The sequence below is a fragment of the Bubalus kerabau genome, chromosome 6, assembly GCF_029407905.1.
Source record: "Bubalus kerabau isolate K-KA32 ecotype Philippines breed swamp buffalo chromosome 6, PCC_UOA_SB_1v2, whole genome shotgun sequence".
NCBI lineage: Eukaryota > Metazoa > Chordata > Mammalia > Artiodactyla > Bovidae > Bubalus > Bubalus kerabau.
Genome location: NC_073629.1, coordinates 104069589 through 104128342, shown reverse-complemented (window position 1 = coordinate 104128342; position 58754 = coordinate 104069589). Strand labels below are relative to the sequence as shown.

General features: G+C 49.0%; 3 protein-coding genes across 6 annotated transcripts; 1 reads left to right on the top strand and 2 right to left on the bottom strand.

The window, feature by feature from the left end:
- Positions 1-14281: 14281 nt before the first annotated feature.
- On the bottom strand, positions 14282-19420 carry CLDN19 (claudin 19). The gene is made up of 5 exons (XM_055586999.1): positions 18713-19420; positions 17285-17449; positions 17092-17176; positions 15130-15282; positions 14282-14415 (listed from the first exon to the last, which is right to left on the bottom strand). The coding sequence occupies exons 1-5, from the start codon at positions 18933-18935 to the stop codon at positions 14367-14369; spliced, it is 675 nt and encodes a 224-aa protein (XP_055442974.1). The 5' UTR covers positions 18936-19420; the 3' UTR covers positions 14282-14366.
- A 6728-nt stretch (positions 19421-26148) lies between these two features.
- P3H1 (prolyl 3-hydroxylase 1) lies at positions 26149-45895 on the bottom strand. 2 transcript variants are annotated; one of them, XM_055586170.1, is made up of 15 exons: positions 45383-45895; positions 41314-41466; positions 39108-39297; positions 38776-38907; positions 37531-37670; positions 32479-32568; positions 32157-32209; positions 31861-31982; positions 29832-29959; positions 29575-29670; positions 28763-28913; positions 27887-28004; positions 27418-27493; positions 27026-27166; positions 26149-26622 (listed from the first exon to the last, which is right to left on the bottom strand). In XM_055586170.1, the coding sequence occupies exons 1-15, from the start codon at positions 45845-45847 to the stop codon at positions 26467-26469; spliced, it is 2211 nt and encodes a 736-aa protein (XP_055442145.1). In that variant the 5' UTR covers positions 45848-45895; the 3' UTR covers positions 26149-26466. The 2 variants fall into 2 exon arrangements, with proteins under 2 accessions (XP_055442145.1, XP_055442146.1); XM_055586171.1 differs by having other exon boundaries at positions 45398-45895.
- Positions 45896-46093: 198 nt separating this feature from the next.
- Positions 46094-53759, top strand: C6H1orf50 (chromosome 6 C1orf50 homolog). 3 transcript variants are annotated; one of them, XM_055586174.1, is made up of 5 exons: positions 46094-46261; positions 46376-46491; positions 52094-52180; positions 52729-52860; positions 53240-53759. In XM_055586174.1, exons 1-5 carry the CDS (start codon positions 46183-46185, stop codon positions 53438-53440), a joined length of 615 nt encoding a protein of 204 aa, XP_055442149.1. In that variant the 5' UTR covers positions 46094-46182; the 3' UTR covers positions 53441-53759. The 3 variants fall into 3 exon arrangements, with proteins under 3 accessions (XP_055442149.1, XP_055442147.1, XP_055442150.1); XM_055586172.1 differs by having other exon boundaries at positions 46094-46276; XM_055586175.1 differs by having other exon boundaries at positions 46095-46252.
- Positions 53760-58754: the final 4995 nt, after the last annotated feature.

Genomic DNA, 58754 nt, shown 5'->3' with positions numbered 1-58754 from the left:
AGTGCAGGAAGTGGGTTCGTTCCCTGGTTTGGGAGGATCCCACTTGCTGCAGGGCAACTACAGCTATGAAGCTCACATGCTGCAATGACTGACGCCTGAACGCTCTAGAGCCTGTGCTCTGTAACAGGATAAGCCACCGCAGTGAGACGCCCATGCACGCACAACTAGAGAAAAGCCAACACAGCAACAAAGACCCAGCACAGCCAAGTAAGTTTTTTTTTTAAGTGAGTGCAAAGTTAAAGCTGATGCTATTGCCCTCAGCATCCACTTCCCCCATCCCCAGGTCTAGGAGGTGTATCCGTATTAGTGAAAGCCGATGAGAGCACACAGCTTGCTTTGGTGACTGGAATGAGTCTGAGTTGACACGGTTCCAAAGCGATCTGGTGGAGTAAAAGTACTAGTTTAAGGAAGCTGGAAGAACGAGATGCTGGCCTTAAACCAGCGAGCGTGGAGACCTGGGGCACTGGTGGTGACAGTTCGGGCTATGATCGTGTGTGGAAGATCGTACCGGAAGTAAAGGGTCAAAAATAGACCATGGTGTTCACAAGGATCCTGAGTGGTGAAATTCCCTCAGGTGTTGATAGAAGTAGGTGTGGTGAAGGCCCTGAGGGAGTGCTGCTGGAGAGTGAGCTGAGCTCGAAGGCATGGGCTTCGAGGAAGTTTGAATTTAAAAGTGGCAACGGTGTAATCAAATTAGCCCACCATCAGGCACCACAGTACTCTGGGTTTAGAAAAAGAAAGCACTACTAAAAGCTCAAAGAGAGTGTCCTCAGCACAAGTCTACTGAGAGGAAGGCTAAGAACATTCAGAAAAGCAGCTGGTGACTAAATCCACAGGGCGGGGCACAGCGGGGGTTTGAGAAACGATACTGAGTCAGGAGAGGAGAGCTGATAGAAATTTAAGGTAGTGGCACTGAATGGGAATTGAGCATCTGGCAGAGGTAAACAGGCAAGTATAGTTCATGACAGGCTCATTACTGAGGTTCTATATGGCACCAAGGCTGGTAAGGCTGCTTTTTGGCTGGGGAAGGAGCATTTGTTAGGAATTCCACCTCTCCCTGCTCTGAATGGCGCCTCAGATATTAGAGAGCCTGCTTAGATCCCTTCAGTCTGGCTGGCTGTCTTTAAAAGCTATAAATGATAAAAAGTCAACTTGTATAAATACCTATCCAAGTGATGTTTAGCACCTCTTACTGGCTTGGGGCAGCCAGCTATACAGCCCTTCTGTCTGGGCTGAGAAGCTGGTGATGTGTTTGTATATTATCTTTTTGTCTGGCTGTAGCTTGTGGGATCTCAGTTCCCTGAGCAGGGATCAGGCTTGAGCCCTCAGCAGTGAAAATGTGGAGTCCTAACCACTGGACTGCCAAGGAATCCAACGAATGATTTTTAAATAGGATAGTTATCATTTTAAGTTACTCTGGGACAGAAAAAGGGGACATTGTTGTAGAAGCCCAGATGAGATGAGACCATAGATAAGGCAGTAGGAAAAGGTCAATATTTGAGATGTTCTCAGAAATGGGGTTGCCAGTTTGAGGGGACTAGCTGAATGTGGAATGAGGAAGGGAATAATCTGGCGTGATTGTAGAATGGTGATGAAGATAGAGCTACTGCTAGAACGGGCTGCACAAACGGGAGGGTCTCTTTGCTTGCAATGTCTGGGGCATCCATAGGGAGGGTGTGGGAAGCAGATGTGAAGCAAAGGGGTGGGGTGTTGACTGCCCCATCAGGTGGCTGTTGAAAGCTGTGATTGTGGAGAATAGAGTGGAGGCCCAAAGATATGAGGAATCCAGGAAGGGGAGCATCACAGAATCATGGAGAACCAAGAAGTGGTTCAGTGGGCATCAAAGCCAAACAGTCTAAGAAGGGGGAGGCTGAAAAGCGTCCCTTGGGCTCAGCGGCAAGGAGACGAAGGGTGAGAGCAGGCTTGTGGAAGGGTGAGGGTGTCCCCAGACTGAGCAGGTGAGTGGTGATAAGGGCTGCTGCATGCTCAACCTTCCGTATCTCAGTAACAGTCCATCCTTACAGGTTCCAGCCAAAATCCTCAAGTCTCTCCTGACTTCTCACTTAGAACACTCCACATCCAACAAGTCTGCAAATCCTGTTGGTTCTGCCTTTGATATAGCCAGCATCAGACCACTTCTCACCACCTCTGTCCACATGGGTCCAGGCCTCTTGTCTCTCACTTGGATTGTTGTTATCTGCTAGATGAGCTCTCTGCTACCAAATTCCTGCCCCACCTGTCTCCAGCCAGTCCTCTTAAAAACTGTGTCAGACTCTGGGTCACTTCTCTGCTCAAAACCGTTGAGAAGCTCCCAGTCTCACTTTTGAACAAAAGTCAACACAGTGGGCCCCACTCCCACTTGTACTGCCTTCCCCCTGGTTTACACCGGCCTCACAGTTCTCTTCCTTGAATGTGCCAGCATATTCCAACTCAAGATTTTGACTTGACTTCTTAACAGGAAGACTCTTTCCTCCAGGAACTAAACGGCTTTCTCCCTCTGTTATTTCAGGGAAAGATTAGGAAGGCTTTCCCTGACCACTCTGTTTAAAATAGCAGCCCGTCTGTGCCCACATCTGACCTCCCCGCCCTGCTTGACTTTTCTCCATAGTGCATATCATTATAGGCTAATCAATAGTGCATATTCTCTTCGCCAGGAAGTAAAGGGCAGAGATTCTTGTTTGTGTTTTGTGTTTGCTTTTTCCCTGATACATCCAAAGATCTACAAGGGTACAGAGTAAAAAGCTCAGTACTGTCATTACGTTGGGAAGAAGTGGGATGACGGAAATGAGGGCTGCCGCTGGAAGGGCGAGATAAGCTAGTAATGTTAGACTGTATAATTTATGTGTTAGCCAAATAGATGTTCTTGAGAGTGACAGGGATTTGATTGCCAATTACACCGGGATGAAAAGACTGCCCGGGAGTTCTGGTCACTCCAGAGATAGCAAATTTGAAGGAAGGGTTTTTTTTAGGATGAGGAAACTATGTGGGGTTGGGGGAGAAGAGACCAAACAAGAAGAGCTTTGTGATTCTGTGGTGCAACCAAATGCCTCATTTACCCTGTGCATAAAATTCAGTTTTCATAGATCATTTTGAGATACCAGGATGGAAAGGTGATTTGCAGTCAGAAAACCTGACTTCCAATGAACTTGAGTCCTGAGTCCTGCCAATGAAAGTAGAGGTAAATAGTATCTACTTCCCAAGTTTCTTGCGAAGATGAACTAAGAAGAATACCTTATGTTTTGTTGTTCAGCTGCTAGTGAAGTGAGGTCACTCAGTTGTGTCCAACTCTGCGACCCGATGGACTGTAACCTACCAGACTTCTCTGTCCATGGGATTTTCCAGGGAAGAATGCTGGAGTGGGTTGCTGTTTCCTTCTCCAGGAGATCTTTCCCACCCAGGGATTGAACCCAGGTTTCCCACATTGTAGGCAGATGCTTTATCATCTGAGCCACCAGGGAAGTCCTGTTCAGCTGCAAAGTCATGCCCTATTCTTTGCAACCCCATGGGCTTCAGCATGCCGGGCTTCTCTATCCTCCACTACCTCCCAGGGTTTGGTCAAATTCATGTCCATTTAGTCAGTGATGCTATCTAACCATCTCATCTTGTCCACCCCCTTCTCTTTTTGCCTTCAGTCTTTGCCAGCATCAGGATCTTTTTCAGTGAGTTGGCTTTTGTCACCAGGTGGCCAAAGTATTGGAGCATCAGTTATTGCTCAGTAAATGTAGGCTGTTATTATAATAATTTTAAGTATCAACTTAGGAACTCTGAACACTGTAAACTGAAATTGTGGTGGCCCGAGTATGACTTGCAAATCTCTTAACTACAGTCAGTATAACTGACCCAAGATGCTTTGCTCTGAAATCTGCCACCATGTTTGCCTTGAGGCTGTGCTTTCTAAGTGCTCCCAAGCCAATCAATGAGTAAGCTCAGCAGAGTTTCTAACACAGTCCTGTTCCTGAAAGCTGTTGAACTCCTCTGACAGCTGACTGACTTAGACCCCATGGTAGTCTATGATTCTTCAACCCAGTATTCCTTCACTTAGGCTTGATGACTCCCTCAGCCCCCTGCCCATGTTTTAAAGGTGTTTCCATAGTAAACGTCTTGCATTTTAATACTGTTGTGGGGAGGGTGGGGGTCTACTGCTTGGAGAACCCAGACTAATACAAGCATCACAGAAAAGTAAGGAGGTGAGAAAGGATTCTGGGAGGATGACAGAGTATGAAGCACCAGGAATCTGTCCCCGTTATCTCAAGAAGTACACTGGTAGAATTGGTCTGATGTAACTGTTTTGAAGGCTTGCAACATCCAGGGAAGACATATGGTAAACTGAGATTAATTGGGGACTTTGGCTCTTCATTCAGCAGAGACTACCCAGCTCAGCCCTAAGGCATGCAGTTGTTCCTGGAGCACCTTGCACATACCTTGCAGCAGCCAAAGGGAGCAATAAAGACCCTGTCCCCTAAATACTGGGATTGTTCTGATTGTAGACAATCAGCTGTTTCTGATCAAGGAGATGCAAACACAAAGATAGCAGTTATTGTTGCACCTGCCCTCATTGTTGCAAGCCTCTCCCCTGCAGCTGAAGGGACTTTCAGGGAATATAAAAAGCTGGTGCCTCCCCCCTCTTCATTTTAGTCTAAAGGACAATCAAAAGCACCCACATACGAGGGTTGGGGGGAGATAGTCACTTCACATGCCAAAATGGTGCGGGTGGTGGGGGGAGACAGCTCAGAAATGACCTGAAGATACCTTGAATTTATACCTTAAGCTGATCCTTGGTATAGATACAACCTAGAGTAAAAGAAAATAAAAATACAGCAAACCCTGGAGAAGAGAGAAATGTGATTTCCAGGGTTATTATTAGTTTCAATGTCAAGTTTTTAATGACAATAACAAATCATAAGGCATACGAAGAGGAAAATATGGCTCAATCAAAGGAAAGAAAACCAACAGAAACTATCCCTGAGAAAGACCTGGTAGCAGACCTACTAGACAGCTTTTAGAACAAATGTTTGAAGATACAGGACTAAAGATGAAAAAACAGCGTATAAATAGAAGTGATGCTAGTGATAAAGAACCTGCCTGCCAATGCAGGAGACTTAAGAGACATAGGTTCAACCTCTGGGTCAGGAAGATCCCCTGTAGAAGGAAATGGCAACCGACTACAGTTTTATTGCTTGGAGAATCCCATGGAGAAAGGAGCCTGACTATATTCTCTAGTTGACCTCCACAGTCCCATACTCAGTTCAGTCGCTCAGTAGTGTCCGACTCTTTGCAACCCCATGAATCGCAGCACGCCAGGCCTCCCTGTCCATCACCAACTCCCGGAGTTCACTCAGACTCATGTCCATCGAGTCGGTGATGCCATCCAGCCATCTCATCCTCTGTCGTCCCCTTTTCTTGCCCCCAATCCCTCTCAGCATCAGAGTCTTTTCCAATGAGTCAACTTTTTCACATGAGGTGGCCAAAGTACTGGAGTTTCAGTTTCAGCATCATTCCTTCCAAAGAAATCCCAGGGCTGATCTCTTTCAGAATGGACTGATTGGATCTCCTTGCAGTCCAAGGGACTCTCAAGAGTCTTCTCCAACACCACAGTTCAAAAGCATCAATTCTTCGGCACTCAGCTTTCTTCACAGTCCAATTCTCACATCCATACATGACCACTGGAAAAACCATAGCCTTGACTAGACAGACTTGGCAAAGTAATGTCTCTGCTTTTGAATATGTTATCTAGGTTGGTCATAACTTTCCTTCCAAGGAGTAAGCGTCTTTTAATTTCATGGCTGCAGTCACCATCTGCAGTGATTTTGGAGCCCAAAAAAATAAAGTCTGACACTGTTTCCACTGTTTCCCCCGCTATTTCCCATGAAGTGATGGGACCAGATGCCATGATCTTCGTTTTCTGAATGTTGAACTTTAAGCCAACTTTTTCACTCTCCACTTTCACTTTCATCAAGAGGCTTTTTAGTTCCTCTTCACTTTCTGCCATAAGGGTGGTGTCATCTGCATATCTGAGGTTATTGATATTTCTCCCGGCAATCTTGATTCCAGGAGACTATCATTTTACTTGTTGCTGGCAACTGAAATAAAGCAAAATTTCCACCAAAAAAAAAAAAAACCACTAGGCAAGACATTTTTTTTTATTTTAATATTTAATTAATTTAATATTTTTTTAAATTTTTTAAGCTTTAAGAAATTAAACTACAAACTACTAGGCTAGGTCCAGGAGAGGATGAAAGCGTAGAAAAGTAAGTGATTTTCAGGGCTTCCTTTCCCCTGGATATGTTTGAAAATCTAGACGAGACAACAGAGCCTGGGTGCTTATCTGGAAGCTTAAGTTTGCTGGCCTGGAAGAGGCAGCTGTAACTGCTAGAGGGCCCACTGAGCATGTGAACCCTTGTGTATTACCCCATGCTTTGAGTTGAGGACTTTGAATGGTTACCATGGTAGTAAATTAACCAACCCTCACATAGACTGCCACCTGACTTGGAGTCATATGGGGGCCCAGAGATCTCAAGCCCTAGGCTTCAATAAAGGTAATCCTGAATTGCTGGTTCCACTCCCCCCCTACCCCAGGCACCCAGCTAAAGCAAGTGAAATATTTGTGGAAAATAATATAATCCTAGGCTTTGAATTATTTCTATAAATGTTTTACAAACGCCAAATCAAGCATACATTCAAAGATGATTAAGTCTACAGGGGACAAGTCATCACGAACAAGGACGAGCAGACGGTGGAAAAAGCCCCACAGGCATCCCAGACGCCAAAAATACTAGACACAGAACGTAAAGCGACTGTGTTTACTGCTTCATGAGATAAAAGACTCTCGAAAATTTTAGGACGTGTTATGGGCTGAATTGGGACTCTCTCCAACCCAAATTCATATATTTAAATCCTAACTCCCAGTACTTTTCCCAATGTGACTCTAGAACATGGAAAAAAGTGAAAGTGAAGTCGCTCAGTCGTGTCCAACTCTTTGCGACCCCGTGGACTGAAGCCTACCCGGCTTCTCAGTCCATGAGATTCTCCAGGCAAGAATACTGGAGTGGGTTACCATTTCCTTCTCCAGGGGATCTTCCCGACCCACGGATCAAACCCAGGTCTTCTGCATGGGAGGCAGACGCTTTAACCTCTGAGCCACCAGGGAAGCTCCCTATTTCAACATAGAGTCTTTAAAGAGATGAGGTTAAATGAGATCATGGACTGTGAGGCTTAATCCAATATACCTGGTGTCCTTATAAGAAGAGATTAAGACACAGGCACAAGGAAGGACCAGAAGAGGACAGGCTTCTACCATGTAAAGACGGACTGTTCAGAGAGAAACTAACTCTGCCTACACCTACACCTTAAACTTTCAGCCTGCAAGAATGTGGGGAAATAAATTTCTGTTGTCTAAGCCACCCAACATACATTATTCTGTTATAGCAACCCTGGCAAACTAATAAAGGAGGGAACCAGAAACTATAAATTGACAGCAGATTTTTAAAAATTAACCAGATGGAAATCTGAGACTATAAAAACACAATACACCAAAGAAATCAAAACACAATTCAGAGGCTAGTTAAATGCTGAAGATAAAAAGGGAATTCTCTGGCGGTCTGATGATTAGGACTCCACGCTTTCACTGTTGAGGGCCTGGGTTCAGTCCTGGTCAGAGAGTGAAAATCCCACAAGCCATGCAGTGCAGTCAAAAAATAAATATTAGAGATAGTTGAAGGAAATCATTTCTAATGAAATACAGAGAATAAACAATGTGGAAAACAGAGGAGAAAAGCTAAGAAAGAATATAGTAAGAAAATCAACCAGTCTGTAATTGTAGCCACGAAGAAAGAAAAAAAAGGAAAAAATTGAAGAGAGAATGACTAAGACTCAATCAGAAATGACTGGGGTGGGGAGAGGGGCACCAAAAGAGTCAAGAATCCAAAAGAAGTTAAACAAAAAGAAATCCACATCTAAACACATCAAAAATGATAGTACAATTTTTTTTTTAATGGCAAAAGAATATATTAGGGAGCCAGGGAGAAAAAAAGATTACTTTCAGAGAAGTGACATTTAAGCTGATATTTCTCAACAGAAACAATGGATACCAGAAAATAGTAAAATGATAGTCTCAGAGTAGAAAAATATCTTCAGTGACCTGAAAGAAAATAATTGCCTAGGATTCCATACACAGTAGGATATGAAGGTGAAAAAAAAAAAGACATTTAGAGATAATAATGAAGAACACTCACAAGCAGCAGATGGGCATTAACAAGCAGAACATAATGATCCTATTTGAAATACTAGGAGATACAAAGGAATGAAAAGCAAAGTAAGAAGTAAGTCCTAAACCAAGGTTGCCTACCTCTGAGCTGGGGTAGAAGCAAAAACTGCCTGACACTACAGAGAAATAGGAAACTTGTTATTAAGATCTGAATTGATACAAAACAGAAATCTGCTTCCTGACGGGAGGGCAGGAAGCTCCCACCCAGGACCCACTGTCATCACAAGGCAGGGCTCAGGTGCTCAGGGGCACAGGGCCCATCTATGACTAAGGCTGGAACAGAACCGAGAAACCCTCTGCCACCAACATGAGCCTTGTGTCATAAGGCGAGCAATGGCAAGCTGTTTCTGGGGAGGGAACAAGAGCATGGAGAGAGATTTCCTTTGGTGCCAGCATGCAGAAAGTGTTGAATGCCAAGGCTCAGTAACACTAAGAAAAACTCTGGATTCCAGGTCTCAAACTAAGCACAAGGTATCAGCAGAAGTGAAGAATTGCTTAGACGTGCTCATCAAGTGATGACGCAGTGGAGGAAAACGTCTTGATCTTAAAGATACGTCCGTAGAAATTATACAAACCAAAACATGGGGAAAACAGACCACTGAAGACCTGGGACACAATATCCAGCATGTGACTGAAGCAGCTGCTGAAGATAGGAAAAATGTAGCAGAAGAAACATTTGAAAAAATAATGGCTGCAAATTTTCCAAAGTCAATGAAAGTTAATACATCACAGATCCAGGAAGCTCAGAAAACATGAAGCAAAATGAACACAAAGGAAAAAATACATCTAGGCACATCATAGTCAGATTTAAGAAAACCAAAGACGGAGAAAATCTGACAAACAGCCAGAGAGAAACAAAGGAACTACAATATGAACTACAGCAGACTTTTGATTTAAAAACTATGTAAGCTAGAAAACACTAGCAAACACTAGCACGACATCTACAAAGTGCTGAAAAAGGATGAAGGAGTCAACCTAGAATTCTATACTCAGCAAAAACATCTTTCAAAAATGAAGGTGAAAGATTCTGTTTTCGTCATAGGTGGGTTCAAAGTTCTCTATCTTGGGAGTCACCTATGTTTGTCTTGTTTCATTACTGGTGGTATTAACTCATCACTTGATTAAGATATGTCCACTGTGCTTATCATTGCAAAATTAAGTGTTTTGTACTTCTTAGTTAATAAGTTACATATATTGCCATTTTACTGTAAAGCTTTTCCCCCACTTACTTAATTATTCATATTTCTAGGAACTAGTGGATTCTTATTTTTATTCACAGAGTTAAAATCCATTACTGTCACTATGTATTTTGATGATCAAATTGTTCCAGAAAAAATCTGGCTCCTGAATCCTTTAGACACATCTCCATCATTCCTTGAGCACATTCTTACTTTCTGGAACAAGATGCTCCAAGCTTATTTTGTACTTTCCTTGAATCTCCCTGGGGTTCTGCATGGTATTCAGAAATCAAGATATGAGCTTGCCCTTGGGGTCATTGCTTCTTGGCCTGTCTAGGGGATGTACAGTCAGCCCTCAGTTCTCACGGGAGATTGGTTCCAGAACCACACCCGTCCACCCCCTCCCCTGCTGACCACAATCATACCAAAATACCTGAACGCTCAAGTCCTTTATATAAATACTGTAGTACAGTGGGCTCTCCATATTTCCAGTTCCATGTCCGTGGTTACAGAAGGCTCTGTGTACGTATATTACACATATGTATGTATACAACTGTACCTATTTCTACATTTATCTACATATATCAAAAGCTGTATGTTCATCCGCATACCTCCAACTCCGATCCAACACCTCAAGAGTTATTCTAGTCTTCCCCCTTTCCAACTCTGTAAATCCATTCTCTGACAGTGAGAAGACTGGCTCCAATTACCTCCCGTGTATATACTTATTTGGGCTTCCCAGGTGATTCAGTGGTAAAGAATCCTCCTGCAATGCAGGGGATGAAGGTTTTGTCCCTGGGTCAGGAAGATCCCCTGGAGAAGGAAATGGCAACCCACTCCACTATTTTTGCCCTGGAAATCCCAGGGACAGAGGAGCCTGGCGGGCTACAGGCCGTAGGGTCACAAGTCAGAGATGAATGAACGACTGCTGCTGCTGCTGCTGCTGCTAAGCCACTTCAGTCGTGTCCGACTCTGTGCGACCCCATAGACGGCAGCCCACTAGGCTCCTCTGTGCCCGGGATTCTCCAGGCAAGAATACTGGAGTGGGTAAACAATGACAAATTTACTTATTTGTCCAATCCCCTTATATGTAACCAATCTCCAAACCCGCCAACCAAGGAGTCTTCAGCTTTGTGGCAACCACAGGGGCCACCAACACAGAAAGGGAGTGGCAGGGCTTCAGGTTTGACTCTGTGACTCCATAGCATTGTGTCTGTCCTCTGATGCTCTCAAGAATTGTTTACCCTTTCCTTAATAATTTTTTTCTTTTTAAAAAAATTTTACTGAAGTACAGTTGATTTATAGTTGATGTACAGTACCCTGGAGAAGGAACTAATAATACCCACTCCTGTATTCCAGCCTGGAGAATTCCATGGACGGTATAGTCAATGGGGTCTCAAAGAGTCGGACATGACTGAGCAACTTTCACTCACTCTCGGTTGATTTACAACGTAATGTTAATTTCTGCTGTTCCGCAAAGTGATTGTTTCCTCCACGTTTCTAGTTGTTTTTGACAAGAATATATAGTATCCAGAATAAAATTGACTGCAATATTCTCATAAATTGAACTAAATATTAGTTTTGTGTGCTCTCTGAGGAGAGGTGGTCAGGAAGCACTTCTTGGGTGTTGTCCATTCTTCATGTCCAGTTTGGCCAGGATCAGGTTTAGTTGTGCTCCCCACAATCTTCCCAACTCTGGACAAAACCTTAAATTGAACCACTTTCATTATATCCAGTTATTCAATGGTAGCTCAGTTGAAATTCTCATCCAGAAAAGGAGAAGCCACACACAGCTCTCACTAGCCTACACCTGCCTTTCTGAAATGCTCCAGAATCACCCAGAGAGCTCCTGAAAACGCTGAATCTGTTTCTCCTAGTCTGGAGTGGAGCCTGAAATTCTGCACTTCTAACAAGGTTTTGGGTAATGTGATGCTTGTGGCCGGAAGACTCTGCTTTGAGTGACAAGAGTCTTCATCACCTTTATTCCAATGGAAAGTATATAAAATTACAAACCAGCAAAACTTAGATGTATTTTTAACCTTTTGATTTTTTTTTTCATTTTCAAATGCACAGAGAAGAACAGAGTAAACCCCTAAGTACCACTGGCATTTAACAATCTTATTTTATAAATTTTCCCTGCTCTGACTTTTCTATTCCTAGAGTATTTTTAAAGAAAATCCAACCATTACATTGTTTGAGTGTGCACGTCTGACAGACAAAGCTTTAAAATGATAACCAGTGTCATTATCACATAAAATGAATAATATATAACACAAAGTTAACCATAATTCCTTGGCATCATCTAATACTCAGTTCCTATCTATACTCTCAGATGCAGGCAATAGATGAGGTCTGGTCAGATACTCCAGCACCTGGTTCACACCCCTTAGCTGAACATCTGTTACCATGGTACTCAGGATTTCCTTCGAGGCTGAGGGCACAGATATATCCCTCCCCAAACCATCTTTTATGGCCTGCCAATTTCATTCTTAGCTTCTCTGATGGCTCAGATGGTCAAGAATCTGCCTGCAATGCAGGAGACCTGGGTTTGATCCCTGAGTCAGGAAGATCCCCTGGAAAAGGGAATGGCAACCCACTCCAGTAATTCTTGGCTGGAGAATTCTATGGACGGAAGAGCCTGGAGGGCTTCAGTCCATGGGGTTGCAAAGAGTCAGACACAACTGAGCAACTAACACTTAATTTCATCCTTGAAAGAACTCCGCTAGTAAAATAATAACAGCAACCTACCTGGGTCTCCTCTCAGTCCTATAGCCTTGTGGCTGGGATAGGAAACAGGAGGCCTGGACAGTGGACCCTGTCACAGGTTGGCAGACAAGGTGACTGTGATGTAAACATTTGAAAGAGAAGAGGTCTGGGGGGATCAGGCTTCCCAAACTCTTCTAGCTGCAAACTCTGAACTCTTCCCAGGCATCCACCCATTGCCAGGACCCATTGGGTTGTGAGCGGTCGTCTGACTCTCCACCTGTCCAGTCTTCGGCTATGGGCACAAAAGACTTCCCTTCACAAAGGATCACACTGAATTTTGCTCCTGCCCGGCTGTAGGGCCACCCGCTGGCCTGGTGCTTGTCTCCCTCACAGCCCATCCCTGAAGCAGCCAGCACACTCTATCCCAACATTTTCCTACCAAGTCCCAAGCCTCTGGTGGTCCCTGAACCACAAGAGATAACACATGGCTGTGTGTGACAGAAGTCACACTCAAAACCATTTCAGTGGAAAGGGTTTTATTTATTTACTGGGAGGGTGTGGTGTTCTCACGGAACAGCCTGGTCTCAGGAACGGCAGAGGGAGAGGGGCTTCCTTTCGTCTTTCTCGCCTCTTGTTTTACCTGCCTTTTGAGACTGCCTCAGAGGGGCAAGAAATGTGGCTGTCACAGCCCCGAGCTTCACAGAAACTCTGAGGCCTCACAGAAGTGCCCTCAGTGTGCTGACCTTTGGTGCCCAGGTCTGCCACATGGCCACCTCAAGTCCATTAGGTTGGGATGCCTGGAGGCGGTGGGGAGGGCTGGACATCAGCTCCCCAGGTGACTTGAATGTGCGAGCAGAGCCAAGAACCTCTACGTTACAGTGTCAGGCACCCAGAGAGACTCTGCCATAGCTCTCGTTCACCTCTCACCTCGTTCGAGAGGCAGGGCTCTAGTGAACCCATTTAGGCGCAGCCACCCACCCCTTCTAGCCCCTCAGGCGCACCCCTGTACGCGCAGCTGCTGCCAGGCCAGGCCGCCTGTGGACGATCCCACAGCAGCTCTGCTGTCTGCTTCTCCCCTCCCTTCTGCTGGAGCCGGATGGTCATCTCGTCTGACTTCACCTCTCAGAGGCATGTCAGGGGGAGATGGTTGAGCTGTGTCCTTGGGATCTTGACTGGGTAGGATATGTCACTGGACAGGTGGTGGAGGAAGCCAGAAGAGAACTGGCTAAGGAGGGCAGGAGAAGGCAAGGGACAGTTCTTTCCGAGAACTGTGGTCAGCTCCTTCTGGTTGGGAGAGACAGAGGGCAGAGGCCAGAGAGAGACCCAGGGTCCCCGGAGGACGTCTGGGATGGGCAACACCTGAGCATGAGGGCAAGGGATCATTTTCCCTACATTCCTTTAAGGACGTCTCTTGCTTCTATTGGAAAAGAAAATGGCAACCCACTCCAGTGTTCCTGCCTGAAAAATCCTATGACAGAGGAGCCTGGCGGCCTACAGTCCAAGGGGTACCAAAGAGTGGGACACGACTGAGCGACTAAGCCGCGCACACACTTGCTTCTGTACTAAGGAGGTGATAACTACTTCCAAGACCCAAGGCCCTTCCAGCTCTGCCCACAGCCCTGTGTGAGGCCACAGCTCCAGCCACTGCCTCAAGCAGCCTCAGGTGGCCCCTCCCTACTCTGGTTCCAGGGCAGGAACAGTGGGGTCTCAGCAGACTGGAGAGGAAGAGGGGTGTGGGTGTGGGAGAGGTGGTAGCACTGGGCTGGGAGCAGAGTTTCCGCCGCTCCTGCAAGGCCCTACCGTCCTTCCCTCAGGCACTTCTCCAGGCAGCCAACTCCTGGAGGGCTCTCGGTGGGCTCTCACCCGGCTCTGACCCTCAGGTCCAAGTGAGAGGGCCTCCCTGGGATCACCCCCTTTCCCAGGAGGGCTCCAGGACAGCCAGAGCAGCAGGGCTGCGTCTCTGACCAAGGAGGTGCTGGTGCCAACCTAAGGACGGTCAGGGAGGATCCTGCTCAGCTCGCATGTGCTGTGTAACCCTTACTGGACCTGTCTCCCCGTCCTTGTGTCCAAGGAGCCCAGGGTCCAGCTCTGCCGTACCAGAGACGGATCAAATGACACCACACTCGGAACTGGATGTTCACCTTTCTTTCCAAAAAAAATATCAAGCACATAGTCTAGGTGTGGCAAGGCGGGGCAGAGCCAGGCTGGGGACCTGGACATTACACACCCAGGGGGCCCTTGGTGGAGGCGGACAATTTAACAACTGGTCTGAAAGTCAAAAGAGAGGAGAGCTAGTTAGTGGGGTGAGCAGAGGGCAGCGGGGCTGGGGCAGGGGCTGTGGGGTTCAGGCCCAGACCCAGGGACTGGCAAGTGCAATTCACAGCAGCCCTGCGGCGGGAGCCCATTTCTGGGGCAGGGGTGACATGGCCTGGCTCAGCCATCTGTGTGAGTGTCCACGCAGCTCCAGGCATACTGGAAGACCTGAATTCAGAGGCAGCAGGGCCACGCCTCCTGGTCTCTCTGAACCCACTTCCTTGTGTGTGTAATCGGGGACAAGTGTCATCCTGACGTTACTTCCTTCCTGGGGTTGTGAGAAGCCCCGTGGGCCAGGGGGACAATGGGCTCTGGCCACCCCCAGGGCGTCTTTATTGCTGCGTCCTCCAGGCCCAGCACAGAGTAGTCACTCACTCAACCAGCGGATGAGTAAATAAGTGGCCATGAAAGGAACTGCAGCTGGCTGGGGTGTGGACAGGTCCCTGCTTGTACCTGGCCCTGGCCCTGGCCCCAGCGGCACAGGAGGGCTGAGGCCTGCCTCCTGCCTCTCTCTGAATGTCTGGGTCTAAGTCTCAGAACGCAGACTGGGTGCCTAGGTTGGGGACAAGCTGCTCAGAGCCCTAACCGACCTGGGGGACCCCCTGAGCCCTCCTGGCCCCACCCGGGGTGCTGCACAGGCCGGCGGGTGCTGGGCAGGCTCAGACGTACTCTCGGGCAGCCGTGGAGGGGCCTGGCCGGTAGGGCTGCGGGCTGTTGTTGGCTCGTTCCGGCTCCGGACACGTGCAGCAGAGGAAGGAGCCGCCCAGCAGGGCCAGGCCGGCAGCCGCCCAGCCCACAAACAGGGCTGGGCCGAACTCGTACCTGCGAGGGGTGGAGGACACCATCAGGTGTGACTGTGCCGATCCCCGCCCCACCCCGACCTCCCCCAGGGGCCTCCCAGCCTCTGCCTCGCAGAGCGGAGGGTGGGCAGGGCGTGGGGAGCGGAGGCTGGGCCTCACAAGCCTCCTTGGGCTCTCTGGGGAAACGGGTGAACCCACATCTGGGGAAGTTGGGATGAACGCACATCCTTTCTTCAGCCCCTGTCCCACCACATCAACAACCACCGACCCAGAGCAACCCAGGTTCAGGCTGGTCTGCTCTGTGCAACCTCGGGCCTCCTTCCTCCTCTGGCCAGTGCAAGGGGGTGTGTGGGGGGGAGCCCCGCCAGGCCGTCAGGGAAGGGAGGAACGGGGCAGTCCAGCCACCTCTCTTGGTCATGGTCTGGCCCACGGAACTCACCACTGGGCTCTCACTGCCCTCTGGGGAAGGCCAGACTCCTCCGCCTGCTCCATCTGGCACTCCAGCCTCTCCACCCCTAGGCTAGGCGGGACAGCCCGGCGTCCCCTCTGCAGCGCCCAGGTCTCCCCAGCTTTGGGTCCGAGGCGCCCCCTGCTGGAGTGTCCCGCTATCTGTGTCCCCTCCGCCTCCAGGACCCAGTGCAGATACCACCTCCTCCGGCGGCAGCTTTTCCCTGACCCCTTTGCTCGCCACCTGGCACTGACTCTCACATGGTGGCTGATCGGTTCCTTGCTTATCTGGCTCCCCGGGGAGCACCTTGAGGGCAGACAGCAGCGGCTTCGTCCATGTCCCCAGGGCCCAGCACACAGCCTGCAATTCGGGCAACCTTGAGGAGTGCTGAGGGAACAGGCTGAGTGTCAGCCTGGCGTCTCTGAGCTGTGCTACCTCTTGCTTCGCAGGTTTTCGTGGTTACAGCGGCCAGCCTCGGGGATTGAACCTCGCTCCTGAAGTCTCCTTTTCCTCCCCTCTCCATATTGCTGCCTCCTCCAGGGAGCCTTCCAGGCTGCAACGACCCAGCCATCTCTCCTCATCCTCCACCCCAGGCCTCAAAGTCTGTTGGGATATCTGGGGTTGAGACTGTCCCATTCTCTGCTCCTGGCAGAGCTGAGAGGTAAGGGGAGGGGCCAGTCCCTTCACAGAGCCCCTTATTTGGCCCCCACACCTTGACCTTACAAGTCCTGACCATTTTAGCCTCTAAGTATCTCTGCCCCTCAGCCCTAAGCCCTCTGCTCCAGACCTCTACAACAGGACCTTACTGGCCTTGCCCACTCCCCATCATTCTCACACCACAGCCAGAGGGATTGTCCTGCCTTCCACCCCAAGAGGGGGAAAAGAAAGCTTCCTACGGCTGCAAGGGCCTCTGCCATCTGCCCTTAAGACTTTTCCAACCTCATCTCTTTGGCTCAAAGTCATTGTGCCTCCTACAGAAGTAACAACCCAGGCACTGTGCTAGGTCCCTTACCTGCACCATCTCACAGAACCCTCACAACCACACTGAGCTGTGTCCTTGGTCCTAGCTGCATGTTCCAGGGCAGGAAATCAGACACGGAAAGATTAAGGAACTTGCCAGTCAGACAGACAGCCTGTGTGGAGCTGGGATTTAAATCAAGAGCCAGGGAATTACCCCTTGGGGTGGCTTCCATAGGCCTCCCACCCCGTTGGAGGGCCCAGCCACATGCTGTCTGCTCCCCACACCAAAGAACTTCTCAGCGACAGCTCCTGGGGCCTGTCCCTTGTTTCCCCTCCAGGCGCCCTGCTGGACGAAGGCCAGTGGCCTCAGAGAAGGTGGAGGGAGAGGCCCAGCCATGGCTCAAGCCATGCCCTGGAACTCACCTGGCGTTGACAGGTGTGCTGGGGTTGAAGAACTCCTGGGTCACCAGGGTGGCATACCATGAGACGGCCGTCAAAGTGCAGAGGCCTAAGGACAGGGGAGGGAGGTCTCAGCTCTGCTCCGGCCCCCAGATGGCGACCCAGCATGGGGCTGCTTGCTACAGTCACGATGGTGGGGGAGGAGCTGGGCACTTACCCGCCAGGATGAAGAGGGCACCCCCAGCGATGGCGACACGGTCCTTGGCGATAGGGTTGCTGTCTCCGACCCGGGTGCACTTCATGCCAACGACACTGAGGACCATGGCCACGAAGCCCAGGAGCACAGCCGCCACCATCAGGGCTCGTGCTGACTGGATGTGACCTGGGTGGAGCGGGAGGGACTGAGCCGGGGGTGGGAGAAGTAGGTGGGTGGGAGGAGCCCAAGATGGGGGTGCCTGGAGCTGAAGTTGGAGGTGCTACTTGCGTAGGTGTGAGGGGATGGGGAGGGTGTGAGAGCAGGGTGTGGAGCTGAGCCACACCAGTGAACTCCACCACTCACTCTCGCTTGTGGGGTCCTTTGGATAGTGTGTGGTGACGGGGGGCATGAGTTCTCCCATCTGCTGCTTTCTGACCAGGCGACCCCTTGGGGCCTGGCACAGCTCTCGCAGGCAGTGGGGTTGGGAGGCAGCTTCTCCTGGGGCCTTTCAGATCTGGCAGAAGGAGGAGCTGAGGGATCTGACTCTGGTCACCTTTCCCTCTGCCCCTTGAGTCACCCATGGTAGCTGGATGCCTGCTGCTGGGGTCAGTCCCGGGCCCAGGGGCAGCTCAGGGGATCTGGGTCCCTTATGGAGGCCAGATGACCTGTCTGGTCCGCAGTGGCGGGGGCCATGTGACAGTAGCCTGGCTCAGGCCTGTGGGGCCCTGGGCAGAGGGCGGTGGGTGGGCTCCCAGCCAGGGTAGAGCTATAGTGGTGTCTGTTTATGAGCCAACTTGTCAGACTCAGCCCCACACCTCAGGAGGAGGAGAACTGCCTGCCTACTCAGGTGCCTGTGTGTGGATGTGCATGTACATGCACATGCTTGTGTGTGTGTGTGTGAGTCATGTCTGACTCTGAGACCCCATGGACTGCAGCATGCAGGCTTCCCTGTCCCTCACCATCTCCTGGAGTTTGCTCAAGTTCATGTCCCTTGAATCAGGGTGTGTGTGTGTGTGGGTGCACCCGAGTGCCCGCACACTTGTCTACGTGGCAGGACTGACAAGTAGGTATGTGTGCACAGTGTGTCTGCACAGAGTGTGGGGAGAAACAGAGGGAAGGGTCTTGACCAAGCCCCTCTGAGTGCCGGCGGTATCTCCTCCGACCCTCCCAGAGTCCTGCCAGAGACCTAGTCCTCCCCTTTCCAGATGAGGACATGGAGGGTCAGGGACTCCTTCAAGGCTGCAGTGGCAGCCGGCATGTGGACCCACAGTTGCCAGAACCTAGAGCCCCTGTTCCTGGACAGGGGACAGGCTGACCTGGCTCTTCACGAGTGCACAGGGGCAGGGGCTGGCGAGTGCAGCCCAGGGCAGATGGCAGACTGTGGGAAAGTCTGCTCCGGGCCCCCCACCCCCACTTCCCGCCTCCCATCCCAGCGGGCATGAGGCCTACCTTCCAGGGCGAGCAGCGAGTCATAAAGCTTGCACTGCACCTGACCAGTGCTCTGGGAGGCGCAGGACATCCAGAGCCCTTCGTAGAGGCCCACGGCGGTGATGATAGCGTCACCTGCGTAGGAGGACTGCTTCCACTGCGGCAGGGCTGTGCTGGCGATGATGCCCACCCAGCCACCCATAGCCAGGAAGTAGCCCAGGAGCTGAAGGCCGGAGTTGGCCATGGCCAAGGGAGGCGACTGGGGGTTCCAGGGCTCAGGGCTGGGCCAGGATCCCTGGGGGGGCCGAGGTCATGGCCAGGTGACAGGAGCAGCGGGGTGGGAGGGTGGGGTGCAGCAAGTGGTCAGAGGCTGAAGAGGAGAGGCGGCAGCCCTGCAGTGGCAGCAGCAAAGGCAGCAGATCCAGGCTCTAGAATGCAGGGGGAGGCCCAAGCTGGAAAGGCCAGGGGCCCGCCCACAGTAGCCGCCTAAGCCAGGGCAAGGTCCCCAGCAAAGCTCCTCCTGCCCAGCCCCCTGGGGTGGGGGTGGGGTGGGGCGTGGCCAAGGTGGGTTCTCCTCCCCAGGGACAGAGAAAGGAGGGGCTGGGAGGAGTGACCCGGGCTGGCTCTCAGGGCCTTTCCCCTAGGGGAACCCCTTTAGAAGCTGATACAAGTGCCCTAAATTTCTCATTCCTACCCCAAGCATCAGCCCTGAGATGATGGATGTTGCCATCACACAGTTGATCTGACCCTTGGGGTTTTCTGTCCCCTGCCTGTAGGACGGAAAGAGAATGGAATTCCAATTTACAGGAGGTAAGACTAGGGTTAGACATCAAGGAGAACTTTTTGGAGCAGGTTCTGAGGTCAGCTATGGAGAGACTGGGCTGGGGAGGGGATGTTGGGGAGAGAGGTCCTGGGTCCCTGGGACCATGTGTATCAAAACAGGGGAGGGCCAGACTCACTCAAACAGGGGGTCTGTTTGAGATCTGAGGTTGGGGGCAGAAGAGAGACCTCATGAAGGCTGGGACAGAGCTGGCTGCCAGCCAGCCAGGAGCCTGGCAGGGAGGTGGGAGATATCACCAACCTTTGGCATCAGCCTGAAGGAGGGCAGACTGCTCAGGCTGCTAATCCCTTTGCTGGCTGGCTTAACACTCCTGCTGGGGCCTGAGGCACCAGGCCCTGGCCCCTAGCTCCAGAACAGCCTGGTGGGGAGCAGTGGCCTCTGCACATTCCTGGGGTTCAGGTTGCCCCCGCCGAGAGGCCCCCCTCCCCTCCTTTCTCCAGTCCCAGCTCAGCCCTCTGGAGCAAGGGAATGTTTAACTCTCGTCGACCTCATTAGCAATCCCCTCACGTTCAGTTCGGCTCGCCAGGCGTGGGTGCCGGGGAATGTCACAATCCTGTTCCTGCTCCCGCCAGCCCCCAACCCCGCACCCGCACCCGCTCCTACCCAAGCGTCCCACCCGCCTCGCCTTTCCCCATGCTGCGCTGAGGGAAGGCAGGGTCCTGCCGCCGACCCTGGGCTCCAGGCACCCTCCACCCAGAACCCCTCCGCAGGGGCAGCCCCGCCCACTCCCTCGCATTTTTCACGTGGCTATGCAAACGAGAGGGTGCCAGGCGCTGCAGACAATACTGCCCTGTGAGTCCTCCGGGGCGTGGGCCCTGTTATGGCCTGCGGCCCCGCGGCTGCCAGCTGGGGGAGGGGCCTGCCCTCAAGGGAGCGGTGGGAGATGCTGGGCCTGTGGTTCCCGATACTGTTCCCCCCACCCCCTCACCTCCCACCGCGGTCCTCGGATCTGGAAAGTCCCGAGCCACGTGGATCTGGCTGTCCTGGGGCCGCCTGTGAGTCCCCCAAAGCTAGCCGGGCCTAGAGCCATGGTACAGTCAGTCCCTAATTCTGATCCCTCCACCACGGACAGCGAGAGAGTCGGATCTAGAGGAGCAGGGGACTTCCGGCGCCCAGAGTGGAGACTCCGGGCAAGGGTTTCTAGGCCTTATCCCTCTAATCGTAGACAACCCCTCACGATGGGCTCCCCTTCGTGGATAAGGAACCGAGACTGAGAGAGGTGACCTACCCCAAGCTAGGAAGCCGGGGTCAGGGTGCTTTCCTATCAGATCTGTCTAGTCCACACCCTACCTTTCTTGCAGCACCAGGAGGAACCGGCCTGAGCTGGCTGGCTGTGGAGCCTGTGTCCCACCTCTAAATCATGGAATTAGATTCATGAAATCTAATTAGCTTCATGGAATCACCCAGAGAGCTGCCCAGTGTTTGACAGAGTGAGGACTGCCTGCATGGGGCTGCCACTCAGCAGTTATTCATTCCCGAAGGACTGACTGCCCTCTCCCGGCTGGGCTTGGCTTCTCCCAGCCTTTGTTGTTGTTAAGTTGCTAAGCCATGGCCAGCTCTTTGTGACCCTATGGATTGTAGTCCTCCAAGCTTCTCTGTCCATGGGATTTTCCAGGCAAGAATACTGGAGTGGGTTGACATTTCCTCTCCTGGGGAATCTTCCAGACCCAGGGATGGAACCTGTGTCTACTGTGTCTGCTGCAAGGCAGGTGGATTCTTCATGGCTGAGTCACCAGGGAAGCCCCCTCTCCCAGCCTGATGCAGGGCTTCCTCTGTAAGGAGGATCCAGGAGTCATTCTGATCCCGAGTAGCAGCTGAGTCAGGTCTCTGAGCCTTAGGATCCTCAAGGCCACACAGTCCGGGAGACTAGGGACTACAAGGCTCTCCACTGACAAATGAAAAGCTGAGAATCAGAGACAGGAAGCGAGATGCTTAGGGTCACCCAGCTGCACTCGGGAACTGCTCGCTCCTCCTGGCTGGGGCCCCCACCCCGAGCCCTCCCCACACTGGACCAGACCCACTTTATGATCCACAATGATGCTCACATCTCCCTTGGAAACTCTTATGCCTTCTGTTACTTGTGGTCTTGAGTCTGTTCTACCAAAACATTCTCTCCTACCCCAAAGGTCTTCCCTCACCCATGTTCCAAAGCCCTTTGGAATCCAGATCCTGCTTCTGGAGTTGAGTTCCCTAACCAGGTGCAGCTTCTCCACCCAGGGCTTCTGCCACCCCCCATGGCCCCCTGCAGTCCAGCAACTCCCAGGCATGTGGGGAGAGCAACAAGGCTCAGGAACCCACCCCAGCCTCCATTAAGAGCTAACTAGAAACTTCCCTGGGGTATCACACTTCACTGTTTAAAAAGTGCTTTCACTTACATTACAAGAAACTTAGGGGTACTAGCTTTATCTCTGCCACTGAAAAGCTGTGTGATGCTAGGCAAGTCCCTTAGCTTCTCTGGTCCTGGTCCTGGTCCTCAAACTGAAGAATAGAGACAATAGCATTCATCTGTCTGGGTCATGAGGGAGTTTAGAAGGATCAAAATGGGTGAGAAGTGCTTCTGGAAAACATAATACGCCTGAAGAATTGTGGCTAATGAGGGCTCTGCCCCCTCCCGGGCGATCTCCCCCTCGTGCCCTCTCACCCTGGGTGCAGGTCAGCTGCCTTCTCACCCTGCATGGCTGAAGACCCACTGCCCCTTCCTGCCTGGCAGTACCTGGCGGGGCGGGTGCTTAGTAGGTAGATCTGTGCTGACCAATGACTGATGGGTGTGGAGATGACATTTCTGCCTCCCTCCCAGTGGAACACAGGAGCACCTCCCCCGGTCCTTTCCCCCTGCCAGTTAAGAGGGTCTGACTCAGTTGGTTGCCGTCCAGCACATTCTCTGCAGCCACCATCTGAAACGCTGGCGGCTCAGGAGGTGGTGCTGGCCAAACTCCCCCCAGCTTGGAGTCTGACTTTCCCGTGGAATCCCAGGCTCAAAATGGAGAGGACTTGCCCTAGGCAGCACAGCTAGAAAGCAGTGCCCCTAGCAGCGTGGCCACCGCAGTGTCTCACCCACTCCGGCAGGGTCAGGTGCTCTAATCTGGGATCCTTCATGTTCTTTGCATATTTCCTTTCACAGCACTTGGCTCATCATTCCTTTGCCTCCTTCCCAAGGACTAAGAGATCTGCTGGCCCTACCACCAACCTCATTTCTGTGTCCCACAACTAACTCAGGGCAAATAGATGGGGGAAAAGTGGAAACAGTGACAGAGTTTATTTTCCTGGGCTCCAAAATCACTGTGGACAGTAACTGCAGCCACGAAATTAAAAAGATGCTTTCTCCTTGAGAGAAAAGCTATGACAAACCTAGGCAGTGTATTAAAAAGCAGAGACAACACTTTGCCGACAAAGGTCCATCTAGTCAAAGCTATAGCTTTTCCAGTAGTCATGTGTGGGTGTGAGAGTTGGACCATGAAGAAGGCTTGAGCACTGAAGAACTGATGCTTTTAAACTGTGGTGCTGGGGAAGACTCCTGAGAGTCCCTTGGACAGCAAGGAGATCAAACCAGTCAATCCTAAAGGAAATCAACCCTGAATATTCATTGGAAGAACTGATACTGAAGCTCCAATCCTTTGGCCACCTGATGGGAAGAATTGACTCACTGAAAAGACCTTGATTCTGGGAAAGACCAAAGGCAGGAGGAGAAGGGGGTGACAGAGGATGAGATGATTGGATGGCATCACTGACTCAATGAACATGAGTTCGAGCGAGCTCCAGGAAATAGTGAAGGACAGGGGAGCCTGGCGTGCCGCAGTCCATGGGGTTGCAAAGAGTTGGACATGACTTAGTGACTGAACAACAACTAAACCAGGGTGAGGGTGTCTGGCAGTGCCCTCTTCTCCTCCCCAAACAGTCCTGAGCACTGGCTGTCTTTGGCACCCCTGCTGAGAGCTCTGCCAGCTGCCCAGAGTGCCGAGACAGACGTCTTCCATGTCCAGATCTTCCCTGAGTTTGCTGAGTTGCCTCCATCCCCTCTCATGCTCCCGTGGCTGCTCTCCCTTTACTTCAGGCAGCCTTCCCCAGTGCTGATCCGCTTGTGTGCATGCGTCACACACACAGGCCAAGCAATCTCAGCTTGGACCCTGCCATCACCTCCTGCTGCTGGCAGGACTCACCCACCGTAACCATATGCACTTATCCCAGTTCTGTTGCCGCTAAAAACATCTGGCCTTTCATGAGCTACACTGAGACAGTCTGCTGTCTCTATGGTTTAGCATACTTTGAAATTGTGAAGTTCATCTGCCTTGAGGTGAAAACTCCTGGAAGACCACAATCAGGCTGATTAGTCTTCTGTAATGTTGAGTATCTCCTGTGTGTCAAGCGTTATGCCAGGCTCTCTATGAATATTCCCTCATTGATACTCTCAGCCATCCCAGGAGGTAAGGGCTATAATCTCATGTTATAGGCCTTGAGTGTGTGAGGAAACACACTCAAGAGATCACACAGCCGGAAGTGGTGGGAAGTGAAAGTCTTGTCCAGCTCAGCATGTGGGTGAAGTTGGAGTTCTTTCCATTAACGTGGTCTTTTCCTCATTAGGCAAGTGGGTCATCCAAACAGGACACAGACCACCAATGACTAAAGGAATAGGGACTGTCCCTATAGGATGGTTCCCATGAGCAGACTGTCTCCCAACTTGAAAAACAACTGTTCTTTCATATCTCCCTCCAGCTCCTCCTGCCCCCGAGTAGAGCTAAATTCCTGAGAAGAGTGGTCTGCACCCGCCAGCACCACTCATTCTCTTCCCCTTCTCACTTGAAAGACGACTGAACATCTCTTGCTAAAGTTCTCACTGATCTCCACGCCCATCCCCAAATTAAAAAGCGGGTTTCCGGTTCTTAGCTTGTTCAACCTATCAGCAGCTTTAGACACCGCTGCTCACCCCCTCCTTCCTGAAATACTCTCCTTGGCTTCCAGGACCAGACGTCTTGGCTCCCTGCTCATGGCTGGTCCTCATGTCCTCTGTTGGACCCCACTGCCCTCCAGCTGCCTGCAGCCCCGCCCAGTCTTCTGACTCCTCTTCTGTCTACACTGACCTCAGTTTCCTGGCTTTGAACACCCACCATGTGCTGATGGCAACCTCCAAAATGTCAACTCCTACCTCCACCTCTCCCTGAACTCCAGATTCAAGAATCTTATGCTTAACAGGCTCTTCAAACTTGAGCAAAACACACAAAACACATTTCAATCCCATAACCCTCTTGTCTGCAGTCTGCCCAAAAGGTGGCCCCACTTCCGCAACTGCTCAGGCTAAATCCTTGTTGCTCCTTCTTATGCCAGCCAGCCCATCAGTGACTCCTGTTGGCTCTACTTTAAAAAATTTTAAGAATATTTATCTACTTGGCTGTGCCAGGTTTTAGCTGTGGCACGTGGGATCTTAGTTCCCTGTTCAGGGATCAAACTCGGGTCCCCTACAAAGTTGGGAATGCGGGGTCTTAGCCACTAGACCACTAGGGAAGTCTCTTTTGGTTCTACTTTGAAGAGATCCAGAACCTGACCTTTTACCCTGCCAACGCCCGATCCACACCGCCTCCATCTCTCCCCAGGGTAAATGCAGCAGCCTTTGCTATGCTCTCCTTGTCTCCATACTTGCTCTTGGAGCCCATTTTCCACGTACATTCTTCACTGAGGCCTTTAAAATTTAAGTCAGATGCCCCCAACCCCTGCTCAAAATCCTCCAAGGGCTCCTGTCCCACTGAGTCAAAACCCAGGTGCTCCCTATGGCCCCCGGGCCCCGACCTCACTGGCTGCTCTCCTTGCCCACTCTGTGCCGCCAGGTTGGCCTCCTTGTTGCTGCTCCCCACTTAGGGCCTAACCTGCTTTCTTATCTACCTCAAAGGATCTCACACATACACACACACACACACACACACATTTATGTGTTTGTTACCTGTCTCCCTTACTAAAGTATAAGCTCTACAAGGGCAGGGACTTGTTTTGTTTGGTTCCATGTTCCCAGCACCAGACACATAGCTGGTGCTCAATAAATAAACATGGGTTAAATGAATAAATGGGCCCTCAGACTGCAGGTTCCCAACTCACGACCCCCCTGCCTCTCAAGCCCAGGATGGGAGATGAGCTTGAGGCCAGAGGAGCTGAAGCTGTAGGTCTGTCACTCTGTCTCCTAGAGGTGTGCGTTGTCCTGCAATGGAGACCCTGAGGTCTGAGGACCCAGAGGCCAGACAGCAGAGCAGGATGCATGTGGCCGATACGGGGGCACCACGCCAGGGCACTGCTGACCGATGCTGGCTGCCAGAGAAGGATTAAAGATAATCCTTGCCATCCACCCAGAGCGTTCCAGTTTACAAAATGCTGTCACATCCGATACCGCCTCTGGGCCACACAACTGCCCGGGAGGTGGGCAGACCAGGGATTATGGTCCCCCTCGTACATATGACAACCCCGAGGTCCCCAAGGTTAAGTGTCTGGCCTGAGGCTGCACAGGAAGTGGCCAAGCCAGGGGTGGCACCAGGCCTCCTCACAGCAGGCCTGCCACTGTGTCCTGCCCAGAACAATTTTCATCAAGTGAGACCTCTGGGGCCAATGGGCATATTTCCACTCTGAACAAACCACCAGGTAAAAAAAACCACGAATCATTTATTCTTTGGTTGTCTACACAGGCACTTAAATACTGTATTACTGTCACGTGGCTGCCTGTGCGGGCCCCCAGAGTGGCTCTGGGCCTGCGTCCTGAGCCCTCAGTCAGGCCCAGAGAGGAGAGGGCCATCTCGCCATGTCCACTCCAAGAGCAGCAGCACCATGCGGATAGCCGTGAGCAGAGCCCCCTCAGCTGGGCGGCAGGCCTGGGTTCCCACTGCTCCTCGCCCGGGGCTGGCCAGTCCAGGCTGCAGGACAGAGTCCCTCGTGTGGGTCTGATCACCATCCACGGGAGCTGTCAGAGCTCATCCTTGGGCCCTGACTCACTGCTGGAGACGGGCTCCTGTAGGGGCTTGGGGGTCCCCTCCTGGGCTTCTTGGGGCTGCTCGTGGGGGAGGTCCATCTCTTCTGGGCTAAAGAGCATCTTTACCAGGTCGTCCGCCTGCACTCGGTCCTGCAAGGACAAACCCCTGGCTGTTCAGGGAGGGCTCTGGACCAGGTACTCACCATCGCCCAGGTGCTACTTCCTGGAGAATAAGAAGGTTCTTCCTCTGCGGCCTCCGAGCTCATCCTCTTCCTAACAGGTCGTGGGCAGAGGTAGCAGAGGTGGTACCCAGTGAGGGACCAAGAACCAGGGTCACTCCCCCATCCTGTCCCCCCGGTCCCCCACCTGGAGCCCTACTGACAAGGAAGGAAGGGCCAGGGACCATGGTGACAGTGCCAGAGCGAAGAGTCTCTCTGGACTCCCAAGCCCAGCGTTTCTTTCCCGTCTAAGCATCGGCAGTGGGACTGGGGAAGGAGGACGCAGAACAGGGGTCCTGCCGGGAACAGGTCACGGCAGCACCAGCTGCTCTCACCCTCTCGCTGTGTCGAGCATCCAAAGTGAACCAGAGGGCGATGGCACAGCGCTGCCCTCTGGTGACGGCCTTTACTCCATGAGGGTTTTCCGTGCCCGAAGAGAAGCCCACGGCCCTTCCGCACTGGGGCTGCACCTCTGCCTAAAGGGGACAGCGAGGCGGGTGCGCAGGTCAGAGACTGAAACCTGCCTGCAGAAGGGACATGGGGTCATTCAGGTCGGGCTGGGGGGATGGCTCCTCTGCCTGGCTGCCCAAAGCCCAGAGCTAAAGAGAAAAGGTGATGGGTCGGAGGCCTCCTGGTTTGGGGAGGGGAGTGCTGGCTACCAGGAAGGCCAGCCGGCCATTCTGCCCACTGCACCTTGAGGGTTTCTGTCTCCCAAGGGTGCACTCACCGTCACGGTCTTGGCATCTAGTTCAGTGAAATAAAAGTTTCCTCCATCGAAGTCTCCGTTCAGATAAAGAATGGCGCTGGGAAAGGCAGAGAGCATCTCGACACCAACTTCCTCCTCCCGACCCGAGAAAACCCGCAGCTCCAGAGCTGTCACCCCCAAGTGCTCCCAGCCAGCAGCTGGAGGGGGGCCTTTCATAGGAAGAAAGCTTTCCAGAACCTTCTCTGAAGCCTCATGAACAGGACTCCTGACCTTCCCCTTCCCGCCTCCCCACCCTCAGCCCTGAGCACGCACCATGCCCTTCTCTGGGCTGTTTCTGCACCACATCCTCCTCTCTCCATTCTGTTCTCCCACTACACTATAACCATTCCCATACTGTCTGATTTCCAACCCAGAGGGTCCTGGACTCTGGGAAAAGCTGGTCCCAAACGAGCAAGGCACGGGGCCTTGGGGACCTGAGGACCACTGGCACCTGAAGTCCCGGAAGGTGTAGGCAGGGGGCTCCTTGATGCACACGAGGGCCTCGGCGTTCAGGATGCAGTTGTCCACGTGGACGGGGTGGCTACCGTCCTTCCTCTCAGCCTGTGCCTCTGCAGCCAAGGGGACACACATTAGCACTGGGGCTCTCAGGGGACGGCCGTGCAGCTTTCCTGCTGGCCTGGGGGGTGCGTTTGGGTCACTGCCGACCAGCTTCCTTTGCTCTGGTTTGATCCACACCTTCGAGTCTTTTGACACAGCAGCAAGGCCAACCTTAAATCCTCAACATTGGTGGAATAAAGACAAGGCCTCATCCAGCCCTCCCCTGCATGACCACTGGCTTCCTGCTGGCCAGGCCCCAGGGCACCCCCACCTGGAGACCATGACACAGTTGCAAGCCTGGCATATTCCTTTGGTGTGCCCAGATTATGGTAGGATTCCAGACATTCTGAGGGACAGTAAAGCCCTAACCTCTGCCACCATCAGCGGAACGTCAGCACCGGGGCCACTGAAGGCTCTGGCAGGACAGACACGGCTGTGGGTCATATGTGAGTCCTGGACACTGGCTGTACCTCACCCCTCCACAGGGACACAAAAGGGAATGTTGACAGAGGGAGAGTGAATGATGAGTGACCTCCAGTCTACCCTAACTTATTAAATAAGGAGTTCTCTCACAAATTTGGTATTTAAAATTAGTGACAGAGAACTTAAAACACAGCTCATGATTCATCTAGACACCTGTATGCCCAACCCTGATGCCGAGAACCACCGACTTAGAGGATAAAAGGGCCTGTGCCTCCTCTTCTCCTCATCCAGTGCCTGGGGCGGGGTCTGCCGGGCGGGCGGGGTCTGTGGGGTGAGGGAGGCCCACCTTCGATGGCGGTGCGGCACACCAGGTGGGAGTAGGAGAAGTAGAGCGGGGTGTCCAGGCGGAAGTATGACTCCATGACGCGGCGAACCTTCTCCGTCACGTTGTAGTACAGGTGGGCACTCTGCAGAGGAACCTTCCCTTCTTGCCCCAGCTGCCGAGGAGAGCAGGGTCAGCCTGGGTCAGGGGCCCTGGGCGCCCCTCCTTCTGGAGGCCGACAGAGACCAGTGAGGCACCTGGCCCCACTTCTCGGTGCTCGTGAAGGCGCAGCCCCTCTGCTTCCCGCACGTGACGCTCTGCCGTCGCCCGCTCCCCTACCATTCACACTTCTCTTTATAAATAACTCATGCATCCTGCTCAGAAGTAGAGCCATTCTGGGACTTCCCTGGTGGTCCAGTGGCTAAGACTCTGTGCTCCCAATGCAGGGAGCCCAGGTTTGATCTCTGGTCAGGGAACTAGATCCCACATGCTGCAACTAAGGGCTCACGTACCACAGCTACAGATCCCGCGTACTGCAACTAAGGCCCAGTGCCACCAAAGAAATGAAAGTAAATATTTTTTAAAAAGTGTAGCTGTTCTTCAGAAAGCACGCTCAAGCTTGGGGTATTAGTCTTACTTGCTTGCCTCAGTTTTATTACACTAAGAGCCATGGTTCAAAAGTCAGCCTCACCCAGCGTGGTTCATCCTGCCTCCGTGGCAGCTGGAATGCTGACAGGCAGATACTTTTCCCCTTCCCGCCACCATCTCCAACTCCCCCTCAGAGCCTGGGCACCCCCTCCCTCCTCTCCACACCCAGAACAGAGTACTGACCCTACCTTGAGGGCCTTGAAGACGGTGACACCATAGAACTTCTCGCTGGGGGTGTGTGGGGAGGTCTGACCCCGGTAGCCATCTCCTGAAGTTGCTGCTGCCTACGAGGCCCCCAGAACAGGTAGTTAGCCAGGTAGCTGAGAGCCCGGGAAGAGGTGGTCGACTGCCCAGAGTAAGGGGCAGGCAACCGTCCAGACCTAAGAGGCACCTAGTCGGGGGATGCTGGGCCCTTAGGGAGGCAGTGGTCACCAGGCTCCCTCACATTGGTCAGTCTCTGCAGCTCCTGGCACTCCTCGTCGGAGATGACACCATCCATCACCACCCGCTGGGAGCCATTCAGGACTTTGGAGTTCATGGTGAGTCTGATGCCGTCATACAGCAGGGGGCCACCTGCAAAGCAGTGACAAGACTAGCTAAATCCAGCAGCGGTTCAGACACTCTCCATCAGATACTATCCTCCTGTAAGGAACAGAAATTCCAGTTGATTCCTGTTTACCAGAGAAACCTTCCATTTGGTCACTTCCAAAGGTGGGCTGAACCAGAGGACAGAACTTAGGACAGGAGGTCCAAGCACTGGTCGGCAGCTGCTGGCTCCTGGGCCTTCACACATGGTTGGGGAAACATCACAGACATTCCTATAACGTGAGCTCAAGACCAGAAAGAACTGGGTTTGACTCCTGGATCCTCCACTTACTAGCTGTCTGACCTTGGCAAGTTACTTAACCTCCCTGAGCCTTATCTCATCTGCAAAATAATAACTTAAAGGCCAGTCCTTCTCTCTTCAATTTCTCCTGGTATATCATAAGCTTAATATAAAGAATAATAAGACAACTTAAGAAGTTTAGCACAATACTTGGCTTGGAGTAAATGCTTAAAAGTTTACCCATCACCAGCGCCACACTGTAAAGTGATTATCCTCCAATTAGAAAAAAAAAAAGTTTAGCCACCATCATATCATCATCTATTTAAAAATGAGGATCTTACAATCTGCCCAAACCCACCTCTCAGGCAATTATGAGAATCAAGACAAATAACAGAGTAGAGTGAAAGCTCTCTGAAAATAAACAAATGACGGACAAATTCCTTAATGTGCTAATCTTTTTAAATTAACCACTGTTAATTGAAGCAACCATAAAGGCCAGTCTTTTCTCTCTTCAGTTTCTCCTGGTATCTCTTTGTGCTGGGGACATCCCAGAGACCAAATCAACTCTATTTACTCCAGCCTCAGAATGCGCCAGGCACTGTGCTAGAGGAGGTGAGGGATTAACACCTGAAGACAGAACCTGTTTCAATAATTACACAATAAGCCGCACAAAGCAGGCCTTGTGAAAGCACAGAGTGCCTTGAAAATTCAACAGAAAGAGGGAGGGGAGGGAATTCCCTGGTGGTCCAGTGACTGAGACTCTGTGCTCCTAATGCAGGGGGGCCTGGGTTCGATCCCTGGTCAGGGAACTAGGTCCCACATGTTGCAACTAAAGATCCTGCATGCCGCAACCAAGACCCAGCGCAAACAGATAAATAATAGGCAGGGGCTCCTGCCTGGCCTGGAGTTTAAGAAAGACTCTGTGGGGGTGTATCTGAGACGCCACATGGGCAGGGATGGTAGCAAGTGTGCAGGAGGACAGATAGACCTGAACAAGGACTTGTGGGCAGAGAGAGGCTCAAGGATGAGGAAAAGGTGTAAACAAGGCAAGAGTGGAGCCTATGGTTAAAGGGGAGATAAGGAGGATGGTGTCAGAGTCCTGGTGTTTGGAGACTGCTCTTGCCCCCCAGTGGGAAGGGGCAAGGACAGACTGGAAGAGGAAAGAAGGGTGCAGATGGGGGGGCTGGGAGCCTGTCACTGGCCTGAGGCAGTAGGACATGAAAAGGGGGGAGATAGAAAGAGAGCGGAGTCCCACTCGGTAGGCCTCGCCAGTGGACTGGAGGCGACAGGCGAGGGGGGACCAAAGGACACCTCAAGACTCTGAGGCTTGGTTACAGAACGATTGATGGCAGTTGAGAGGAAATGGTTTGGGGGCAAGGACACGCGTTTTCTCCTCTAAATACTTACCGAAGTGAACTAAACTAGTGTCCCCGTGACACAGGCATCTTATTTCTTAACCAAAGGCCAATTCTCAGTTATCTTTGCAGGCAGAAGTCCCGTGGGTGAGTAAGGAAGAGTGTCCCTGACTGTGACCCGTGCCGGCTCAGCTCCCGAGGCTGCCCTCTCATGGGAGCTGTCCAGCTGACATGGGGACCCTGGCCCTTCTGCCCCCACGATGGCCAAAGTGGCCCCGAACCCATCCTCTCACCTTCCCGGGTCAGCCTGCTCACGTCCAGTGACTCCTTGGTCTTCTCCTCCACAAGGGTCTCGATCTCCTTCATAAGGTTCCCAATCTCCTGGGAGATGCGGGCGGCTGTTTCCCGTTCTGACCTGTGAGCACAGCTGCTCTGAGCGCTGCATACCGGGGCGCACCCAGGCTCCCACCCTGGCTCCCCAGACTGGACCTGCCCACCCCTTGCCAGGAGTTCACATCTGCCTGGGCTCGGGAAGCCTCAAGTGCTTCATCACACCGATCCACTCATGCAGTTTCTTCAAGGGCCTCACTTCTGTTTCTCTTGCAGTCTCTTAGGAATCACCTCCACTGGAGTCCATGAATCCTAAAAGCAGAGCAGGAGGAAATGAACAGTGCCAGAGGGCCTGGTGAATCCTCTAGGTCTTGATGAGCGGACCAGGGCCTACAGGAAGTCCACCTCCTCACCAGACCCCTTCCAGGAGACAAAGGGAGATGTCTTTGGGACCAAGTCACCTATAACTAGCTAGCCAGAATTCCCCCTTGTCTCCTGTCCACCAGTCTTCTCCCCGGAGTCACCTGGTGTACAGCTCACCCCACCCCTTGCCCACCCCTCACCCCTGCACCCTGGCTCACCGGATCAACAAAGGGAATTCCAAAAACGTCATAGGCGAAGAAGAGCAGTTCCTTCTCCAGCAGGCTCCGCTGGCGGTACTCCTGGGCACTCTGAGGGCACACAGCAGGAGGAACGCTCTGGAACTCAGCCCTGCCGCTAGCTCTCGGCCCCCCACCCCTCTGCCCTCCACCCCGCATCTACACTTCTGCTCCCAGTGTGACCCGAGGCTTCCTCTCCCAACACCACTCGTGTGTCTGTCCCCCAGTTTGGGACAAAAGCCTCACTTTTGTGCTCGAAGGTTCCTCTTGCCTGGCACAAGCAGCACGTCTGAGGTGGCAGAGCCAGGCTTCCCTTGAAGGGAAAACGCCCCCTTCCTTCCTCTGCCATTACTCTCTGAGACAGAAAACCTGAGGATTCTCAGGAACAATTAGTCTTCAAAGAAGGAAAACTCCTCAACTTTTACAGGAGTTTGGTACTCAGGGAAAAACAAACAAACAACTTAAAAACTAGGTGTTAGGTGACTCCTGTGTTATTCATTCAATCTTTACGGCCACCTTGAGGGTGATCCGACTATCCCCATTTTACAGATGGGGACACTGAGGTACAGAGGGACAATGTTGTGTCCTATTGTGGCGTGACACAATAGGAAACAGCAGAGCAGGGACCCATGTCCAAGGCTGGGTCTCTCTAATCCTAAAGTCTGTGTGCTTTATCCCGTGTCACGTGTCTCCCCTCAGACTTGGAGCAGACGGTGTCCCTCCCCGGAGCCAGGCAGCTGCAGAAAGAGCAACGGGGCCCAGCACCCGGCCCTTCCCACTGGTGGGCTTACCCGGGGTAGGGAAACTAAGTACCTTCCGGATCCCATCTTTCCCTAGGTGCCCTGCTAGTCTCCTAGCAGCAGAAGAAGGAAGGAAAAGAAAAAGAAGACGGTGTCAGTTGAAACAAAAGATGAGGGCAATAAGGAAAACTTTAAAGGCGTCAATGAGGCCTACCTATATCACCTGTTATATTTACTCAAGAGGAAGATGGAAATTTTCAAGGGAGTTCATTTTTAAAAATTTTTTAAGGGATAAAATTATTTTTTTAAATATTTATTTATGTGGATCTTAGTGTCGGGTCTTAGTGGTGACATCGGGATCTTCGCTGTGCATGCGAGATCTTTTTATTTTTTTAATGGAAGATTTTTAGTTGCAGCATGTGAACTCTTAGTCATGGCATGTGGGATCTAGTTTCCTGAGCAGGGATGGAACCCGGGCCCCCTGCATTATGTGGAGTCTTAACCACTGAATCACCAGCAAAGTCCTTCCTGAGGAGTTGAAATGATTGGCCCCCCTCACCAAGTGTGGACACAAAGCTAGATATGTGTTAACTCCCTTAAGCCTCTGCAGCAGCCCTATGAGGCTGCAAGCCCCACTTCTACCACTTACTCTTTCAACACTGATTTTCCAAGTGGCAGCTTTGTGTCAGAACTATGCTGGCACTGGGATAAAGCAGGGGAGCAGAGATTCTCGTCACCATAGGCAGTGACAGGCCACCGTGCAGGTTAACTCATTTCTTGGAGCCTAAATGTCCTCATCTCTAAAAAAGAGAGAACAGCACCCACCTCACAGGGCACCTGTGATGACAGAATGAGACGATGGGTGTGAACACCCAGCTCAACGAGATGATGGGTGTAAAGATCCAGCTCAGTTCTTGGCCTGGGATGGGGCTCAACAGATGTGAGTTACCTTCTTACCAGAAGGGTGGTTCTAGTTAGAAATGGTAGGCTGACCACTCATTTTCTCTTTCTGCCCAAGACTCACTAATATGGCCATTAAGGGTAAGGGTGAGGGGGATCTTAACTGAGCAAAGAGGCCAGGAGAAGTGCCATCTCAAAGCCAGGTGGTCACCATCTAGCAGCCAAAGAGAACAATGACAAGGGTAAACAGTCTCCACATGGGAGGGGATGGCAAGAGGAGGACTCCTTCTATTGGAGATGCTCAGGACGCCAGATCTAGGAAGGAAGAACCTTGGTTTTTAACTTCAGGGTAGGTTGGTGATGCCACCTCACTGGGCTATTATGAGAATCAAGTGAAAGAAAAGCTACGAAAGATTTTTGTAAACTATAAAATGCCACACACATTTAAAGGGTGCTTATTTTCAACAGGAAAATGCCACAACAACCAGAATGGGAAGTGTGTTACTACCGCATCATCTCCCTGCTTCTCCCAGGGAACAGAGGAAAAGTTAGCTACCCTGAGCTGGAGTGCAGGCAGGAAGGGAAGCTGTGAGTCCCTTCCACCCTGCCACCTGTACACTCTGGAGCCCTGTGGCCAGCAACACACACAGGTCTCCCAGACTGGGAATTTTGGGTGTGTGCTCTATTGCTCAGTCTGTAAGTCATGTCCTACTCTCTGCAACCCCAAAGATTTTAGCCTGCCAGGCTCCTCTGCCCATGGAATTTTCCAGGCAAGAATACTGGAGTGGGTCCCAGACTGGAACAGGGTACCTAATTAGACATGGAGAGAAGGGAGGAGTGAAAACCACACCCTCAACCCAGGCTGCCAGTTCCACCTCCCTCCTCCACCTGGTTGGCTCCCCTGCCTCGCTCAGGGCTTGGCAGCTCTCTCGGTGCCACATGGCCCCCAGCACGTCCCATTCTGAACCCTGCACCATAATAGCTCATCAGGCTGCTTCAAACCCTTCCAGGACTCACCACTCCCTGCCGCATAGAGTCCAAGGTCCTGGAGAGGCACTCAAGAACCTTCAGAATCTGATCCTCCCAGGCCCCATTGCCTGCAGCTCCCTGGCACCATCCTCCATTTGCATGGGATAGTTGGATAGGTGGTGTACATGCTGCTCTCCACCTAAACGGCCCTTCCCTGTCTCATTCACCTACTGTAGGCTTTCAAAACCAAATGTCACCACCACTGCCTCTTGCAAAGCCCTCCCTGACTCTCCAGGCACTCCCTTCTCTCCCATGCGTCCACTCTAGCTTGCTGGCACCTCTTTTATTATATTCACTGCAGTATCCTACAAATGTCATATTGTATACCTTTCCAAGGTGGTTTCAGATGGCACTCAAAAAGACATGAAGGTAAAACATACACAGCTAAACCCACAGAGAGCTGATAGACATAAATAGAAACGTTCAGGTCTTCCCTCCAACCCCTGACCTACAGGCCCATGCCTGGGGGTTGAGGTTGGGGGAATAATCTCCATGGACAGTTATGTTAAATTTTTTTCTTTACCTAAAATCATTATCGTGGAGACAATATCATATTGGTGCATAGTAATCTACTCATACAATTTACAAGTTATCTTGTATGTCACTGAATGAATGTACCAAGACTGATTCAACGAGTCTCCAAATTGATGGCATTGAGCTTGTTTCTAGTTATTTTGCTTTCAGCAGCAGTGTTCTGATGCACAGCTGTGCACACTACCTTTGCACAAATGTGCAGCACAGCTGCGGGGTGAATCCCGGGCCGCTGAATCATTGGTTAAACAGCCCAGGGGTGGACCTGTTTTCTCATCCCTTTCATTTGTCCAAGAGATGTGATGCGTTAACAACTGAGGGGCTTCTAGAACAATCGTAGCCATTTATCTTTGTTGTTGTTGCTGACAAAGTGAAAAGTTCGTCCAAAGTTATAGCCAATTTTGCAGGCTGGGGTTTGGGTGAGGCCAGCAGAACACAAGTGATCGAGGGCCACAGTGATAAGCCCCCTGGTTTCAGGAGGTAACTGAGGTTAGAGGTGAGAAAACCCTCCAACTGCTACTCATGTACCATCGTCCAGACCCCTGTGATGCTACCTGTCCACACAACATGTTGTACAGTGCCTGTTGGCTTACTCTCTCTCTTTTTTTTGACTGCACCTCGAGGCTTGTGGGATCTTGGTTCCCTGACCAGGGATTGAACCCTGGCCTACAGCAGTGAAAGCACTGAGTCTTAACCACTGGATCATCAGGGAAGTCCCAGCTCACTATCTCATTTGACCTTCATACTCATCCTGTGTTGAAGACAGAGCAAGAACCACAGTCCTATTTTATAGCAGAAGAGACAGACTCAGAAGGGCAAAGCAGCATGACTCAGATCCCACACAATGTGCCAAAAATCACATGGCTAGTAAGTGGAAGAGTCAGGACTTGAGCCTAGATTAGTGACTTCAAATCCACCTCATTGTTCTGGGCTCAAGAAGGAGAGGATCTAGGGCCTGTGCATGGCATATGCACAAATAAGAAGGTTCACAGTGCCAAACTTCATTAAGTTAAAACAGAGAACTTTCCATGTATGTGTGTTGTTTATTTTTTTAGGCTATTTTATTATTTACTTTTTGGTGATGCCCTGAGGCATGTGATCTTAGTTCCCTGACCAGGGATCGAACCTGCATCTGCTTCAGAGGAAGTGTGGAGTCTTAACCACTGGACATCTAGGAAAATCCTCTCTTTTCATGTTTTTAATACAAAAATAATACTCATTCAGTGCAGGGAATTTAGAAAATACAAATGAGCAAAATAAAAAAAAAATCACCTGTAATTCCTGAAATAGCCACTGTTAAATGAACAGCACAATGTACAGTCCTCCCAACAGTGCAGGGATGGGGGGAGCTTTCACTTCAGTACTTTTCATTTTAGTCTGTGTATCACATAGATTTTCCTTCCAGTTTTGGAAGGATATGGGATTAATGCTGAAACAGGGACAGATCAGACAATGGCAGAAAGAAGAGGGGACAGGAAGGAAAATGGAGGCAGAAAAGTGGTGAGTGAAAAAAAAAAAAAAGTTAGCATGAAGTAGAAAATGATTAATCTTGGCCAAACAGTATCAAGTCTTAAAGTAGGGATGCTAAAAAAGGCAAAGAACGTGGCTGTTCTGCAGTTCTGCTTTTCTTTGCCAACTCAGAGAACAGACTTCTGGGCCCAGATTGTGCTAATGAAGGCTCCGGCTTATTCCCTACGCTTCCCATGCATTCACGCCTGCCTGGGAACCCTGCCTCACCCTGCCCAAGCAGCAGCTGGCTCCCCCTTCTCTATCCCACTCTGCTCTCTGGTCTGGGTTCAGCTGGCAGCTGCCCTAAGTAACGCAAGTCTCTCACCTCACGGGGGCCAATGGATCTGGCTTGCTCTTCTCCAAGCATGGCTGTATAGTAGGCCAGATTCTGGCTCATCACCTCATCATTGGGGAAGAAGAGGAGATAGGTCTTGGCACATTCAATGGCCTGTGTGTAATTCCCAACTGCAAAGGGGAAAAAATGGCTGAAAAGAAAGCGTCTCATTTTGGGTACCACGAACCACCTACAGTTCAGTCTCAGCACAGCTCAAGGTGATAATGGCACGGCCAGGAGGCACCAGCTACATAACACAACTGCCTGATCAGGGGAGAGAAATGACAGAATCCACATAGAATATGTATTTGATTTTAAGGTGCTCAGTGTCCTCAGGTAATTCAAACATTGGCCTTAATAGTCCCACTCATTAGACCAACATCAGGAATATTCCCACCTTTCTATCTTTTTTCCCCTATGGACTTTCAGAAGAGAAGGGAAGATTATAATAGCAGATTACCTCTTTTATTGATCTTTTTTTTGATTGATTTTTTTATTGATCTTTTATTGATATGTGTTGGTTTCCTCAACTATAAAAGCATATATTCTTGAATATGCTATAAGGCTTACTTTAGCACACAGTAGGAACTCGGTAAAGACCCGCTGACTTGTTTTTCTGGATACTGATATGCCCCTCTCACTACTCCAGAGCATCAGTGCTGTTATGAAGGAGAAGGGCTGGGAAATGTCCCGTGAGCTGGTTTAAATGGAAATACATTCTTGCCTTTACTATAACTTAAAGTGAAAAAAGTGAAAGCGTTAGTCACTCAGTTACGTTCAACTATTTTCAACCCCATGGACTGTAACCCACCAGGCTCCTTTGTCCATGGAATTCCCCAGGTAAGAATACTGGAGTGGGTAGCCATCCCTTCTCCAGGGAATATTCCCAACCAAGGGATTGAACCTGGGTCTCCTGCATTGCAGGCAGATTCTTTACCATCTGAGCCACCAGGGAAGCCCTTGCTATAACTTAACTCAAGTGCAAAATCGGATTATAAATGTTATAGAGGAGACCAGTGAGGTCCTAGAGTCTCCCTCTCCCAGCTTCTCGGGCTGCTGATACTGGCTTCCCAGGAGGTGGCCTGTAACAAGGCACCCAGGGATCACCTGGCACAGTGCCTCCCAGAGCCACAGAGAGAAGCCAAACAGGCCAAAGAAGCACAGTGGCCACGATCCCTGCCTTCCTTGCTTTAGGCTTAGTTAAAAGCAGCTGAGAAAGAGGGAAGTAGACCTTACTGTTATAGTAGGCAAACTGCAGATAATTATAATGAGATGGCAGGAAGTCTTCAAAGGGCTTCTCTCGACTTGGGTGGGAAGCAAGCTCGGTGACACAGTTCTGCTTACAGCTGAGGACCTGGATGTAATGATCTGAAAGGAATCGAAGAGAGGGAGAACCGTAAGGTCAACTTCAGGATTCCAATTCTGCTTAAGATGAACAAATCAAGAGGAAGCAGTTTTCAGTCGGATTCCCAGCTCTAGGAGATTCAGGAATGAGGCCTAAGATGCCCTGTCACGTTGCCGCCCTGAGAGCCCAGCGGGCCCGATCGGGAGCGGGGTTCCGGCCGTACCTGTGATGGCCTGGAAGAGGTCGGCATTGTACTCCAGGTAGTTGTAGCCGTCGTAGTCATAGGGCCCTTCGCAGAGCGCGCGGCACTCCTCGTCCGCCACGAAGTATTCCCGCAGCGCCGCCTCCAGGTGGGGCACGGCTTCCTGCGGCTGCTCCTCGGAGTAGAGGCGCACTCCCAGCCGAAATTCGTGCTACTGGGAGGAAGGGGTACTCAGATGCCGGGCAGGCGGCAGACGGCTCTCCCTTCTATCCTGCGGCCACCTCGGCGGGCGTCCCCCTAGCCCTAGCAGATTACCGACAGAAAGGGTGGCTGCTGTATAATGAAGGCCTCCTAGAAACGGTCTTTCCTTGTTTCTTTTGAAATTTAGAAGCATTTGCCTCCCTGGTGGCTCAGGCGATCAAGCGTCTGCCTGTAATGCGGGAGAGCCAGGTTCGATCCCTGGGTCGGGAAGATCCCCTGGAGAAGGAAATGGCAATCCACTCCAGTATTCCTGTCTGGAGAATTCCGTGGATTGAGGAGCCTGGTAGGCTACAGTCCACAGGGTCGCAAAGAGTTGGACATGACTGAGCAAATTCACTTCACTTCAACTCAATCTAGATGAAAGCTATATGGGAATTCATTGTCATTTTCTTAAAATTTTTTTATTTATTTGGCTGTGCGGGGGCCTTAGTTGCCGCACGTGGGATCTTTAAGTTGCAGCAGGCAAACTCTTAGCTGCAGTGTGTGGGATCTAGTTCCCTGACCAGGGATCACACCTGGGGCCCCTGCATTGGGAGCTCAGAGTCATAGTCACTGGACCACCAGGGAAGTCCCTCATTGTCATCTTCCTGCTCTTTTTCTTGGTAGGGCTGAAAGTTTTCAAAATAAAATTTAATTTAAAAAATTGAACTCTTAGAGGTTAGAATGTGGTTTGAGGTGATGAAAGCAATCTTTCTGGCAGTAAGGACTGCTGATTACAGACTCTGCTTCTGCTCTCTGTGGGACACAGCTCCCTTCTTGTGGACAGTAACCATTTTCATTTGTTACAGAATCACTAAAAACAAACACTAAACCTAAACAGTGTAGAGTTGTATAAAGTACTATATGTACACATTTTACCTTTAAAAGCTATTCTGATATTGTCTCTAATATGCCTATTTCTATTAATAAACTAGAACATAAGCCCTTTATAAAAATACTATGCCATTGGACAGTAGCCTGCAAGGCTCCTTGGTCCATGGAATTCTTCAGGCCAGAATACTGGAGTGGGTAGCTGTTCCCTTCTTTAGGGGATCTTCCCAACCCAGGGATCAAACCCAGGACTGGGTTCTACATTATATGAGGATTCTCTACTGTCTGAGCCACCAGCTGCTAAAGAGGTAAGAACACTGAGGACTATGGTACCACCCACTGTTGTGAAAAGCAAAAATCTATACAATCAAAAATATTCGATAAGTAAATGAATACAATTGATGAATAAGATGGATTACCATGCAGCTATTAAAAATTGTTTTCAAAGAAAATTTGAAGACATGAGAAAAAGTACATGATAAAATGTTAATTCAAAAGGATGATTAAAAGTACATACACAATATGACACCAAATTAGGTTTAAAAATTAGATTTGTTGCTGTTGTTTAGTCACCAAGTTTTCTCCAACTCTTTTGCTACCCCATGGACTGTAGACCACCAGGCTTCTCTGTCCATGAGATTTCCCAGGCAAAAATACTGGAGTGGGTCGCCATTTCCTTCTCCAGGAATTTTCCTGACCCAGTGATCGAACCCTTTGTCTCCTGCATTGGTAGTTGGATTCTTTACCACTAAGCACATCAGGGAAGCCCATAAAAATTAGGTACTGAAGACTTTAAAAACAGACCAAAATATCAACCACTGGTTTTCTGAATGTAGCACTGTTAGAGATAATTAATTCCTGTTTTTTTATGTATTTGCGTTTTTCTAATGTTGTACAATGAACATACATTACTTTTGTAATCTGAAAACAACCCTAGTGAATGTCACTATAATAAAGAGTGAGATGGGGAGGGAGGTGAGAGGGAGGGTCAGGATGGGGAACACATGTACACCCATGGCTGATTCATGTGAATGTATGGCAAAACCAACACAATATTGTAAAGTAATTAGCCTTCAGTTAAAATAAAAAAAAATAAAATTCAAAAAAAAAAAAAGAGTGAGAGAAGAGGATAACGTTTTTTGGTTTTTTTTTTCACCATATGGGGTTTGGCCTCAAGATCCTTGAAGTCAGCCTCCTTCACCCCAGACATGGTCTGGTAATAGTCCAGGTTCTGTCGCATCTCCATGTGCTCAGGGTTGCCCACGAAGAAGGTATGGGCTGCTGCTACGGCTTTCTCCAACTTGTTTATCTAAGGATGAAGAATAAAAAGATAATTGTCACATGCAAACCCTGAAGTCTGGTGTCCAAATATGCAGTTCACAGTAAACAGGAAATCCCTGCCTTCCTGAGCCTTCCACTCAGTGTGCCCGAGCCCCTCCCGAGCCCAGAAAACACACCTATTGCGAGAAACTACATACCAGAGATTAGAAGCACAGGGCCCTGAACAGATTTCCAGCTATTTCTCAAATCAGGATTAGGGATTCCTCAAATTACAGGAGGTCGTGCTTCAAAAGTATAAACATTCTATTCTAAAACAAAGGTGTTATTGTAGGGGGAATGCTATGGAAGACTGACTGCCTGAGATAATACAGTCTCGAGATTCAGATGTAGGGACTGAGCTGAAAAAGTCCAAGAACTCAAGGATTTAGGGGTAGGGGAGAAAGCGCAGTTAACAATTAGACCATGCCTAAGAATTTGCCTAGAAAAAAAAAAAAAGCTTTTTTTTTTTGCCTTTGTGCTTTTGACTCATTCAAGGAAAAGGTGGGTGGTGAAAAGTCTTAAGGTCCTATACAAAATCCAGATATGACATCTTCTGACTTCTCAAAGCCCAGGGCTCATGAGGTTAAAACGAGTGACTTTACAGAAATATGAGAGGGGAAGAAATGTGCTACAGGCCACAGTAACGCGTAGAGCAATGGACTCCAGCATACCAAAATTATACAGCTTCATATATAGAATCCAGAAGAAATCGCTGATGATATAATGATTAACAACATGGGTTGTGGTATCAGACTGGTAACAATGGTAGGTTTAATTATTCTCTTGCTGGGGCTTTAGACAAGTTAAAGTTTATTCTCTAAACTCATTCCCTGGACTCTGCTAGTGGTCCAGTGGTTAAGAATCTGCCTGGCAATGCAGGGGACAGGGGTTCAATCCCTGGTCTGGGAAGATTCCACATGCTGCAGGTAATTAAGCTTGCGCACCACAACTACTGAAGCCTGCGTGCCCTAGAGCCTGTGCTCTGCAACAAAAGTGAGAAGCCCGAGCACCACAACTAGAGAGTAGCCCCCCACTCATTGTAACTAGAGAAAAGCCCCCGAACAGCAATGAAGACCCAGCACGGCCAAAAATGAATAAATATATAAATACATCCCCTAATCTCACAGGATTGCAGGGAAAGTTAAATGAGAGGATATATATTCAGCTTTTAACACATGGCACTGGGCACATATTAAATGCTTAATAAATGTCAGCTCAATTAATGTAAATTCCTCAGAAACCAGAAGGGAAAGAGACACGTGTACCCCAATGTTCATCGCAGCGCTGTTTATAATAGCCAGGACATGGACGCAACCTAGATGTCCATCAGCAGATGAATGGATAAGAAAGCTGTGGTACATATACACAATGGAGTATTACTCAGCCATTAAAAAGAATACATTTGAATCAGTTCTAATGAGGTGGATGAAACTGGAGCCTATTATACAGAGTGAAGTAAGCCAGAAAGAAAAACACCAATACAGTATACTAACACATATATATGGAATTTAGAAAGATGGTAACAATAACCCAGTGTACGAGACAGCAAAAGAGACACTGATGTATAGAACAGTCTTATGGACTCTGTGGGAGAGGGAGAGGGTGGGAAGATTTGGGAGAATGGCATTGAAACATGTAAAATACCATGTATGAAACGAGTTGCCAGTCCAGGTTCGATGCACAATACTGGATGCTTGGGGCTAGTGCACTGGGACAACCCAGAGGGATGGTATGGGGAGGGAGGAGGGACGGGGTTCAGAATGGGGAACACATGCATACCTGTGGCGGATTCATTTTGATATTTGGCAAAACTAATACAATTTTGTAAAGTATAAAAAAAAAAAAAAAAGAATGTAAATCCTCAGTTCAGTTCAGTCGCTCAGTCATGTCCAACTCTTTGTGACCCCATGGACTCCAGCACACCAGGCTTCCCTGTCCGTCACCAACTCCTGGAGCTTGCTCATATTTATGTCCATTGAATCGGTGATGACTTCTAACCATCTCATCCTCTGTTATCCCCTTCTCCTCCTGCCTTCAACCTTTCCCAGCATCACGGTCTTTTCCACTGCGTCAGTTCTTCCCAGCACATGACTAATATGCCAAGAAAAATTTTTTTCTTTTCAGACTTTAGTACTAGTAAATGCACACTAGACAAGGAGTCAGCCCTGGCTGTGACCCCCAAATAGCTAGGTGACCCAAGGTCAACAATCCCCATCTCTGTCCCTCAGTATCCCTAACTGTAAAATCAGAAATTCTCTCAAAGTGAAAGTGAAGTCGCTCAGTCATGTCCAACTCTTTGTGACCTCATGGACTGTAGCCTGCACCAGGATTCTCCATCCATGCGATTATCCAGGCAAGAGTACTGGAGTGGGTTGCCATTTCCTTCTCCAGAAATTCTCTCAAGTCTGTCCCTTTTATGGACTGACTGTCTTTTATCTTTCAGCACTACTCTTGCTTTCTCCATTCTCCTCCATCTCTACACTCTTCACTCCACCTCCAGCTCTTTTTTACCCTCTGAGCACAAAGCACTTGATTTCTCCCTCTCGTGTGGACAACTGCAGTCATCTCCTAATGGTTCACTCTGCCACCACTTTCTCCTTCTCCCAGGGCTTATCCCACATGGTTTCCAGAATCAGCATCCTACAACCCAGTTCTGATGATGGGTCCATGAAGTCTGCAGAATTCTCTTCCCACTCTGGCCCTACTCTGTCGGAAATGGCTATCCTTCCTCTCCTCCGGCAATAGTTGGGATCAGCTTCAAATGTCACCTCTTCTTTTAAGTCCAACTTCTCTGACACACAGTTAGATTCTTCCTCTGTTGTGTTTCCACAGCAGGATATAGATACTCTTTAAGTAGCCCTTACTACTAAAATGACTCTTAAACTGCAAAGCGAGATAAAACAAAAACATACAAAGTCAAGCACATTACCTGTGCAAAAACTGGAATGTAATAAGTGTTTAGTAAATGTTTGTCAAATAATTTTTTAAAGTGTTGTTAAGTGACATAACCAAAGACACAGCCCAATTATTTTGGGGTCAAATCCGGTACTCCTCTGGGAAACTAGGAGGAATGGAGCAGAACTGTGTAAGCAGAATGCTTGTGCAGAGGTGGAAATCTGAGGTCCCCAAGGCTTTGTAAGTCTCTAAGTCGAACTGAAGGTCTGTTAAACTATGGATATAATAGACAAGGCTGCACAGCTCCTCCTTCCATTTTCCCCCAATAAAATGGGGCTAGTAATACCATCTACTTTACAGGATATTGCCAGGATCTGGGTAAATGAACTAACAAACACAGTATTTAATAATGCCTGGAAGTCTGTTTTGGCTATCATTATCATAAATCAGCAACGCTCCAAATCTGGGTGTACACTTGGACTTAAGGCACTCTGGAATTCCTAAAAATACTCATTTTCTTTGGAAATCTGACACACTAACCAGAGGGTCCCTCACAGGGAGGGGCCAGACAGCCCCTACTGGCGACGTGGCAACCTCACGTCCTGAAAAAAGGCTGCTGCACTCAGGCGGCAGGAAGAGCATCACTGAAAAGCAAACCGGAAGGAAGATATTGTAGAAAGGTCTTAGCTTCTCACTGGGTAACTTACAATGAAATCAGGATTTACAGCTGGCGCTGTAGTTCTCTATAAGCGGCTTCCTGAGTAACACAAGACCAAGTTTTGCTTGGCATGTGCCTTAACCCCAGGCTGGACTTTTGGGGTCACCATCTGCCTATGCGAACCCGGAGAGGCTGGTCTCCTGGCAGGGTCCCTGCTCTCCCTGGATCCAGGAAAAGTTTCTCGTCCAAGAGGCCACTTTCCCTCTCCGCGGACACGTCCCTCGCCCCTCTTCCCCGAACCAACCACGCCCAGAAGGACCCCCAGCCGCCCGGGGCTCGGGCAGATCTGCACCTTGAAGTAGGCGACCTGCAGGTAGTTGTAGGGGCTCCGCTTGCGGAACTCCAACTCCAGCTCCTCGCTGAGCGAGTGGGCGGTCGACGGCCCGAGGCAGCGGCGCAGGCAAGCGGCGCGGCGCAGCAAGCCTCCGAAGAACCGCAGGTCGTGCAGGGCGGAGGCACCTGAAGCCTGCGCCAAGCTTGGGGGTGAGTCTGGGTCCACTTCCCATGGGAGGTCGGCGGCACACCGAGTGCGGCAGCGCAGGCGGAGGGCGCGCAGGGCGGCCCGCGAGCGCAGCGCCCGCTCCATGCTCAGAACCACACCGGCCCAGTCCCCGCGAGCATAGGCCGCCGTCCCCTCCGCGAACAGCAGATCAGGCGCCGTCAGGTCCCATCCCGCCTCGGACTCGGCCTCAGCCTGGGAGGCAGTGGCGGCGACGGCCAGCAATGTGGTCAGCAGCCTTAAAGCGAGTGCCGCCATGGCCGCTCAGACCTAACGGGACCCTTGGTCACCGGCCAGGGAGGTTGGAGTCCCACCTCCGCGAAGCCCCGCCCTCGAGGGAAGCCCCGCCCTAGACGAAGCCCCGCCTCCCAAGCCCTGCGGCGTCTCCCAGGAGGCACCATCTCTTCTGCCTTCCCCCAGCCTTGACTCCGCCCCTCAGCGGAACCCTGAGCGTCAGCAGGAGCCCGGCCTTCGGACTCCCGGCAGTTCCGACGCCTAGTGGTCAGAAGACGCGGAAGCTCCGCCCACGGGCTTTTTTGCGCATGTTCTGCAGTCTCGCGCCGCCTGGGTAGTGAGGAGAACAAAGTCCTGTCATGGAAGATACAGCAACGCCCGGGGGGACCCAGGGAGTCACAGAAAACCAAGGAGTTCTGTCGGCAGCAGGTCGGGGAGGTAGGCGGGAGTCAGGTAGGGAAAAGAAGCCCTTCCGGAGCAGCTAGTCTGCCGGGCTCCACGGGAGGCCGAGGGCGGGCGCTCACGGCCTCTGTTCCTGGGTGTGTGTCGCAGGAGCCCTGGTGGAGCTCACCCCGAATCCCGGCGGCTTGGCCCTGGTGAGCCCCTACCACACCCACCGGGCCGGGGACCCTTTAGACCTCGTGGCGCTCGCAGAGCAGGTGCAGAAGGTGAGGAGGCGGGGCTGGGATAGTGAATGACTATCTTCTTGCATATTTGGTCCTCCCAGCCACTTAGTGTGGAGTAGTGTTTTTTCTTGACTCCATTTTACACTCGGGGATACATGTTCATGGCCAGTTGGTGGCCTGACTCCAGCTGATCTTCTGAGACCAAACACCCCTTCAGCTGCAGCTTGAGTGCCCATAATCTCTGAGAAATGGAATATTTCATGCTGTATGAGTAAATAAGGATGTCACAGTCAGTCAGTTCAGTCGCTCAGTCATGTCCGACTCTGCGACCCCATGAATCGCAGCATGCCAGGCCTCCCTGTCCATCACCAACTCCCGGAGTTCACTCAGACTCACGTCCATCGAGTCAGTGATGCCATCCAGCCATCTCATCCTGTCGTCCCCTTCTCCTCCTGCCCCCAACCCCTCCCAGCATCAGAGTCTTTTCCAATGAATCAACTCTTCGCATGAGGTGGCCAAAGTACTGGAGTATCAGCTTTAGCATCAGTCCTTCCAAAGAAGTCCCAGGGCTGATCTTCAGAATGGACTGGTTGGATCTCCTTGCAGTCCAAGGGACTCGCAAGAGTCTTCTCCAACACCACAGTTCAAAAGCATCAATTCTTCAGCGCTCAGCTTTCTTCACAGTCCAAGTCTCACATCCATACATGACCACAGGAAAAACCATAGCCTTGACTAGACAGTCCTTAGCAATTACTGCCTTCACAGGTAGTGAGCCCTGAGGGAACTCAGGAAGGAGAGAATATCTCCCATCTAGCAGTCATCTGTCAGACTGTAGCCACTGCTTATAGTGAGCACTGAGGAAGCTTAGGATGAAAACAGGATGCTGCCTCAGATAGCTGAGGTGCATATCAAAGGAATGATTTCAGTGAGTCCAGACTCTTGTATCTTCATATATATAGAAAAGTGCTTAATTCTTTAGTTTGAATTACCTGGTTTTCTTTAATTAGTAATAGTCTTTTGATGTTCAGACTACCTGCCCTTTGTTGCAAAACTTATGTATAACCTGGCTCCTCCCCTTACTTCCTGGAAACAGTTCTCCCAGGGTCACTGGGAATTTGAACACATGAATTTTTAATCCCAGTTTTGATATTAACTTGCACTGTGACTTGAGGTAAATTACTTTTCTCTGGACCTCAGCTTCTTTATCTGTAAAATGCAGGGTGTGAACTAGGAGAACTGTTAAGTCTGAAATTCTTTAAAATCCAGGTTTCCTCTAATCTTTCTTCCCAAGACTTCCAGTTGTAGAACCCTCTTTGAGATGTACAGATACAGGGCATTGCTACTTTAAAATTTATGATATCCCCTCATCCTGGTGTATATGATCACATTTGGCCTTGGTTATATTCAAAGGCCTTTATTTTGCTCAAAAAAATTTAATAATGTGCTCAAATTCCATCACATGTATATCTTGGTACCTCAGTTTTGTTTTCAAATGCTTAGGAAATCTCCTTTGATATATTGTGTGCTTTTTTTTTCCCTAGATAGGTGAAAAGTAAAATCTGACTTTTATGGATTATGAAAACATTATGTGGGCTTCCCTGATAGCTCAGTTGGTAAAGAATCTGCCTGCAATGCAGGAGACTCTGGTTCGCTTCCTGGGTCGGGAAGATCCCCTGGAGAAGGGAAAGGCTACCCACTGCAGTATTCCAGCCTGGAGAATTCCATGGACTGTATAGTCCATGGGGTTGCAAAGAGTTGGACAGGACTGAGTGACTTTCACCTTCACTTTATGTGTCTGTTGAATCAAATCACTTATTGGCAGGGAGGCTCCCAGAGTCACATCTTAGGCAAATATTTTTGGTGGGTTACTCAGTGACATGTTTATTACAATGATGTGGAAAAGAAAGAAGGAAGACGGTTTTTGTCCTTCAGTCGGTAATCTAGTGAAATACAGAGTATGCATTATTGTGCTGCCTCCATTTTTCCATTTTCTATGAGAAACTGAAGAAAAAGCACTCTGAAGATAAACAGAATCAAGAGTATTTTAGTTTGTGAACTGAAATGTACTTTGTAGCAGGACTGACTTCTTACATGCAATTTAGGTATTCATGTGTGTTGGAAAGTGCAAGAAGCCTAGTATTAAGGCACGAAATTTAGAATCAGACTGATCTGTGTTGCGATTTGTGGATGTGTGTGTGTGTGCTCAGTTGTTTTTGTGACCCTTTGGATTGCAGCCTGCCAGGCTCCTCTCCCTGAGATTATCCTGGCAAGAATAGTGTCGTATTTGGCCATTTCCTTCTCCAGGACATCTTCCCAACCTAGGGAGCCTCTCCTCCATCTCCTGCATTGGCAGGCGGATTCTATACCGCTGAGCCATCAGGGAAGCCTTGAAACCTTGGACAGGCTACTTCACCTGTCTGAGTCTAATCCTAAAATGAGAAAGTGAACGTATCATCTCCAACTTCATAAGGTATTATGAGAATTAAATGAGATAATATGCAAAGGGCCTCAGAGTGATTAGGGCCAGAGTTTGTGCTTAGTCGTTAGAGGTAGTCTTTCTCTTATTTCTGTTTTAATTAGGTTCTTTTGTGTACAAAGAACAGATTTGTTGCCACCTTAAGAAAAAAGATTTATTTCAAGGCCACTCCTAACAAGAACTATCCTAGCTCAGGAACCACCTACTCTCTGCTTGGCCACGAGGTGCCTCACTGTCCCTGGAACAAAGTGCAAGTTCTTGTATCAGGGGTCATAAAGCCTTATGTGATCTGATGCCTGCACCCTTTTTTACATCTCCCCTCACTAACTACTCAAACTGCACTGGCCTCAGAAATGCCTGGAAGCTGCTTCTCTGATATTTTTGCATGGCTAGCCCTTTCCTTCAGACCCAAGTCAAATGTCACAACCTCAGTGAGACTTTCTTATCTATTAGTGTAGTTGATAAACTATTTTAAATTTTAATGTGATCTCAAAAAAAAAAGTTTTAATGTGATCTTAATTAATTTAAATTTTAAAACCTGGTAATTGAATTAATGACTGGAAACAAGTATATTTGGAACAATTTGAGTATGTGAATTGACTCTTCCAACTATAAATTTTATGAAGTCTCAATACAGATCAAGTTTTTCCAATGAAAACATAGCATCCAAATTGATAGGTGCTGTGAATATAAAATATACACAATATGAAATATAAAATATCTCTTAACAATTTTTATTTGATTACATGTTGAAATGATAAATTTTCTGATCAGTCACTCAGTCATGTCAGACTCTTTGCGACCGATGGACTGCAGCATGCCAGGCTTCCCTGTCCATCACCAACTCCCAGAGCTTGTTCAAACTCATGTCTATCGAGTTGGTGATGCCATCCAACCATCTCATCCTCTGTCATCCCCTTCTCTTCCTGCCTTCAGTCTTTCCCAGCATCAGGGTCTTTGTTCCAGTGAGTCAGTTCTTTGCATCAAGTGGCCAAAGTATTGGAGTTTCAGCTTTAGCATCAGTCCTTTCAATGAATATTCAGGACTGATTTCCTTTAGGATTGACTGGTTTGATCTTCTTGCAGTCCAAGGGACTCTCAAGAGTCTTCTCCAACACCACAGTTCAAAAGCATCAATTCTTCAGTGCTCAATTTTTTGATATATTGGGTTAAATAAACTATATTAGTAGTTTTTTGGTTGTTTTTGGCTGTGCCATGTGGCTTATGGAATCTTAGTTCCCCAACCAGGGATTGAACCCAGGCCACCACAATCAAAGTGCCAAGTCCTAATCACTGGACTGCCAGGTAATTCACTATATTATTACAATTAATTTTACTTATTTATTTTTACTTTTAACACAGCTACTAGAAAATTTACAATTTCATATGTGACTTGTTTCTATCCTCAAGGATAGTTGCATTAGACTGTAGTCTTAACGAAGGCCGTGGCCTCTTTCTCTTTTTGCCAGTGTGTCCAGCGCAGTGCCTAGTGTGGTGTCTGACCCATGGTAGTTGCTCCGTGTGTGTCTGTGAAACAGATAAAGGCTTGACTCAGCCTACTCAGTTGTTTTCTCTTCACTCAGAACACGACTTAAACCTGACCTTGATCATAAGCTTCCTCAACTAACCAGCAAATTCTCTTAATATTTCTTAGTTCAAGTTTAACCTCTTACTTTCTTTTCCTTAACAGTTGTATATCACTAAAAGTTAATCAGTGTTTTGGTTTTTTTTTTGTTTTTTTTTTGAAACTCTTCTGGTGGTCCAGTGGTTAGGACTTGGTGCTTTCATTGCTGGGGCCTTGATTCAGTCTCTGGTTGGACAGAGCCAAAAAAAAAAAAAAGTTAATCAGCTTTTTGTGAAAAGAAATCTGGAAGTTTTTTGACAAATTTCTGATGTGTGGATGATAATCCTTCCCAGTACTTGAATTGGTTACATATGTGTCTCCTAGCTTTGAAAGTAATTTTTTTTAAAGCAATTTCCAGTGCCTTCAGTTGAATTTCCTAGGACATGACAATCTTCTGTGTATATGATAATTGTTCCAGGTCTACATCATAGTGGTGGTGGTTTAGTCACTCAGTCATGTCCGACCCTTGCGACCCCATGAACTGTAGCCTGCCAGGCTCCTGTGTCCATGGGATTCTCCAGGCGAGAATACTGGAGTGGGTTGCCATTTCCTTCTCCAGGGGATCTTTCTGACCCAGGAATCGAATCCGGGTCTCCTGCCTTTCAGGCAGATTCTTTACCCACTGAGCTTACAGTCTTTTAAAAATGCATTTTAAGTGACAGGAATGCAAATATAAGTTAAATATAATTAAGTATGATGTAAATAACTCAACTGAATAATGGTCAGTTTAACAGATACCTTCTAATAGCATTGAAACATGTATATTATCATATGTGAAACAGATCGCCAGTCCAGGTTCATTGCATGAGACAGGGTGCTCAGGGCTGGTGCGCTGGGATGATCGTGAGGGATGGGATGAGGAGGGAGGTGGGAGGGGGGTTCAGGATGGGGAACACATGTACACCCATGGCTGATTCATGTCAATGTATGGCAAAAACCACTACAATATTATAAAATATTTAGCCTCCAATTAAAATAAATTAAAAAAAATAGATACCTTCTGTATATAGTCAGGTTTCTATATCGCAGGCCATAAGAGACATAGCACAAGTGTCTTCGGGTTTTCATTGTAAGATCCATCCCTGATTTCAGAAATGTTTAAATGTGAGAAAACAGATGGAGATCTGAGGAATAAGTGGGGTTAGTCAGGCAAAAGAGCAAGAGGGGAAATGTATTGGATGGAGGAGAGGCCATATGCAAAATTACTTGGAAGCAAAAGAGATTGGGGCATGTTGGAAGACTGAAAATTTTGAGTGTGACCAGAATCTAGAGTGAACAAAAGATAGATAGTTTGGGAGATAGAAAAAGAGCACTTATTTCCATGTTATGGGGTCATGGGGTCATGGCAGCGTTGACTTCTCCTGGGCAGTGCCTTCTGAGCTAGGCCTTGGAGTGAGTGGGTGTTCACGGGGGAATGGTGAAAATGGGAAGGGTATGAAAGGCATAAGCCAACATATTGACATAATTTCACATTGGGCTCTAAATAGGAGCATTGTAAAGTCTTACCGTTTTCTGACCCACAGTTCAGTTTTTTCTCACCCTTAGGCTAATGAATTCATCAGAGCAAATGCCACCAACAAACTGACAGTCATAGCTGAGCAAATCGAACATTTGCAAGAACAAGCCAGGAAGGTAAGTAGTAGCTTTTTGGTAAGCTTTCATTTTCTTCATTTAGTTCACAGGAGCCACTGGCTGGCTTAGCAACTTGCTAAGGGCTTGCTATGAACTTGCTCATAATCAGTGTAACTTAACTTGTTTCAGTACCTCCTAGAAATATAGAAGTGTTGAGCAAAATAGGATAAGCCCAAGAGGTTAAGTATAAGGTTTTTCACTGGGCGAAAGCTCAGTGAGGTAAAACATCTAAAGGGGAAATTTTGTTTTCAGTTATAAAAGAAATGTACTTACCACTGAAAAATTGGGAAGAAATTTAAAAACCACCCAAAGCCAGTAGTACTTGACATTTTGAAATATAAGTTTTCCAAAGGCGTTTTTATAGCATAGTCGCATAATGTAGTCTAATTTTTCTCTTCAGTGTCATCTGGATCTCAGTCATGATTCACTGATGTGAGGGAGCAAGACCCTCAGCATGGAACAGGTTCCAGCTTTCGGGTGGGATGCTCATTGAGTATGAGTGGGCATTTCCTCTCATACCCGATTGGCTCCGTCTCTGTGGATTTCAGGTTTTGGAAGATGCTCGCAGGGATGCTGACTTGCACCATGTGGCTTGTAATATGGTGAAAAAGCCGGGCAGCATCTACTACCTTTATAAACGGGAGAGTGGCCAGCAGTATTTCTCCATTATTTCTCCAGAGGTAAGAACATTTAATTGTTGCTACAGAAACCTACTCCTGTCTTTAAGAAATTCTTGGTGTAGTGTGTGTGTGTGTGTGTGCGCGCGTGTATGTGTTATGTGTGAGAAAATGTAGGCATAGGGGTTGGTAAGTGATTTTCTAGAAAACTAGAGGTGGCATGAGCCCATAGGTGACTGAAAAATATATGCACTTAAATTATTTCACAATCATTATCTCTGTTCAGGGGAGGTACCTGATGTGTAATGCAGTGCTTGTCAAGGATGATTCTGACTGGTCTGAAGTGAAAAGCCAAAAAAAGAAAATTGTGGTATAATTAGGAAATGGACTCAACTTCTTTACCTCCCGCCCTGATCAGAACGGCCTCCTTTGCCTTCTCTAGGAATGGGGGACGAGTCGTCCACATGACTTCCTTGGTGCCTACAAGCTGCAGCACGACCTGTCCTGGACTCCGTATGAGGACATTGAGAAGCAGGATGCTAAAATGGGTGTCATGAGCAAGTTGCTAAGCCAGCCAGTGGCTCTGCCTCCAAGCACTGAATCCAACTTCCAGGGGTTCAGGTCCACTGAGAGTGGACTCTGACAAAGGCTGTCAGGACATGGACCTCTCACCTCCTTGTTGCCCCAACCTCTGCCCTGGTGGGAGGTAGCAAGAGAGACGAAAGCATGTGGGTGAATCATGAACTTCTTTGAAGGCAATCCTGTGTGAATGGAAATGCTATTGTTATTACTTTTATGTGGGATGATAGAATCATATCAGTCTATCCTGGGATCCTCTCTGGGTCACATGTACCCAACCAGTCAGTTTCAGAGGACCAGCCAGTGTACTTTGCTTCTCCTTTATCTCCATCTATTCTCTCATGAGTTAGAGCATTAAAGAAGTTTCTTCTTCCTGCAAAAAAGGCTGGCGAGTCATTTTCCAGAAACACTGTTAACAGTCTTTTGTAACTAGAAGTGTTTAAGATTGGGCTTGAGGCTATTTAATAGTTTGTGTAACTCTAGCTTCAAATTCATCTGGGAAGCAGAGTATTAGGTACTGGAGGATGATAAACAGCCTGGCTTGGCTAGCAATAGTGTGTAATCCCGGTGTGTGTGTATGTATGTGCACTAAGTTGCAACAGTCGTGTCTGACTCTGCCGCCCTATGGACTGTTGCTGCTGCTGCTGCTAAGTCGCTTCAGTCGTGTCCGACTCTGTGCGACCCCGTAGACGGAAGCCCACCAGGCTCCCCCGTCCCTGGGATTCTCCAGGCAAGAACACTGGAGTGGGTTGCCATTTCCTTCTCCAATGCTTGAAAGTGAAAAGTAAAAGTGAAGCAATTGATAAGGTCTGGCTTACTTCACTCTACTCCCTACATTGACCACTAGGTGGTGCCATTGTGATTTCCTGGTTAAGCTGGTTACCAAGTTCAGAGAAAGGAGCATTGTGAAGTTATTTTGGAGGTAGCATCTCCTAGAGGGACTAATACCCAGTGATTATATACAGTAACCATTTTTCATTTACCCATCCATCCACCCATCCATAAGTAAATAATACTTAGTTACTAAGTATTAAGTGCCTTCTAGCTTCAAGATTCTGGAGAAGGACACAGCTGAGTAAGACAGGCCCCTGTTTCCAGGAAGCTCTCAGTCTAGTTGGGGAGAAAGTAACTCAGCCATCACAACATAGTATAAAAAGGGCTATGATGGAAGTACACATGGAATGTCAGGGAGCACCAAGGAGAGCTACCTAACTCAGCTTAGAGAACTTAAGAAGACTTGGAGGAGCTGACACCTGCTTGGGAACTGAGAAACAAGAGTTAGAGCTTATCTGGAGGGTACCAACTGTCCTCTCTATGGAAAGGCTGTCTTTCGGGGTAGGGGGAGGGTTCATTTTTGGATAGAATTTATTTGTGAATGAACAAAGGAATATCCACTTAACAAGCCACATCAACCAAAATAATCCTGCCAATCACGGGTGGACTGAGACATCTCCTGACCAGAACGGTCTTACTTCTAACAGCTAGGAGATAGGAAGATGAATAGGATGATAAACAATTCTAGATAAAAAAAATTGCATGTGAGGGACGTTGACAAGAAGTAATATAACATTTGGGGAATTGGAGCTAGTTTGAAGAGTATTGGCCGAGGGGTATGAGAAAACAGCTAATTGAAGGATTGGGGATAGGGAGTTGATAAAATTGACCTTTTTAGAAATCTCATTTTGATAACAGAGGATGAGTGGAGGCAAAACCTCTATGAGCTTTCATCTCAGTCCAGGCAAGAGATATTGGAGGTCTGATTTAAGATGGTGATGGAATGAAAAGTGCTGTATTTTATCAATCATAAGATGTACTTTTCTTCCTCCACATTTAATCTCTTGAGACCTGGATGCTTCTAGAAGTCAGTGGTAGGTCATTGTTTAAGTGGCAGCATTTTTTTTCTTTCTTATAGCTACATGAAATAATTGTGTGTCTTAACAAATAGATGCCATCTTAGGCTTGATGAAGTGTGGCATTTAAAAAGTACAGTAGATCACCGTCTTGTTAACTGGTACCATGTGGCAAAAAGAATGGAAGGAAAGAATCTTAGATAATGCTTGCATTTCTAGCTTGAGTGTGTGGATGGTAGGAATCCACTCCCTGATAATTTTCCAAAATAATTAGCAATCTATATTTGCCTCAATAATCCACCCAGCTGGCCCTGCTTAGGTTCACCGAGTTAGTATGAGTAACAACTGACTGTGCCTCCCATTCTCCTGTAAGGGCTCTAGAAGGAGGGAAAGGAGGCCTGATTGTGTCCTTGGCTTCTAAGTTATCAGTCCACAAGCACTGAGATCACTGGTGGTATAGATTCAGAGATGATATTAAATACTGTTTAGTGAGCTTTTTCTGCCAGGCATAGCCATTGTCTGATTTAATCTTTATATAATCACCATCTATAAGGTATTATATGACTTCCCTGGTGGCTCAGAGGTTAAAGCGTCTGTCTGTAATGCGGGAATCCCTGGGTTCGATCCCTGGGTCGGGAAGATCCCCTGGAGAAGGAAATGGCAACCCACTCCAGTATTCCTGCCTGGAGAATCCCATGGACAGAGGAGCCTGGTGGGCTACAGTCCATGGGGTCGCAGACTCGGACACGACTGAGCGACTTCACTCACTCATAAGGTATTATATAGTATTCCTATTTTACAGAGCTGGAGTGTCTCAGAGATTAAGCACCTGACCTGTGATTATACAGGTACAAAGTGCTAGAGGTCAGGTTCTAACATTCCTGTTTAGTTCATATCCATAAGCTGTTCTGGCTGATTAAGACAGTCCTAGAAGATCTCTTCATAGAAGTGTGAAGAAATAAATACAGAAGTGACAGAGTAACGTGTGTAGGGGATACTATGGAAGTAGTTCACTTGAGTAGTGATGAACATACAGAGGGTATATATCAAAGTCTGAGGAAATTAAGTAACTTAGCTAAGGTCACACAACTTAAGAATAATTGAGCCCACACTTCTAGTATGAAAGCCCATGTGCAGAACCCCCACACACAAGATGAGGTGCATCTTCCCTAAAGAACCTGGAGCTTGGGAGGAAGGAGACTGAGTGCTTGGAGTAACTGGTCTTCTGTAGTCCAAGCAGCATTCGATTCGTGGACTACTCCCTTTTTAAAAGCTTTGTTCTTCATTTTGATTTGGAACATCTTCCACTTTACCACCTGCATCTTTCTTGTCTCATGACATTAATAGTTTGGACTGCTCTGAGGCTGAGTCCTTGGTCCTCTTTTCTTTCTCTGCTAGGTGATCTAATCATTTCCCTTGGCTTTAAACGCCACCCACATGCTGCTGACTCACATGTGTGTCTCCTATCCTGATCTCTCCCTGAGTTTCATGCAGACTTAATTTATCCAGCAGTCTCACTTGATGTCATTACAAACCTAACGTGTCCAAAATGGAAGTCTTGAGTTACACCCCAAGGCTGTTTTGTCACCGGTCCTTCTGTTTCCATCAGCACCTGTGTCACTGCTGTTGAGACCCAAAACCCAAGTCATCCTGTTCTTCCCACACCAATCAGCAAGTCTCAGCTCTGTCTTCAAAATATATCCCACTCTGACTGCTGCTCAGCGCCTCCACCCCTACCCTCTTGGTCCAAGCCGCCAGCATCTCTGGCCTGGATGGATGCAGTAACCTCCTCAAGTGCCTTCTGCCTCTGTTCTCACCCTCCTTCAGTCCATTTCCACAGAGGCTGTTGTCATCATCCTTTAAAAGCATATCAGGTTATAATACTTCTATAAAAAACGACCTCCAAGTTTCTCTTTACACTTAGAATAAAGTCCAGACTCTTGCCGCCTCAGTTTGGACTAGCCAGAAGCACATGTTCCCCTATTCCTGTTCTCTACTTCTGTGAGATCCAGAATGAGAGGAAGGGAGAAACTTCTGCCAGTTCGAGAGGAGGGTTTTTATTAGATCTCCCTACTTCCTCTCCCCCTTCTGAAGGAAGCCTTGGGGATGTCCGGGGTAACAGATGCATGATCATGTCCTTAGAATAATGATGATGATGGTTGAGCTTCTGTCCTGTGCTGAGCATTATTTAATATATTTATTATTTGTATTTTTATTTAATATAAATTATAAGCTTATTGTCACAGCAATCCCATTTTACAGATTAGGAAATAGGTTCAGGAAACCAAAGTAACTTGTTCAGATGTACACCTCTGTTAATGCTAGAGCTGGGATGTAAATCTGGTTAAAAGTCAAGGCCAGTATTATGATCATTATGTGACAGTTTTTATTTTGCCACTTTAATGGTTCATGTTGCCTGGGAAAATGAAGAGAAATACAATTTCTAGTATTTCATACTAGAAATACAAATGACAGAAATACAAATGACAGAAAGCTGACCTGACACTTGGGCTTAGACTTGTAGCACAGCTTTACTTGCCTCCATCCTGGATCTCCAGTTTAGTTTCTCAAATACCTTAGGTGTGACTTTAGTGTCAAACTGTTCAGTTCTTAGAACCACTAACTAGTAATGGTAAAATTGACTAATGCCCATTTCCTCTTCTGGAGAATGGGAATGCTAATACTAACATTAGAGGCATTTGAAAAAACCCAGTAAGATGACTATAATGTCTGTAAAGCATTGAGCACAGTGCCCAGTGGCTAGCAGCCACTCAGGACAGGCTAGATCCTATTCTTTTCTTCCCTCTCCAGGCTGCCAGGTGAGGCAAGGGGTCACCTGACCTGACTCCACCCCTTCTCTCGCATATTCTGTGCGGCCCTGGAAGCTCTTGCTGCAGTGACTTAGCAACAGGGTAGGTCAGAGAATGTGGGGCAGTATTAGAAGTGGTGCTTGGGATCCTCCGGAATACTAACAGGTGTCTGTGGCACATACTCGTCCAGTTACGGAACCTGGATACCTCAGAGGGGCTCTTTCCTCCTCCCTCTCACTCTTCTGCTGTCTTGGCATTCCCTCTCACAGGGGCTCCTGGTCAGGCTACTTCTTGGTCCTGTCTGCTGCTGTCTAACAAGATGTCTTTGCTCCAGCACCACAGCCCCAGCTCATGCGGTGTTTAAGAGAGCCTTCCTCCACAATGGCTGCCAGGATAATCTTTCTAAATCAACTTGACCTTGTCATTTCCCTACTTAAAATGTACAGTTTTTCAGGACTGAGTGTAGATTACTCAGCTTGTCATTGATCCAACAAATACTGAGGCTGGGGACGGGAGGGTACTGTATGAGCATTCATACAGGCTCAAAGATACAGCAGGGATCCAAGCAGAGCTGAAGCCCTGCCCACGAGGAGGGGCTTTATATTCCAGGGGCCCTTCACAGGCTGGACCCCCAGCGTCTCTTTACAGCTTTACCTCCCCCCAGCTCCCCGCCTACCTCCCATGCACCGTGCACACGCTGGTCTCTTCACCTGCTGAG

What these genes read in the sequence shown, in the direction of transcription:
- CLDN19 (XM_055586999.1), bottom strand. Translation starts at nt 18,935, where the DNA reads ATGGCCAACTCCGGCCTTCAGCTCCTGGGCTACTTCCTGGCTATGGGT. An exon ending in AGCACACCTGTCAACGCCAG is followed by an intron (nt 15,283 to 17,091) that starts GTGAGTTCCAGG and finishes CACCCCTCGCAG; the next exon opens with GTACGAGTTCGGCCCAGCCC. An exon ending in CCCTCCACGGCTGCCCGAGA is followed by an intron (nt 14,416 to 15,129) that starts GTACGTCTGAGC and finishes TTTGACTTTCAG; the next exon opens with ACCAGTTGTTAAATTGTCCG.
- P3H1 (XM_055586170.1), bottom strand. Translation starts at nt 45,847, where the DNA reads ATGGCGGCACTCGCTTTAAGGCTGCTGACCACATTGCTGGCCGTCGCC. An exon ending in CCGTCTTCAAGGCCCTCAAG is followed by an intron (nt 28,914 to 29,574) that starts GTAGGGTCAGTA and finishes TCTCCTCGGCAG; the next exon opens with CTGGGGCAAGAAGGGAAGGT. An exon ending in GTGCCGCACCGCCATCGAAG is followed by an intron (nt 28,005 to 28,762) that starts GTGGGCCTCCCT and finishes CCTTGGCTGCAG; the next exon opens with AGGCACAGGCTGAGAGGAAG.
- C6H1orf50 (XM_055586172.1), top strand. Translation starts at nt 46,183, where the DNA reads ATGGAAGATACAGCAACGCCCGGGGGGACCCAGGGAGTCACAGAAAAC. An exon ending in TCGCAGAGCAGGTGCAGAAG is followed by an intron (nt 46,492 to 52,093) that starts GTGAGGAGGCGG and finishes TCTCACCCTTAG; the next exon opens with GCTAATGAATTCATCAGAGC. An exon ending in TCTCCATTATTTCTCCAGAG is followed by an intron (nt 52,861 to 53,239) that starts GTAAGAACATTT and finishes TGCCTTCTCTAG; the next exon opens with GAATGGGGGACGAGTCGTCC.